The sequence below is a fragment of the Danio aesculapii genome, chromosome 5, assembly GCF_903798145.1.
Source record: "Danio aesculapii chromosome 5, fDanAes4.1, whole genome shotgun sequence".
Lineage (NCBI taxonomy): Eukaryota > Metazoa > Chordata > Actinopteri > Cypriniformes > Danionidae > Danio > Danio aesculapii.
The window spans coordinates 25,398,649-25,459,596 of NC_079439.1; the positions used below are offsets into that span (position 1 = coordinate 25,398,649).

Below are 60,948 nucleotides of genomic sequence, written 5' to 3' on the forward strand. Positions count from 1 at the left end.
TACTAGCAGATTTCAACTGGAGGAAAAATATACAGTGATCATTAACTGTTTGTGAACAACTAATGATCAAGTACTTGATTTTGGCCTGACTTTTTGGATTCTTAAAATATGTCTCAGATGATCAAATCATATCTTGTGTACCTGTCTTTTTAGGTCATGTGCACGAGTGTCCTCAAAAACAATTAAACGTTTTTTTAAAGCAAAGTTTACTATTTTTTTATACAAGTAGCCTACTATGGTTAAGGTAGCAAGTGTAGCAAAATCATAGTGAATTTGTGGTTACCATGGTTTAACTAAAATAACTATGTTTTGGGGTTTTGTCGTAAAACCTTAGTTAATTTTTGTGGGGTGTCAGTTTATGATTGATTCGAACTTGCAAACGTTTCTTTACCAGGGCAGATCTCCAACCACCTGCTTGTGCACTTTACCACCATAGGCTACTTTTTCCAATATACTTAATCCACTTGTTTCAGCGTTTACTATCAGGTTTTGCCACGTAGGTCTCCTGGACCGACCGGTCCCGACCGACCAGTGGCTCTAATGATCCTGAAAACTGTTGACGTCATTACGCAGCTGACGTAACCTGACGTACGCCACCTCCCTTGTTCCTTGTATATCCCTCCGCCCTCCGACGCAGTTGTCAAATACCCTGATCTAGTTTGTAAACACTATCGACGGCAGGTTTTCTTGGAGATTTTGAAGATCTCCCAAACCTTGACAATGAAGTTTATGTACAAAGAAGAGCATCCCTTTGAGAAGCGACGGTCCGAGGGGGAGAAAATCAGAAAGAAGTACCCGGACAGAGTGCCTGTAAGTCAGACAAATGAGTTGTTTTTGTTGGGCCCTGCGCTTACAGATAACAGACCTACCGACGAATTACTCCGTGACAACGCTGATTTATAGTGTGAAATCTTGTGAAAATGGCGTATTCGACTAAAAAAAACGTGACGTAATGCCTATATTTGTTTAATTAATAGATTGTTGTTGTGAAGCTGTCCTTCAAATATGAAAGAACTAGCGTTAGCGGCAGTTAACGTTAACGTTAGCTTTTGGAAAAGTGGCATCGTTTAAACTAACCTTACTGTGAATAGAAGATTATAGAAGATGTGTGTGTGTGTGTGTGCAGTGCACACGCGTTTTAATGATAACGGTACGTGTTAATGGGTTAAACATACAAAAACATAACCTGCTTTGTATAAAATTGAATTATATAAATGAGCTGTGGATGTTTTGACTGGGTTAAAAGCAGAATGACTAACGTTACTGTAGAATATGAGGTTTTCTTACATGATACCATGTGGCCTCACACCACTTTATTTTTCAGTTGCATTATGTGTCGTCAGTCAAAATATCAGCAGAGAATCTAGGGGAATGCCCATTACACTTATGTTATTATAGCACTGAAAGATGCTGTTGTTTTCACATGACTGGTACATTATTTTCAGCACTTATTTGTTTTCCGCAGGTTATTGTCGAAAAAGCTCCCAAAGCCAGAATAGGAGATCTGGACAAGAAGAAATACCTCGTCCCGTCTGATCTCACAGGTTAATCTGTTTAAAAATATAGAAACTTTTGTATAATCTTTAAGAGTATTAAAATATGAAAATCTACTTTGACACTTTTTTATTATTATTTCTGAAGTTGGGCAGTTCTACTTCCTTATTCGAAAAAGGATCCACTTGAGGGCTGAAGATGCCCTGTTCTTTTTTGTCAACAATGTCATTCCTCCCACATCAGCCACTATGGGACTGCTCTACCAGGTACACATCTTTGTTTGTTTTAGCCAACCCCTTTGCTATCTGTATGCTTTCATAAGATAATTAAGCATTTCTCTTTGTTTCTCTTTTAGGAGCATCACGAAGAAGACTTTTTCCTTTACATTGCCTACAGTGATGAAAGCGTGTATGGGGACGTTTTGAGAGACGTGTAACCAATTTACTTGCTCCACATTACAGGTCTTTAAAATAAAATGATCAATACGTTAGGCTACTTGAGGTGTACATGTTGAATGCACTTTCATATCCCCCTCCTAGTCTGTTTATGAAATCTTGTTTGTACTCTATGCTGCCTGCATTTTGTTCTTTTCTGCTTAAGAATTCCCCCCTCAGTCTTGCTTTACTAAGATGGACCTAGTAAAATCTTTGCCCTGGTCCGTTTCAGTAAATTTCAGTGGGTTTCATATCCATAAAGGTTTTTTTCAACATTCTACACTTCTCCTTTCACTTTTCCTCATTTTTACTCCGCACCGTCATGCATCACGCAGTTGTGCTACTGCAGTCTAGCTTAGTTTAGATTTTTTTTAGCCACCCAATTTGCACAGACCAAAATCATTTATAATACTGGACTATCATACCATGTAAAGTGTGAATGTGTGTTTGTGTACTGTTGCCAATTATTATTTTAAAATAAGTTGGGATTGCTTTTTGTTTGAATAAACTGTTTAAAAGGTTTCATTTCAGTTGATGTAGATTGAATGTTTATTTGATTTTTATTATTATTAAGGTTCATGAGTTGATTGGCTTTTTTGCACATTTGTATTATGGATTGGTGTTTTTTTTCCTAAAAGCTTTAATTGTAATGGCCACAAATCTTAAGCTTGTCACCATTATAAACCTGATGTGAAACAACAATTGCCTATGTGAGTCTTTGATGGTCTTCATATTTATCATTTAAAAATCGAGAGTATTTGCTATGCATCTTTTTTTTTGTTGTTGTTCAAGAGATAAAAAGTTTTATATCAGATTAAGCATAAAAATAATTTGAAATCATTATGTGTAGCACATCAAGTGTACCTGTAGGGTAAAACATTTTCCTTCGGCTTAGTGACTTTATTTATCAGGAGTCACCACAGCGCAATGATCCGCCAACTTATCCAGCATGTTTTACACAGCGGATGCCCTTAAAGCTGCGACCCAGTATTGGGAAACACCCATACACTCTCACATTCGAACACATACACTACGGCCAATTTAGTCTACTCATTTCACCTGTACCGCATGTCTTTGGACTGTGGGGGAAACCGGAGCACCTGGAGGAAACCCACTGCAACGCGGGGAGAACGTGCAAACTCCACACAGAAATGCCAACTGATTCGAGGCTCGAATCAGCTACCTTCTTGCTGTGAGGTGACAGTGCTAACCACTGAGCCACTGTGCGGCCTCGGGGTAAAACATACAAATGTAAATTGGATTTAGCTTAGATTCATTCATTTTCTTTTCGGCTTATTCCATTTATTAACCAGGGGCCGCCACAGCGGAATGAAACGCCAACTTATCCAGCATATGTTTTGCGCAGTGGTTGCCTTGCCAGCTGCAACCCATCTCTGGGAAACATCCATACACACTCATTTACACACACACTACGGACAATTTAGCTTACCCAATTCACCTGTACCCCATGTCTTTGGACTGTGGGGGAACCGGAGCACCCGGAGGAAACCCATGCGAACACGGGGAGAACATGCAAACCCCACACTGAAATACCAACTGACCCAGCCGAGGCTCAAACCAGCGACCTTCTAGCTGTGAGGCGACTACCCACTGTGCCACCGTGCAACCTCTTATTTTTTGTTGTAAATTAATTTACTAATGAAAACTAATCATTTAAAATGTAGAGATTGCATTAATTTAAAATGTTGAAAAGAAGATTGAGTGATTTAAAAAAAAACAGCAATAGCCTACAAATAAAAATTGATAAAAGTAGAAAGGGTGCATTTCAGGACTTGGGCCCTATGGCTAAAATTGCTTAGGGCCGCAAAATCACTAAATCCGCCCCTGTGCATATTTTGTGCAACATTAACATAAAAAGTTTTTTTTTTAAAAGTCTAAAGATAATATTAAATCAAAATGTTTACAGATATTGTAGATGCTTTATAAACAGAGCCGAATTAAACAGCTGTGGTTGTAAATAACATTTTACTGATTTTAATTATGCCTAATTCAGGGATGCCCAAACAAGGGCCCGCAGGCCAAAGTTGGCCCACAGAAACCTTTGATTTGCCCCGCCATCCCATCCAATACTATCTTGATGCAGCCAGGAAGATTAATGGGGATGGTTTAGAGGTTTTCAATTCAAATGTAATGTAAACTTTTGTTTGTTTGTTTTGTTGTTATAAGTTAACAGAAATTACATGCTTCAATTAAATGGTGTGAATTAATCAGATTTAGATTAAAATGTACAAACTGTCACCCGACAGACAGAGGAAAATCAAGGCAAAGGCAGATTCTGCTTGACTAGTATCTATCATTGAACTCCACTGTGTTATAAATGTGATTATGTTATTATTGCAATAAGTTAGCATCTTAAATGTTTTACTGAATGAGTTCATATGATTTAAAGTTATGTTTTCTATTTACTTGTATAAGCTTATAAAATAAATTAGGAAATTACCCATGGCTACTTTAATGTAGTATAGTTTGGTATATTTACCTTCGGCCCACGGCTCTCAATGATATTTGGCTTTTGGCCTTTTATACAAAGAAGTTAACGGTTTGTACCTCTTTTACTTGCTGTCATCAAGACACGCCCAGCGGAAGTGCACCAAACTGGGTTTCCTGTCCTCTTTATTTTGGTTAATCACTGATATAGTTGTTTATTTTTTTCTTTACGGGAAGCCTTCAGACAAGCTCAGCATACTTTTAATCTCAGAAACGGACAAAAGTGCGTTACATGAAGATTCCAAGAGTTTCATTGCAAGAGTTTTTTTTATTTAGTGCGCTGATTTTGCAAGCTAGCTGACTAAGATGTTACTTGAGCCGTTAGCCTGCTAGCCTGATGGTCAAGCCTGCTAGCCTAATAGTCATGTGTTTATCGATTTTACTGGAAAAAAGAAAATACTGAACTCACTTTCGCTTGTAAAAATTGTCTATTTTCTTTATAAACTATTTTCTTGAACAACTTAGCACAATCGATTATCGAAACACTGAGGTTACTGCAAGCATAGCCAGCTAGCTTGTTAAGTCGTTACAGAGCTAAGCTAATAGGGAGTTTGCTGCATTTTATTGCTTCTCATTACCACATACCCTTTCTTTTAATTCACATTTTGCTCTAACTCGTAGTCTTTTGTTTTTAGAATTGATATGGTAAGTTGGTTTATTAAACAACGTCAGCAAGGCTTGTCAACTTTTTGACAGTTGCCTTTAGTTTGTGTTTGTGACTTGTCAGCCTGAAACACTGTGAAATGACTAAAGTGTGCTGTTCAGCAATAGTAATAATGTTATTGGGTCAGTTATGCGTTTAACAACTGTCATTTAGCAAGGTAAACTGATGAATTGTAAGTGGGGTAAGGGCACTAAAGTGCGAAATTAATCTTAGTGTTGAAAATATAGATGTTAATATGTAACTGTAGGTTGTAATATATGGAGTTTGCATAAAGTATAGTATGATTTTTTTTTTTTTCCTGTTATCTCTACTTCAGCTGGCACCACCAATCCCTACCATCATGCCGGCTCTTCTGGAGAGGCCCAAGCTGTCTAATGCCATGGCACGTGCCTTACACAAGCACATCATGAGAGAGAGGGAGCGCAAGAGGCAAGGTGAGTCCTGGAGTCTGTTGTACAGGGTGTCCGCGGGGTCTTAAAATGTTTTAAAGTTCAACAAACAAAATTTAGGCCTTGAAACATCTTAAATTCACTGACAATTTGACTTGTATGTCTTAGATCATTTTAAACAGGTTTTAATTTTCCATACAGTCACCAGCAATCCATTTCAAGAAACTTTTAACAGACTCCATTTATAACACTGTATTCCAATAGATTGTTTTCCCATGACGTTATTGATGACGTGCAAAATTCAGATGGAAGGCTAAAAGTGGTGATTCTACATAGGAATCACTATCAGAACATACAAATGTTTCTGTTTTCTGAAGCTTATAATTGTTTAAATCGGCCAAAATAAGAAATGCCGAACAGCCCTTTTTAGACTTTCAAAAGTTTTAGCTCATAAAGAGGAGAAAGTTCAAGAAAATTGCTGAAAAATGGAAGAAAAGGCAGCATGTAATCAACATTTTTTTCAATATATCCATGTATACAAACTTTTCTTGAATGCGATATTTCATTTGACAGCACCAATAAAGATTACATACAGGTCTATACAGGAGCTATGTGTATAAATATATTAACGTGTTACATAAAAGTCAGATAAAAACACCACCACACTTATACAAAATCCAGGATGACATAAATAACATACTCTGCCATGGAATCGCTGCAATGAAATCTCTGTGTTGTTTCGCAATAATCCAAGTCTTTACTGGCATTTTGGTGGAATAAACAACCGTAATGTTAACATCGAGATGCGCAGCAGCGGTGAATGTTTGTTGATGGCAAGTTCATCGACAGAACAAAAAGAAATGCAACCCTTCCAACAAAACTAGACAGTTATTATTGTGGAGCACTTTTTCCACCTTACAAAAATAAATAAATAATAATGTGGACTTGCGCTTTTGTATGCTTTCATCTGTTATTTCGTGATGTCTGGAAGATATCCGCATGGGGAATAAACTATACTTATTTATAATAAACATGTTTTTGAAACCACATAGTGAAGTGCATAATGTGTTTAACTCTTTTGTTAGTGAATTCTACAGAATACTGTAGTATAGTAAACTGATGAACTGTAATAGATACTGTTAGTGTTAACTGTGGTGTATTGTGATTGCATAGAAAACTGAAGCCTAATGATTAATTTATGACTACAGTTGTGTTGTACCACAGCAACAATATAATTACTACGACAGTTTAATTAGAGTAATAATCTATAGTATGCATCCAACACTGTAGCATTTACTATAGTATTTTTCCATGTAACGTAATTATACAGTATGTACCGCATCGATGACAGGCAAATATATCAGTTCAGTAGAAAACTCGGCCCTCTTGCCCAGGATCATGCCCAACATATGTGGTTATTTTCTCTTTATATCTCCTTTGAAATATGGTATACATCACAAAAATACAGACTTTTCTCTGTCTTCCATTCGTTTTTTTTACTTCCTGCCCTCCATCTGAATTATGCGCGTCACCAGAGCCACATGATTAAAAACAACCTATATGATTTAATTATCTTCCTCACAATAAGATTTGTACGTTCTCTATGTGTTTGTAGACCACATGTGGTGAGGACACTGATGTGGACAGACTGTTGTACATGTAGTTTGTAAAACTTGTAAAAGAAAAGTTATATATAAAAGGTGTATGTACACAACTAAGTAAAAATCCTATGGGTTTAGTTCTGTATAAGTCTGAAATTTCATTCAGAATGGTCTTAAAAGGGTCTTAGAAAGTCTTAACTTTGACTTTGTGAAACCTGTAGAAACCCAGGTTGTATGTATACTTTTTTTTACTACAAATGTTGATATTGATCGTATGTACAGAGATGTATAAAGTGCCAGAGACCCAGACTTAAGTAAAAGTACAAGTGCTCTATCAAAAAAGTGACTTGAGTAGAAGTTGAAGTGCTCTTTAAGCACCATACTTAAGCGGAAGTACTAAAGTATTCAACATTTTTCGTACTTAAGTATTGCAAGTAGTTTAATAACAGAGATAATAGTTTGCATATGTTGCTAGTTCTACATTTCAAAGATGTCTTTTTGTTCATAATTGTCTATTGTTTATCTCAGAGGAGGAAGAGGTTGACAAAATGATGGAACAGAAGTTAAAAGAAGAGGAGGAGAGGAAAAGGAAAAAGGAGATGGAGGAGAGGATGTCCTTAGAGGAGACTAAAGAGCAAGTGAGTCTGTATAATTGGCTCATTTTAACATTGGGAGTTATTTGCAGATATCGTAGCAGGATTATTGTTCAGGGGTCCTCGGCAAGCCTTTATTTCTCTCGTTCTGTCTTCAGATTATGAAGATGGGAGTGAAGCTGCAGGGCCTTCAAGAGGAGAAGCACCAGCTTTTCCTGCAGCTGAAGAAAGTTCTACATGAAGAGGAGAAAAGACGTCGGAAAGAACAGAGGTGAATATAAAAAAAACACACTACATACAGCTGAATTATTAGCCCTCCTATGAAATTTGAATTGCTTTTTAAATATTTTCAAGAGCCGTTTAATGTTTTAAACACATTTTAAATAATAACAATTTAATAACTAATTTAATTGTTTTTGACGTGATTACATTAAATAATGTCACTAGTTATTTTGCAAAATACTTGTATTTAGCTTAATGTGCAATTTAAAGGTGTAACTAGGTTAATTATGTTAACTAGGCAAGTTTGGTTAAGTAGGCAAGTCATTGGACAACAGTGGTTTGTTCTGTAGCCAATAAAAACTAAATTTTTAATGGCTTAATAATATTGACCTTTTATTGACAATATTGACAATTTGAACAAAAAGAACCAAGACTTTCTCCAGAAGAAAAATATAATAGGAATTACTGTGAAAAATGTTCTTGCGCTGTTAAACATCACTTGGGAGATATTTATATAACAATAAAAATTTCACAAGAGGGCAATGGAGAAAAAAAAACATATAAAATTTCAGAGGAGAGCAAAGGAGGAAAAATAGAAGAACACTGAAAAATTATTGTGTAGTTTTGCGTTTGAGTAAAATACGTAATTTAAACAAAAAAAAAAATCTTTTTAAACAAAAAAGAAAGATGTTATATTTTTATAATACACATGTACTTTCAGACTACACAGTACCAGTGTTTTAACTTAAAGAGAGGTAGGAAATCAGTACTTGGTGGAATAATCCAGATTTACAATCACAAGAAATTAAGGCACCATTTACACAAATATGTTTTAGTCTTAAAAGGCGTTTGAGAATGAAAACAATCTGCATCCACACTTTCGTTTCTGAAAAGATTTCCGACCACACTACACCTCTGAAAACACGCATCATGTGCCCACACACACACAGACACACACACACACACACACACACACACACACACACACACACACACACTCTATCATGCGCTGCAGCGTATGCACATGTCACACCTCCCTATATGAGAGCAGCGCACGTCGGACATTTCATCAATGATTTTCCACTGGATTTCATCTCACTATAGTTTTCAGATGTCTCTGTTTTCCCTCATCCACACTGACACAGAGCAGCAACGGTTTAAAATGAAAATGTTTTCAGGGCTCGAAACGGTAGTGTTGACCGAAGGCGCAACTATAGCAAAACTAATGCATTTTAAAACTAAAACGTATTAGTGTAAACAGGGCCTAAAACATTTCTTATTCTTTTTTTTTTTGCTCAAAAGTGTTTTTATTGAACATGCTAGATATGAAACATGTAGTACAAATAGCTTTTAAAATTTTTTTTTTTTAACACAACAAATAAACAAAACCCATCACACACATATACTTTTAGGTTTCATAAAAAAATATATGAATAAATATTTAATAATATTAAGTAAAATATATTTTACTCCTATAGAAAAGAAAAGGAAAAAGTAAATGAATAAAAAAAACATGGAAAGGTTCTACTCTTCTAAAATAACTGAATGGTCCATCTTCTTTGTGATCTAAACAGGTTAAACATTGGTTATTCTGATCAACTCTACTTTTCTGAAATAAAACATGCTCTAAATGACTTTATTAAACTGCAAGAAATGTTACTTTTAAATGAATCAAACAACTAATATACAATTCTTTTGTTTGATTACAGTGACATGACAACCCTGACTTCAGCGACATACCAGGCAAACATGGCCATCCACCCTAGCCAGCATATTCTCAGCATGCAAGGTGACCATTATTTATCATCTGTAGTGTCGTTTAGACTAAGGTCCCTTTAAGGCAAGTCATTTCACTCCATCTTTGAAACGCCTCTCGGGCAGTATGCTCAGGCATTCTGTTTGAATGGGGAAACATGAAACTCTCCAAAGTTACTTGCCAAGCTCACGATTAAATTTTATATTATGAATAACCAATAAAATTAAACAACAACTCTGTCTTTAGTTTCATTTCTAAATGTTCGTATCACACAAATTCTGCAGAAACTCACGTCTGGTCCGAGACCCTCCCCCAGAGAATTGTCATTCCATATCGATCGCTGATTGGCTCCTGTACTAGAAGGCGGGCTTTATTCACCATATAGAGATAGCTGATTGCCTCCTTTACTAGAAGGCGGGGTTTCATTCGCCTAATTTACAGTTACACTTTTCCTCATTTAAAAAGTATGCGAGTGACATGTCTTGTGTATTCTGTAGTCTTTGTTTAGACTATTTGCTTTGTTTTTTTTTGTTTTTTTTATTGCCTTGACTTCCTTTTGCTCCATCCTTGTTTCCCATCAGCGGGTCAGGTGAGTCATGGCCGTCCAGCTGCTCTGCTTGGGGAGCGCAGCAAACAGCTCTTCCAGTCTCCGGTCATTCCTGTGAGTCAATGTAGATGAAACTATTTGTGCCTGCAATTTTCAAACCTATGTACATTTAGTATTGAGTCACCTGGTTCAGTTTAGTCTCACAGTTGTTTTATATGTTGTTGTTGATCTGTGTGCTTGTCTTTCACCGCTGCCCAAAGGCACGTCATTTCCAGTCTCAGCCAGGATTTAGTGCAGGCGGATCAGAGCATGGCCAATATTCGGGAGCGCAGCCAGGTCACAGTCCGTATGGAGTCACCCAGACGCAGCATACATCACCTTTTGCTTCCAGTCAGCCTGTGCCAGCCAACTATGCCAGTAGTTCACAACTTAGAGGTGCCTTGCTTGTATCATTTGTGGTGTTTTTTGTTGTTTTATGAGAACATGGTATGAATTTGGGATGTTATGTCTTTCTATTTCAAGGTGCATCAGCATTCCAGACCATGCAGTACCTGCCCCATCAGCAGCAAGGCTATGCAGTTCACAGTCACTTTACCTCTCAGCCAGGTGTGTGTGTGTATAGCAGAAGCTGGAAAACTTTAACGCATCAAGTGGCCAACACTTTTCTATCTGTGTGTGGAATTTTGTATACCATTGTTATGACCTTCTCTCAAGTCTAGGGGTTTTGTTCAGAGGTGTAACAAAGAAGATTAAAATTGTTGGTAAATAATATTGAATTAGAACAAAAAATTAGATGTGGAGAAAACACTTCAATCTTCAGCCCCAGAGTGAAGAGTCAGGACAACAACATATCTGAATGTAATACACTGAAAGTTCAATGCAAAGGGAGACATTGGCTTTTATAGCGTTAGCTTAGCAAAGCCTGCTGCGAATCAAGTTTGGTGACTACAAAAAAGTACATCCAGGCTAGTGAGATCACAAACACTTCAGGTTACACACCATGCGCACACACCCCACACAGCAAAGGCACGTGGCCAGAGGTGCTGTAATGTTATGGCATAGGAAGCTAAAATGCTGTCCAAACGCTGCTATTTCCACAGATCTTCTTCTGTTTCTGTATTTGGGCTTCCAAAGGACATTACACAAAGAGAGAAGTGCTTACAGTTTATTTTAACGATGGATTCTAAATATTAGAATTCTAAAAACACATAGCTAGCATTTGACAAAGGACAGCTTCCAGAATCTCTCCCAGTTCAGTGCTGGATTCAGTTAAAACTCCCCCAACCATAATAGAAAAAGCTGTGGATTGTGAGCCACAACCTGTAAGTATTTTTATTTGTTAATTATCATGCTTCGTTTCTAGCGTTAAGGGTATGTTGCAGCAAGGATGTAAACAAGGATGTAAACAACAGCAAATGCTGTTTGGCACAATTAACAATTTAGCTACAAATTCATATTCTTCACCAGTGCTGCTGTGTCTCTTTGCCGATGCTTTCCCTGCGTTCTACATCTCAGATAACAAACTCACAAAAGAACGTTTCATATTATTTAAACATGCTTATTCTGAATATGTGTGAAAGACACTTGTCAGATTTTATTTTAAAGAGCAGGCGTGAGGTTCAGCTGTGTCCTCTGTGTCATTTTCTTACTGATTCAGGCACAAACTGACTGACAGTATTTATACAGCAGAGGCAAAGTGCGTGCTTGTAGGGCTGTGATGCTTTTTCTGGTGACGTTGAGCCAATCCACGAATCGCAGCACATTATGTTAGCTGACCAATCAGAGCCTCTTGAGGGCGGGCCTTTCGGAGGAACTAGGATGTATGACAGTCATTTTCATGTTAGCTGTATATAATTAAAGTAAGATATATGAAAAAATAACATGGTTTTTCTTCAAGTGAAGCATGAGCACACATTGCTTTGCATTTTATAAACACAACCAAGCCTTAAACATACACTCTGGACCACCTCTTTAATAGAAATATTGGAACTTTAACAAAAACTGAATGTCAAACTGAGTGAGTATTGCCTAAAACAACAAACAAAAAGCAGCTCCAAAATATCCATCATTTACAGCTTTAAAATCTTTAAAAAAAAAAAACTGCAATCAATTTTTCTATTGTTTATGTGGCAGTAATTATGCCATTGCTGGCATGGGTGCCACAGGTTTATAAACCCTGTGCTACAGAATTCTTTTGAAATCAAATATTTATTTAAACATTAGTTTGAAGTAAAATAATATTTACTGTTGCAGTTACAGCTTTAGGTACGTTACCTACACTAATAAAATGAAGCGTATGCAAATAACTTTAGAGAAGAAAAATATGCCGTAAGAATAAAATAAAACTCTACACTCGTTAAACTTTTCAAATTAATGTCAACATTTTAGCAGCAAGATTTAAATCATGATCTATGATCTTCAATTGGTTAACAAGCTTATTGAAAGCAGTGAAACAAAAACTGGACCTACCCCACAATTTAAAACATCAGGTCATTTTGGTTTGGTTTATGATCATTTTTAAGTATTAACCAAACCCTCTAGGATTTTGTGATTCCACAATCTCTTAATTTAACCCAAAATCCAGCAAATGTCAAATATTTGAGAATTATTATTTTTTTTTAAATGCCGCTGACTTTTTTTTTACACAGTTCAAATTCCAGCCATGCCAGAGCGTCATCTGCTTAGTCATTCAAAACAAACAAGGTCATGCGAGTTGTATCACTCACTAAACTTCTTCATATTGTGTATATATGCATCCTGTTGTCATAGGAGTAGCCCTCTCTCTCTGTCACACACACACACACACACACACACACACACACACACTGTAAGCATACAGTACATGCTCTGCAAAATGTCCACGAATGTGTTTACAGCAGCTTTAGGGGTAAACTGTAGTTTCTCTCAGTGCTTTCTTTATATAAATTATAAAAATCAACGATTCTCAAGGTCAACATTTATAAAGAAATAATGTACTTCTGTCTAATTTTCACAGCAATACAATAAAAGAAATGCAGAGATATTTGCTTCAAATTTAATAAAAACTCACCACATAATCAGTCATTTAGTTGCAAAAAATCTGATCTTTTTTTGTTTGCAAAATCCTTGAGGGACTGATTAACAAGCCTTTGTGACTACGCCATCACTATATGTACCCCAACATGCCTTTAAATGCTTTGTAAGTAATACAATGTTAAATGGGTATGGGTGGGGAACTCAGTCAGACAGTATTTATGGGGTGGTAATATTTCCTCTGTCAGCTTTTTGGCTGACAACTTCACAAACCCCTTGTTTTCCATCTTTCTTCCTAGGCTACATCCCTAGCGCTGGGATTCCCCTTCAGAAACAGCTGGAACATGCTAACCAGCAGTCCGGCTTCACAGACTCTGTAAGTGGAGTTGGTCAGGAAGTGCATTTCTTTCAAACTACATCAGCTCAGTGGAGGGATTCAGCTGTGTTTGTGTAATTAAATTAAAGCATGATTCCCATTGATGTTTTCAGAGTCCCCTGAGGCCCATGCACCCACAGGCTCTTCATGTCAGCGCTGCGAGTTTGCTGTCCACTCCTCCTATTGCTGTGCAGATTCCTCCTGGCAAGGTCAGAGCCACAACCACCGCATGAAATCTGTATTAACACAGACTTGATTCTGCATCATTGCAAATATCAGGCTTTGCTGTACTATAATTGCTTTAATATGAAGAGGATTAAAATACATGCTTTGTATTGCTCTTGTAGTCCGTTCAACATTTTAAAAATCTTTCCTGTGTTCTTTTATACAGTCTGGCATATCTTATACACATTCGCAAAGGCCAGCGTCTCCAGGTGCATTTTCCCATGGAACGCCCTCACAGCAAGCACATGCAGTGAGTTTATTTAAACTATGTCTTGTATTTATGTTCGTTTATTCACTGCTGTTCAAAGGTTTCGAATAAGTGAGGTATTTTAATTCAGCAAGGTCGCAGTAAATGGTTAAGAAATCTAAACTTTTTACAAAGGATTTCTATTAAAAAAATAAAAAACAACTGGAGTAATGGCTACTTAAAATTCTGCTTAGCCTAGGAATCATTTTATTTATCACATTTAATATGTTTTAAAGAGGAACATTAATTTAAAATTGTAATAAATTAAATATTTTTCAAAATAAGAAAACTAAAAAAATATTTAATTTATTATAATTTTAAATAAATGTTCCTTTTTAAAACATCTTAAATGTGATAAATTATTCCTAAGCAGTCTAAGCTGAATTTTAAGTAGCTATTACTTAGTTTTTTTGTTTTTTAAAAATGTTTCTTCATAAATATAGCTCTCTTCTATTGACTTTTTTTTTTTTTTTACCTTGGCCATTTTCTCCACACCATGAAAATCTTACCAACCTTATAAGTTTGAATGATAGTATTTTTGATATCGGACTGAGAAAGTCTAAATTAATAATGTTTTTTGATGAACCATTATTGCTGGTAGAATTTAGTATTTGATTGATATACAGGGCTGTGGAAAGTGTTAGGCCACTAGTATTTTCACCAAAAAAAAAAAGGTTTAAAGTCAGTTATTCTATATTTTTCTGTCACATGTCAGTGTGAAATATAAAGTTACCTGAAAACCAATGGGCCAAGTGTACCAAGTGTTTTAAATGCAAAGTGTGGTCACACGAGATGTTGATGTAGTTAATTAAATGAATTGATAAAATGTATTTATGTATTATTTTTGAAAGCATCCTCATTGTACAGCATTTTTACACATGTGTAAGATAGCTTTGCAGGTGTTTTTTTTTTTTTTTTTTTTTTTGAAGCATCTTAGAGATTTTGTCAAAGTTCTTCTGGATTTAGTTTGTTCTGTTTCTCTGGAATGTCATTCAAGACAAACTGGATGATGATCAGATCTCTGTGTAGAGCACTGGCTGTTGGCAGACTTCTTGTGCAGAAAATAATCTCACTGTATAATTACAATTCATGACAAAAATAATGTTTGGAAATGGAAATTGATTTTTCAAACTGGCAAAAATATAGAAGTAACCAACTTCACTAGTATCCTTACTAAAAATACATTTATTTCCATTTCCAAACATTATTTATGGTCATTAGGGTTTCTCTCAGTGCTTCCTTTTTCCTATAAATAGCAAAAATCAATGATTCTCAAGGTCAACATTTATAAAGAAATAAGGTATGTATATTTGTCTAGTTTTCACAGCAGTACAACAACCAAAAAAATTGAAGAGCAAATTTGTTGTAAATTTAATAAAAACTCACCACATAGTCATTTAGTTGCATAAAAGATGATCTTTTTTGTGATTAACAAGCCTTTGTGACTACATCATTACTATACTGTATATACCCCAAACAGGCTTAAAATATAGAAATAACCAACTTCATTAGTATTTTTACTTAAAAAAAAAAAAAAAAGAAAAAGGTTTACACAAGGTGTCTGCCAACAGCCAGTGCTCCACACAGAGATCTGATCTGCTCATCATCCAGTCTGTCTTGAATGACATTCCAGAGAAACAGAACAAACTGAGACAAACTAAATCCAGAAGAATTCTGACAACAGAAGATGCTTCAAAAACCCACCTGCACATCTACAGTACTGTTCAAAGTTTTGGGCATGTGTGTAAAAATGCTGTAAAATGAGGATGATAAAAATAATGCATAAATACATTTTATCAATTAACTTCATTAACTAAATCAACATTTGGTATGACAACACTTTGCATTTACAACACTTGGTAAACTTGCCCATATAGTTTCTCAGGTAGCTTTATATTTCAAACTGACATATGACAAAAACAGAAAAACAACCGACTTTAAACTTTTTTTTGTGTAAATACTAGTGGCCTAACACTTTTGCACAGCACTGTATGCATGTATAAAGGAAGTGCAGTGCTTCCCACACATAGTCTTTACTTGAGCGGGCTGCCCAGGTATATTAACGGCTACCCAAGTATATTTTAGTGACACATTTTCTTTGACTATTATTATCATCATTTTACACTTTTTTTTTTTTTTTCTTTTTTTTTGTATCTGCCCAATATAAACAAACACCAATTGATTAAGCAGTGGAAAATCTTCTGCTCATTTACCGCATGAACTGTCAACACTCCCACAGATAAGGCTCACATGCTCTGCAGACCCACAGAGACGTGCCTTAAAAAATTCGGCCAGCCCGGGGTTCTAAATCTCCTAAAATGTCAGGGATTCAACTTTTGCTTTTGCTTTCTAAATCTCCTATGCATTTTTGCATGAACTTTTCACTTAAGCCTTCTTTCACTTGGCTTGTCTCAAGAGTGAGAGAAACATTAAATAATTTATTTTTTTAAACTAAATGAAAACTTTATATACTCAGAGGATGAAATGACTGGTCCAAACTGGCTGCTAATAATATATATATACACTATTAGTAATGGTTAATCTACACATTTGGTTAATCTACACGTTTTAATCTTGTAATTATAATACTTTTTTGAGATATTGTCTGTTTTTATTCCCTTTTCTGTCATTTATTTCTCATTTATTTTATTAATTTAATGATGTTAATATATTACATAAGCTATTTTATATACATATCTAAAATGCTTTGGCATTCAAGTTTACTTTGAACCTGAAAGAAAGAGAGAAGCAGAGTTTACCTGTCAAAGGGTGCACAAGGCTCCAGAATAGCATAAAAGTACGAGAAATTGTGGATTTCTTTTTTATTTCAACAGTCTTTTTTTACTCATCGAAAATAATAAATACAATTATTGTTCAATTTAATTTATGTTTGTCATTATATAGTAATCTATCTTTGTCATGTGGGTAAATGGTGGGTAAAAACAAGTATATTTCAAACCTTTAGAAAGCACTGAAGTGACTTTATTTTGTTTCTCCTTTTGCTCTATAGGCTACATTTCAAAGCTCCTCTCAAGCAACCCCTCGCCACGCCTACCTCTCTCACAGCCAATCAGGGCAGAGGTTTTACCACCATGGCAAATAGCCATCCATTTCAGTCCAATGCAGAATGTTGGGGTAGAAGAAAAGATTCGCCACTTACACTTTGCAGCCTTTTTTGGCATCATTGTGTTACAACGTAGAACACATGACTATTACTGTCACATCCCAATCGTTTTTCTCTCTCTTAGATCTGCCTTTGTAACAGGGTTTATTTTAACATTACAGTGAGATGTGTCTGAATGTTTCTTTTATTCATTTGACAACAGCTGTGCCAACATTAGTCATATTAAATACTACCACAACATAAGTTAAATCGGCCTTTATACCTGAACTGAACAATGCAGAAATGTGTTCAGAGACTATAATTTCATCTTCTTGAAAGTCTACAAGAGCTAAAAGTTGCTAAGCCTTATTTCAGTTTGTGGAAGTACTTCTAACTGAACTGGAATATGGATTAGGGGTGGGGATTATTATGCATATCATTCCCTCATAGCAAACTAACGGTAAGAGGGCCGTGGTTAAAATAATGTGTCTGAAGCCGACAAACTAAAGCAAATGTTCAGATTTTGAAGATTACCGAAACACTTTTTAAATTAATCGTTCACCTAAAGAATAACAACGTGCGCTAACAAAACAAACATTGTAAATATTGATTTGACAAGGACTCCCACTCAGGGCCATCTATAACTTGCATTAACATTGGTGAATGCAGAGGAAAGCTGCCACAGGAAAATAATATTTTCATATGATTTTAAATTGTAAATGTAATGTTTTAAGCCAACCAACTGAATTTCACAAAAGTGCACATGAAGTAAACATTTTATTAATCTGTTTAAGGAGCTTCTTCAAATAGTATTAAATGGTTGTGTAGAAAACTTGTTTTTTGATTGTCGTTTTTATAGTTGTTTGTAGTCTGTTTGAGGAGTCACTTAATTGAATGATTATAGTATGACCAGACATTGTGTGATGGTTATAGTATGACCTGACATTGGGTAAGGGTTATAGTACGACTTGACATTGAATAGGATTTGATATTTTCTGTCAGTAACTCGGCAACGACTCAATTTAGATCTTTTTAGCTCAGATTAGATACAGTGCTCAGCATATATAAGTACACCCCTCACAAATCTCTCTTTTAAATTTATATCTTTAATAGGAAGCTATACAATATTATATTTGTGCATACACATTATATGAGTCAGTACTGAAGCCAAATCTGGAGCTTATCTAACAAAATAACTTACGATAACGGTCCAAAAACTAGTACACCCAAATTTATATGTTAGAGAAAAATATTAGATACAAATTAAAATTAAAATTTAATTATTAATTAAAAGTCAAAAGAAGCAAAAAAAAAGAGAAATTTTGTTGAAATTTTGTAAATTTTTCTAAATATGTTTGGTGACTAAAATATTATTTTAATAAATATATGTTTATTAAAATTGTTTAAATGCACTAAAATACATAATATTCATTTTCAAAATGGGGTTTACTCTATTATGCTGAGCACTGTATGTTCATTTTGTAGGCCGTGCCTTGAGTACTGGTGAACATCCCTCAATTTTTTGTTGATTCTGTATTTTCCTATGAGTTTTAGCAATCATTTAAAAGACACTTCCACTCACTGTCAACACTGCCTATTAATGCAGATATTCAAGATTTTTATTTGCCAAACCACGTATTATTTATACTCTGTTGAAGTCAGAATTATTAGCCCCCCTTTGAATTTTTTTTTCTTTTTTAAATATTTCCCAAATGATGTTTAACAGAGCAAGGACATTTTCACAGCATGTCTGATAATATTTTTTCTTCTGGAGAAAGTCTTATTTGTCTGATTTTGGCTAGAAAAAAAGCAGTTTTTAATTTTGCATAAAACTAATTTATGGTCAAAATTATTAGCCCCTTTAAGCTATATTTTTTCGCCAGTCTACAGAACAAACCATCATAATACAATAAAATTGGCTAATTACTATAACCTGCCTAGTTAACCTAATTGACCTGGTTAAGCCTTTAAATGTCACTTTAAACTGTATAGAAGTGTCTTGAACAAGATCTAGTCAAATATTATTTACTGTCATCATGGCAAAGATAAAATAAATCAGTTATTAGAAATGAGTTATTAAAACTATTATGTTTAGAAATGTGTTGAAAATAATCTTCTCTCTGTTAAACAGAAATTGCGGAAAAAATTTTATGGGGGCGCTAATGATTCAGACTTCAACTGCATACATACATACATACATACATACATACATGCTATATAACAAGCAGTGAAATGTGAGGTCAACTCCATAGATTGTGCAATATTTATAAACTATAGACAAAAATAATAATAAAATAAAGACAGTTTTGTAACATGAAGATTGTAAAGTTTTGACAAAATATAATACATTAAAACAGGAATGTACAAGTGATGAATCTGCTGAGTTATGCAAGTTATAAATGAATTTGAAAATGACTCCTTCAACAACAAAATGCAGAAAAGTGCTGTGTGTCCTGATAATGTCAAGTATTGGGTGTGGTGGTTTTAATGTTAATGACCTGTAGATGATGGAGATGTTAATAGTTTAGGAGCTCAGTGGCCTGAGGGGAGAAAATCTCACCAGACTGTACAGATGCACTTCCCAAAATTGCAGCAGGGTGAATATGGTGTTACCAAAATTATCCTTGATGGTTTTTGTGGCTCAGTTTTGTATTTTTATAATCTGACAATTGCATGACCATAAATCAGAGCATTTAGGCATAAATGTTGTCCAGACAATTTGCTGAAGTTCAATCTGAGCATCAGAATGAGGAAGGAGATTTATATGACTTTGACCAGATTGGTTTGAGTTGATAGAAAGCCAACTATAACTCTAATAGCCATGGTATTCAACCGAGGTCCGCAGGAGATCTGGGAACATACAACATCCAACTTCAGATGAGATATTATTATATTTGTATATCTTTGCCTTATGAAATATGTATGAAAACGGGCCGTTTTTTAATCTTATATATATATATATATATTTATTTATTTATTTATTTATAAATAACATTTGGGATCATTAACATGTACATCCTAGCAGGTTTTGATTGGCCACTCTTCTTAGTGAGATGAAACCAACAATATTTTTAAAACGGTTTTAAACTAATTTTAAAACAGCTTGCTATATTTTCTATAAACTGTATGTGGGACTCTTATTTTGAAAACAGGACAGGCATTAAGCAGCTGATGCATGTATGCATTACATCAGAGCAGGATAGACTAATCTTAAACAATGTAAGACTTATTCTTGATGTTTTGCCATACACAAGAGCTCAATCCACATCAGTTTTTGTTTTTCTTAATTTCAGTAAGTTTCATTTTATTCTTAAATTCTTTAGTACTTTTGGTCTTAATATTTTAATAATGCAATTAAAACTGTGTACAGTAATGCCAATGTCAAATCTCTGAAGCGTAAACCAAGATGAAAAGCCATTAGTCCCACGCACTCATGAGGATAAGCAGGCCAGCGCAGAAACACCATTGGAAATACTGGAGTAAAATAAATTTAAATACGTTAAAGAAAAAAATGTAATCAAATGCAGTGTTTCGTGTACATTCTGAGACACACTTTATATCGTATATCATACAAACAATGAAGATCGTTGCTTTTTACAGAAAACAAACCTTAAACGCGCCGATTTTGTAACGGCGTCAAGTTCACCGGAAGCGCTTAACCCAGGTTACTGACAAATTAAAAGTCCCTCTGCATGTACCCTATTACTGTTACAATAGGTAACAGTTTATAATCAAGTCCCATTAGTAAATGTTAGTTAATGGTATAAAATCAACAGTGAGAAAAATCTAGATTTATTAGAGTTACTATGCTAATAATGGAGCTGTGTCTGGATGGTTTAATCACAGTTATTGCACAAAACACAAAACTTTACTTACATATTCGGATACTCCTATACTTGCAAAAACAGCTATAAGCAATGAGAAGAAACATAAGAGACTCTTTTGACAGAGAGTTCAAAGAGGTCAAAGATGACGTTCTAAAGTGGGTCAGTTTTCTGCTGACAATAAAAGAAGAAATGGTCCAGATGACACTTCTATCCAACTATTACAACCGAAAGCCTGCGAGCTTTGTCTTCAGAGGAAGATATTCTTTGCCAACTAGGAGCTATGGCCTTGGAGGACCAGACCCTTGGAAGACTGCCCGAATGCAGATGTAAGAGAGGAAAATATCATTACTTTTCCTTCAGCTTAGTCCCTTTATTCATCAGGGGTCGCCACAGCGGAATGAACCACCAACTTATCCAGCATATGTTTTACACAGCGGATGCCCTTCCAGCTGCAACCCAGTACTGGGATACATCCATACACACTCATTCACACACATAAACTATGGCCGATTTAGTTTATTCAATTCACCTATAATGCATATCTTTGGACTGTGGGAGCACCCAGAGGAAACCCACTAGAACACGTGAAGAATGTGCAAACTCCACACGGAAATGCCAAGTGACCCTGCCGGGACTCAAACCAGCAACCTTCTTGCTGTGAGGCAACAGTGTTAACCACTGAGCCACCATGTCACACTTTTTTGAGATATACTCAAGTATATCAAACACTGATTATTGCTTTGCTATGTATTTACTCAGAACATAAAGGGATTTTACTCTCTGTATTATTATTTTTAGATATACTCAAGCTAATCGAACACTGATAGCTCAAAACATTAAAGGCACAAAAAGGCTTGAATACTGTATTAAAGGCTGGGACATCCAAACTAGCAGCGCGCTTAAACAGACTTCTGTAAGTCTCAACAGAGAATAAAGTAAAGGATTTTCGTTTTGTTCTTGTATTTGTTTTTATTCTTCTTTTTCACTGGATTTATTTTAATAATAAAAGTGTATTTTCATTCATTTTCTTCCTGGTGCAGACATTGGCTTCATTCGCAGAACCCATCAAGATACCTTGTGGGAAGGTATAAATCTAATTAACCTTTGAAAGACAATACAAAAGATGGTCCTAAACAAAACTCTAATTCAGAAATATAGTGAATACATTAGCTGTCCGTAGCCAAGTTCATTTTCAGTCCGTTTTAGCAGTTTAAAACAGCTCATCAAAATAAACATTCTGGGGGAGTTTGTTTTTCCTCCTAAACACTTTTGAGCTACCATTGGTCCATGGCAATTACATCATGAATGGGTGTGTTCATGAAATCAGCCTTTTTCAATATGCGGTTTCTTCTCCCTGATTAGTTTCTTATTCCATGAGGTCAAACAGGAAAACAACATTCAAAACAACAACACTAGCCACACTGGGTGGGCGAGAAGCAGGGCTGTTTCAGATGTATCCACACCTGATTCATAGGGGGTCATAAACTGGATGAGAAACACTTATGGCACATCTTTTCTATGAGTGTCCGCACACCAGCGGTGCCATTTGGTGTTTTCAAATAGAAAACAATGTAAAGATGTGGTGAGCTGCGGTAATGCTCCTTATGGAGAAAGCTGTGTCAAGTTCATTTATTTATAGAGCACATTTAAAAACAGTGCTGACCCAAGTGCTGTACATAAGTCAAAGTAAAATAAAAAGAAGAATATGAAAACATATAAATAAGCCATGAGAAATGACTGAATAATTTAAAAATGAAGCTGTAGAAAGGACTCTAAAATAATTTTAGAAAGCTAATCTAAATGGATACATTTTTAAAATCGATAGTGATGGAGCCATTCTATTCTCAAGAGGCAAAGTGTTCCATAACAGAGGACCCGCCACAGAGAAAGCTTTATCCCCTCTACATTTCAGTCTGGATTGAGGAACTAACAGAAGATTTTGATCTAAAAGATCTTACGGGAATGTAAAAATGCAAAACTCTGAGAGGTAAGTTGGGGCTAGATTGTGAAGGGTTTTAAATACTAGTAATAGCACTTTAAAATCAAATCTGAATTGGATGTGCAGCCAATGGAAGCCCCTTAAAAGAGGAGTAATGTGGTCATATTTCCTACTATTACAAATAAATCTAGCAGCATCAATTTAGACTAACTGAAGGCGAGAAATTTGTGATTTTGAAATGCCACAGTAAAGTGAATTGCAGTAGTCTAACTGTGACATAATAAAAGCGTGGACAGCCTCAGACAGGTTTTGTCAGATGTTTATGAAACTGTTCTTCTCCCTCAGTCACCATTGTGGTGTTTAGGGTTACATGTGAGCAGCGTGATACAGCTACAACCACGCCTACTTGAAGTGTTTGCTGTGTTAGTGTTGAAGTGTCTAAGAAAGCAGTGTACTGTCAGTAAACCTTTTCGATCAACTTCATTTTAAGTGTACCAGGGCCTTTAACCAATTAAGTGTCCAGGCATTTGATTATTACTATTATGTACACCACTGCAAATACAATGTTAATATTCTTAAAGGGCACCTAGGTTAGCCCTTTTTTCAGATTTAATATAAGTCTTTTGTGTCTCCAGAATGTGTCTGTAAAGTTTCAGCTCAAAACACACATCAGATTTTTTATTATACCTTTTATTAAATTCCTATTTATACATTTTTGCACTGGGTGGCTGTTTTGGTGTACTGCTCCTTTAAGGCCAGTCCTCCCCGCCCACTGTTTCTATGTGCCTTTCTGCGTGCCTTAATCTCCTCCCTCGGCAGAGTCAGATAACAGACAGACTTAAAGGAAGCAGATCTCACGTAGCGTTTGTGAGAAATACTACAGTAAGAACTTTACCAATGAGTATTTGTTGTGCAGTTGCATCGCAGGGTCACACGAAGTTCACGCGCGCACACACACTTCGCAGTAGACACACCATGAGACACACACACAGACACAGACAGAGTGCCCGTTTAGCTTTGCACTCTTTTTGCACGCAAATGTGACAGGATACAGGTTAATCTCCTCTGCTGTATGAATATCTGTTATGTTAATGTACAAAATAAACCTGATTTAACGTCCACAAACTGGGATTGAAGCGTCTTCTTTTATAATTGTTCTGACACGCGGCTGTGCTGATAAAGTGAATCTGAAGTAAATTGCTGTACTTCATTACACACGTGCACTGTTTTAAAACATTTTAAACATGTGAAACTCACTCTTGATCACATTTGATGATGATTGATGATCCTAAAAAACTGAACAGACCTTTTATTCTCAGTTGCTTTGTGCACGTCTGGTCTTGTTGATATGATTATACTTGTGACTACCAAGACATGTTAATACGCGCAGCTGTCAATCAATTCGGTGTGTGGGGGGACCGCACTCCTACGTAAAGTTGCGGTCGATCTGAAAACCGCTCCAGTTGGTCCACTGTTTTTTATGTTGCTAAATTGAAAAAAAAGCACTGGGTGTGTTTACTGCACATATGTCTGTCCAAACAGCTTGAAAAGTAGATTTTTCACCATAGGTGCCCTTTAAAATACTCTAAACATTTTGAATTCATTCTGTAAATATTTTTAGCATCTTTGTTATCAATATATATTAAATAATTGAATATCTGCATACGTCTGTTTTAGAGTACGTCATGGTGTGTGAGAGGCAGCCACTGACTAGAGCCAGGAGCATGAGAGCAGAGCTCATATTCAAATAACGTACAAACAGGCCTTTTATTTTCAAAACCAATTCCTATTGGGTTGTAAATGGACATGTATAACTGTTTCTGGAGATTTTTTGCTCTTACCCAAGCCTCAGATATTCAATGTAGATTTCAGAGAACAACAAATTGCAACAGATTGCAACATATTTTACATATTGTGAATTCTACGGCACCTTGAACCAAATTTTTTTTTTTTTTAAATTGCATCATTATTCACTCATCCTCATGTTGTCCCACAAAAGAAGCCAGGTTTGGCATGACATGAGTAAATAAATAAAGACTGAATCATACTATAATGCAAGGGAGTTGAAAAAGAGCTTTGTAAAAAAAAAAAAAGCGGGAAAGTACATGTGTGTGTGTGTGTGTGTGTGTGTGTGTGTGTGTGTGTCTGTGTGTGTGTGTGTGTGTGTGAGCAAGATAAATTTAGCTTGTGATTCACCTCCAGACAGTCTTCTTTGTTCTGCGGTCTCTTAACTGTTTTCCTTCTTGTAGAAGGCTGTAGAAGACATTAACCAAGCGTCGTCTTCTTCTTTAAAAATAATATTAATAATCAAAAGCTAAAAACCACTTCAAGGTCTCATTCAGTCCTTTGGGTTAACTTTGTGTGTGCTCACTGAATAACTCATTCGTCACTGATTTAAGCTGCATCATATCTGCCGGCTCACAAAAAAGTTCCATTTCAGTCTGGCTAATTACAGAAACAACAAAACCCTCAAAGCTCATTTCGAGACTAAATCAAAAGTGAAACTACTGCCTCATCAGCCATCACACCCAGCAAAAGATTAAGTGAAATCACCAAAGCATTGTGTTTATGTTTTTAGAGTGTGAAGTGTGATGCTGTGTCAGTTATTTAAATTTGGACAGTGACGTAGGAGGCAACATGTGACAAAACAAGCGGGAAAACTAAAAAAAAAAAACAGAAGAGAAGTGCAAGCTTGGTGCAAAATAAGAAAAACAAGTATAAACAAGACATTACAATTAAAGCACATTTGGTCTTCATCATTTTCGATTAGAAATATGAAATGGCAGTGAAATGATGATGAGATACAATGAGATTTTGTATGCAGGTCAGCCACTGGTGAGACAGCAGGGCGGAAGTTGACGATGCAGTTTAAGCCAGTATGACAAGGGAGGAGGGGAGCAGAGAGAGACAGACAGAAACAGACAAAACCTCTATTGGATTCATGAAGATAGAGCTTCTTTATAAAAAGTGAAATAATCCAAATTCTTGGAACATTTCTTATTAAAACCTTTTTTAATTTATTTTGTGCGTGTTTTGAAACAGGATGAGTCAACATGAAATTACAGTGGCAGCGAATGAATGAATGGGTTTGGCTCTTCATCTCATGGAAGAAAAATACAATGTTTGTGCTATTTTCGAGTTCTTTCTTTCTGTAAATCAAGTAAGTGACAATATCAGTGACAATTTTAATATAATGCTCAATATTGTTTTGTGACAGTCTAAGATTGAGTTGTGAAAATGTTACAGGTTGTTAGTCAATTGTTCAAAAAAATGGTAAAAATATAATACTTTATTATTTTCGAGTATTTTCGAAGGTATGCCGTTTATCCGTATGTTCAAAAAGGCGTCTGAAAACTATTGGTTGTCCTTCGACCCCCCTTTATGACGTTTTTGGCTCTTATTTGCCACCTTTACTGCAAAAACTAATGTAGCCGCCTTTCTTTCTCAAACTGAGCAAAATTGAGGATATTCACGTTTCGTAAATCGTACGTTAATTTGGAGATGGAACCTTCATATCCTTCGACGTCGAATTCGGGATTTGAAAAGTTTATTTCTAGTAATGGGACTGAAGCTACAACCTTTTACAACAGGTGGGTGACAAGGTAGCTGATCTGCAGAAGCTTTGCATTGCAGAAATGTTTTTATTTATATCAAATCCGGTGTAAAACATTTAAATTTAGCATTTATTTCAATTGTACGTATATTTCTAGGGTTGTTTTATTGTGTTTTTAAACTAGTTATCCTCAGCTTGGGCAAGAATTGCCTGTTTGCTAAATGCTAAGTAACATGTGGCCATGATTAGAGCTGTGATAACACAAAATACACTAAGTAAAATCTCAGATTTACCTCGGAATTATAATTTTTAGCAATTTTTGATAGCAGCTTTTTAAATTTTCTAATTATATATGCATTGTGGCAAACGTGTGTTGTTCACGGATGCATGTGGTTTTATAATAGGTACTTCATCTCGTTTCATTTTGATTTAAGCAAGTTATGAATCGGTTATTTTCTTATATATTAAAGTCCTCCAGACTTTGATTTGTAATTTTGTGCTATTTAGTTAACTACAAATAAGAAGTGCACTTTCGAGAATAAATGGATTCATGTTAATGTGGTGTAAGTGTTTATGATTTGTTGTAACCATTATTGAAATACAACTTAGCATTTTTATGTTTAATACCGATGTTTGGACGAATTGAATGCGTTATGGTAATAATTTTACAGACTATAATTTTTGATATTCTAAATACACTGTGAAAAGCAAAGTCAATGCTGTTAATGAAAACATATGTTAACATCACAACAAATTTACACAAAAATATGTTTCCTGTAAATGTACGTTTCTGGCTGTATTTTATAAACAGATTTAAAAGGTTCGAAAAGGTCTGTTGAGACATCAAAACATTTGTGGCTTTACATTTGCTTGAATAATAGGCAAAATAGAGCTAGCATAACAAGTGTTTCGTGAAATTTGTATATTTATTCTTTTAACAAAGATACATTTTCGGAGAGATCTAAATCTGCCTATTTCTAGCTGTAGCTTGTAGAACTTTTCCAGAATGTTCAGTCAAACTCACATACACGATGATGTTCAGATAGACTTAAGTTGTTTGAAGCTTTTTTACATAATAGTTAATTGATTATAAGTTTTATTTAAAATTATTAGCCACTAGGATTACATCTAGGAAATGTTTTTAAAATTGCAATAAAGTTTTGGTTTATGAATCTTCATCATATAAATGTAACACTGATCATAATCTATTTTCTTTAGGGAAAAATGTCCAATAAAATACACAAACATTTGAGGGGTATAAAAACAAATTGGTTTTGGCATCACAATAATTAATTGAAGGTAAAAAAAAATTATATTTCATGATGTCTTCAAAACATAATGGGTCTAGGCATATTCCTCAAAGTCAATTAATATTGCCCTCGAAAAATATGACTTATTCCACCTTATTTCACCATGCATGTGAATGTTTACAACACAATATAAAATATATGTATGGGGCTTTGCTTCTGATTTGCTTATTTCATTGCCAATCACACAAATATTTCAAAATACAGCAAACTGGGTGACTTATCAGATGAAATTAATTGCTTTTGTCCTGAAAAGGTGTTATTTTAAGAACATACAGTCTTAAAGTGATTGTTTTATGTCTGATTTATCCTTTTTATGCCTGGAGATTTTTTTCAGAAGTTTGTATTTCTTGTGTATGATATAAAATACAAATGACTGCTGACACCTATTCTTTATACAACTAGATGTTTGGCCAAAATCAAACCAAAGCCTGCCTGTTTCATATTATAAGCATTTTCCTCATAAATGCACACATAGGCCTATTGTATGTGAAATAAACTGCTTAATATCCTAAATGTGAGTGACAATAATAGTTTAATTTCTGAAATGCGATACTTACATCATAACAAACTTTCAATCTGAATGATGAAGTTCTCATGAAAGTCTTCCTCTCCCATGATGTGGGGACACAACTAGTCAATCAGAGGTTTCACTAATGATTTGGTACCAGCGGACCAATCACAGGAATTGTGTGGCAGTAATCTATGTAATGTACAGTAATTTAGATTTGCCTTTGGAGTTCATTATTTGGTTACATCCAGTAAACCATCAATGACTGACTTTAAGTTTGTTGTTCTGTAGACTGCAATTTGAAGCCTTACATGTAATTTCTTATAGAGGCATTGAGTTTTCAAACCCAATAAAAGCAAGAACACATCTGCCTAGCATCCCTCTGTTTATCTACTATTACAGATCCTAACCTTGTTTCGAAATTACTATTTCTGCGAAATGTAAGGTCAACAAGTGGTCTTGTTCAATATAATATATCAAAAAACTTCAAGTTTAAATCGTCCACGCGACCTGGATGCAGAAAGTTCACTGGACAAACAACTTCCTCATTAAATAGATCCCGCCCTTTTGTAGCAACGCTCGAATTACTTGGCATAAAACAGATAGTTTTAATATCAAGCGGAATGAAGCATATATTCGTGCATTTAAATCGATGTTTTTTTCTGCAGTGTTTTCTTTTTTCTTACCGTTAATTCATTCTCTGTCCGTCAGGTGACGCTGACGTCACATGCTCCTCCTGTAGGGGAATCCCCTTCAAAACTCCACGCGGATTTGCTTTGTGGATGTGCAAAAACCTCGTTTTGTTGTGTTTTGGGTCACTCATATTGCAATTCCGTTGATTGGAGTGTAGATAATCGTTTGTGGAGAGGAGGTCGGCAAAATTAATTATTGCAAAGGTAACAGAGCGAAACTTTTATTGACTAGCGTTAGTAGTTTGATCGATCACATTTATTAGTGTTTGTAGATTTTATTTGTTTGTAACGTTACATTAAGTAAAGGTCGGGATTTGGCGTGGAATATCATTGGACCGTTTGTGTATTTTATTATTATAACAAACTGACGTCGATTCGGCAAAAACCGGTAATGAATTAAGAGTGAAACTCGTGTTTCGAACTTTAGGCCCGACATCGCTTTAAACGTTACTAAAACGTTGATGTTAGCCGCTAAGCATGTTAGCTAACGAACGTTAGCTGTTGAAAATGCAAACTTCGATTTTTCAGTGTAATGGCTTTACGTGACTTTTAGAAATCTGTCTCTCATGTACAAGTATGCGCGTTTTCATTCATTTTTAGCGATATCTACATGCGCGACGGGACTGTGAAGCTAATCAGCTAACGTTAACGTTACGAGGCATCATTGCGACTTTTTGCGGTCAAGTGTGTACAGTTTTTCAAATTTAAAGTGTCTGAAAATATTTTATAAATATCGCACTACCCAAAGAGACAACATCCCGACTTTTAAGTTTAACGTTATAGTAATTTTTAGTCGTCGTGACGTATTGTCTTATTTTCCTCAGGTTTTTATGACTGAAACTTTCGTGTTTACAATTTCACAGCAATGGCGCAAAATGACAGCCAAGAGTTCGCGGAGCTCTGGGAGAAGAATTTAATGTAAGTTCGCAAGGGTCGCACTCCTGATACATGACGCTCCTCTTTTTTCCCCCTCTTAATTTCCCCTTATTTTGTTAGCAGTCAGTATAATGTCAGGTTGCTGTAATGTAACCTTACCAGTCTTCATAATGATTTTGGTGTTTGCTTGTTTAAGATGCATCTGTTGAACGTATTGTTTATCAGGAGTTTTTTTGTATGAGCTTCTAAAGATTTATACTAAATTCTCTCTCTCTCTCCTAATTTGTCTCAGAAGTATTCAGCCCCCAGGTGGTGGCTCTTGCTGGGACATAATTAATGATGAGGTATTTAAAAAAGTCTCACAAATACCCAGAAAATCTCAAATTTTCACTATTGGTTTTCAGTGTTAAACTTTAATTCATTCTGTGTTTGTCAGGAGTACTTGCCGGGATCGTTCGACCCCAATTTTTTCGAAAATGTGCTTGAAGAACCGCCTCAGCCATCCACTCTCCCACCAACATCCACTGTTCCGGAGACAAGCGACTATCCAGGGGATCATGGATTTAGGCTCAGGTTCCCACAGTCTGGCACAGCAAAATCTGTAACTTGCACTGTGAGTTAAAAGTGCGTTCGCACACATACTTTCACAAATGTGATGGATAAAAACGTTTCGGCGTACTTTATCAATACAGTAATCTGAAATTAAACATTCATAATCCATAAATAAAAGGTCTGTACTTGGAAATCTGTTTGGATATGTCCAATAGGTTGCTTATAATCTGTTAATATTTAAATTATTCAGAAATAAAATTAGGTTAAGTGACAAATGTGACTGATAATATACAGTTGAAATGTGCATAATGGTTATAACATGGTAGTAAACTAACTTATGTAGCATATAGTAGACTAAATTCGGACATGCATGTTCATGTAGCTGAAGTCATGTAGAGATGCAGATTGTTCTTACTGGTGAGCGCTGAATCTGAATGTTGAGGATACCACACGGCTTCATTCATTCATTCTTCACCTCCTCCTCCTGTCCTGAATGATATTTCAGGCCTCCAATCTTTTGTATATTCACCACTTGATATCAGAGATGGTTGTTGTAGTCAGTTGGCTCGTTGGTCTAACATCAGGTGTGGGCAAATAAGAAAATTATTTCGTACAGCATTGTCGGAAGACATGAATGGGCATGTTCTCATGTGCAGCGCCAAAAAAGTTATCCGGTAGTGGTGGGGTTAAAAAAAAAAGTGACATCCCATAGCGTACCACCCACTACCAAACCTTTTTTCTTTTTTTTTTTTTCAGAACTATTGGTTCAGAACTTTTTAAATGCTCACTTTTTAGCCTGAATATTTAGTTTGTAATTTAATAGGTCCTGTACATGAGTGAATTGGTGACTGGATACGGAATAAACTTTATATGCTTAAATTGACTTTTGAATACAGAGGCTGTTTTATTTGCATTAATAGTGAAATTAAAGAAAGATTATTCTTTTGTGATTGGGATCAATGATTTGATAGTCAAAAAATGTTGTAAATTGTTTTGGATGTTTAATAGATAATATATTATCAGGAGATGTTATGGCAAGAAAGGTTTTTATGAAGATATGTGGAAAAATTAGGTTCTTAGCAAGGGAAGCTGATCTGATGTTCATTCTATCAACCTACATGAGTGAATTGATACGGAATAAACTTCATATGTTTGTTTAAAGAGGTTAAGAAAAGCTGTACAACTGACTTTTTAGTGTAGCGAGACATTTTATTTATTTTGCCTAAACGACTTGCAGTAACAAGACCAGCTGTTTATTATGGGTAAATTCATACAGTCAATTCCAGGATTATTATTTTAAACAGTTTAATAAATACTCTATTGACTACCATTTTTGAAAAGAGGTGTTGCTCTAAGATGGCTGCATGACAAAAAATAAAATGGCAGCATTTGTTATTGGTCAAAGCTCTTTCCCTTACTTTCATATTCGTTTATTTTAGAAATGAGTCATATGCCTTGATCAGGCAGCCTAGCTTATGTGTGTCTTTTAATGAATCTGACATGTTATATTTTATCAAGTCCAATATTAGTTTTTGTGCTTTGATTTGTTTTTGATTTCCTTTTTATTTGAGCGGTGGAGTTTTATAGTTTTAAGGCAGAATCAGTGGAGCTTGAACATGTCTGAACTTGTCCTGATTGAGCAGTGGGGGGAGGGGAGTGTGCTTTTGCCACAGCACAAACTGCAGACTAAAACACTCAGAACAGAGATGTGTCCCGCATTTTTAAAATATACTGGCTAACATTTGATGGGAGACGTTGGTGTTTTTATTTATTTATTTTATTTTTTATTTTTTTTTTAATAGTATAGTGTAATATCTTAGGATTGTTAATAGTGCAGGGCAGTCAAGCTGGTGCTTCACGTCCTGTGTGACATTACAAGACTGGATATGATTAGGAGGGTAAGTTGAAAAGGCTCAAATGTAATTGTGATAAAATGTTATATTTTGATGTTGATCAAATTAATTAGTAATTGTGAACAAGGTATGTGAACTTTTGTAATGATATTGTTGTCAAGTGATTTATGCATGCTAATCTCTTGATTTTATTTTATTTAATATTTGTGTTATTAGTTTATTGTACTGTTCTAGTAAAGACACATGGGTGTTTTTAACATACTTGTATATTAAATGAGTTAATAAGATTTGCAAATGCATATTAAAATCAGCTTTCTGAACATGACATTCATTGAGACTGATAGTGATGGTGCTTTTAAAGTTGATGTTTTTTTATTTTGATGGTACATTATCGATGAGAATGTTGTCGGTCCATTTTTTTTACTCCCTTTAAAGAGATAGTTAACACAAACCCGAAATGGTCATTTACTCACCCTTCACTTACAAACCTGTTTGAATATCTTCTGTAGACCACAAAAATAAAAAAAATTTAAAAAAGGAAAATGCTGGCCATTGTCAAATCCCATATTATTTTACTATTGATGTCGGTGGCCACCAATTTCAAACTTTCTTCAAAATATGTATTGTGTTAACCAAAAAATGACTTTGGAGCCATTTGAAGTTGAGTAAATAAAAATTTTTGGGGTGAATTATCTTTTTAAAGCCCCAGTGCCAAGTAATACCCCAGACAATAATATCTCAAATTTAAATCTGCTTTCTCATTCATTTTAGTCATGATTGTTACATTTTAACATGTCGTTTCTACTGATACTAATAACTACTGCTTGGATGGATTTTTTTTAAAGTGTGGAACTGTAACAACAGGGTGAAACTTTTATTTTTTTCTACTTGCAGTATTCACCGGACCTGAATAAACTCTTCTGTCAGCTGGCGAAAACTTGCCCCGTTCAAATGGTGGTGGACGTTGTCCCTCCTCAGGGCTCCGTGGTTCGAGCCACTGCCATCTATAAGAAGTCCGAGCATGTGGCCGAGGTGGTCCGCAGATGCCCCCACCATGAGCGAACCCCAGATGGAGATAGTACAGACATTTTTTCTATATCCATTCTTGCATCATTTTAGGCCTGCACGATTAATCAATTTGTGTGTAATGTAATGTGTGTATTTATATAGTGCATTTATTGCACTAAAAGCTAATATTTTGTCTGTTTTCCTCCCTGCTCAGACTTGGCACCCGCTGGCCATTTGATAAGAGTGGAGGGCAATCAGCGAGCAAATTACAGGGAAGATAACATCACTTTAAGACATAGTGTTTTTGTCCCATATGAAGCACCACAGGTCAGTCTCTTTATTTTAATCTGTAAAAAAAGGCAGCCAGTACTGTAGCCACTTGTTAAACCTTCTTAGTGCTTTTGGTTTTATTTTCATTGAAGTTTAAAGTTGGTTTTAAAATTGCTTTGTTTTGTCACAGTCTTTTTGTAGGACTTTTTCCCCAAATTTTTATTTTATTTTTTAAATTTATTTATATATATATATATATATATATATATATATATATATATATATATATATATATATATATATATATATATATATATATATATATATATATATATATATATATATATATATGTATATATATATATATGTATGCATGCATGCAAAATGCAAATTTTTTATATATATATATATATATACCTGAATGTATCATTACATAAAGTCTGTTCTGCTGTGATATGTTTCTCAGTTTCTTCTCATGAAGCTAATTTTTATGGGATGACATTTTAATTATATGACAAGTCTTTTCACATAAAATAATAAAATGCATATGAAGCAGTTTTAGAGATGAATTCCATTTAGTGAGACTACGGACAGTTAAACACACTGTTACACATTTTTGATGTGGTTAACAACACTGCTATTCATTTACATGCTGTTAATATTCACAGACACCAGCACATATATTTCATTATGTGAACAGGTCTATTTTTGCCAAATTCACAAGTGTCCTTTTATACATCTAATTCTGTTTAAATTCTTGGATTGTGTTTGTGGTTTTGTACAATGATTTAAGTGAAATTGCAATTTCATTTTTAATTGTTGTAATGGCTTTAGTAATCTTTCAAAAATAATATAATTTGTTTTAAAAGCCAACATTAGATTTTAACTTAATCTTTTATGTATTATTTATTGTTGTTGATATGTTTTTTTTAAATGTTATAAGCCCTTTTTATGGAATAGTGTTTATTTATAAAATTTTGGTATTTAAAAAAAAAAAACTGCCAGGGTATGTGTCTGTCACGTTTTCCTGTTTTTGAAGCTTGGTGCTGAATGGACAACTGTGCTACTTAACTACATGTGCAATAGCAGCTGCATGGGGGGGATGAATCGCAGGCCCATCCTCACAATCGTCACTCTGGAGACTCAGGAGTAAGTACTGCATGTTTAATTCCTTCTGAACTCCCTTTTTTCATGTATTTAATTTTTTTAATTTTATTATTATTATTATTTTTTGTAACAGTTGCATCCAGTTCATGATGCTGATCTCATAATAAATCACTACAAATTCATCATAATTTTTCTAAACAAAATAAGGGTGTACTCTCTCACTAGGCTATCCGAACCAAGCCTAGGCACGGTTCAGTTGGCCGGCCCTGGACTGGTTGGAAGAAGTTTGCCAGAGGGTAGTTCGGTTTGGCTTTGGTGCGGTACACTTGTAGTGTGAGTGCAAAAAACTGAACACCCGATGTCAGTTTTAAGGGACTGTTTCATATAGATTTATTAATCATTCTTACTTTTCGATAAATGCGAACGGTTATAGTTATTAATATCAAAGATGCAAACCCCTCGCTGCACATCAGCTACCACCTTCAGCAAACCTCCTAATAAGTGCAGCACAATGGTTTTATGAACATTTCATTCATTTTCTTATCAGCTTAGTCACAGAATTGCCAACTGAGCCAGCCGAGGCTCAAACCAGTGACCTTGCTGTGAGGCAAACGTGCTACCCACTGCGCCACCGTGCAGCCATTATGAACGTTTATGAGCTTTAAATATGATGGATCTATTCAGTAAAAGATTTGACTGTGTTTTGACTGTGTCTCACTGCATATCAAACAACTTAAAATAATACAAAACAATATAAATAAAGTAATCTTCAAACTGTTAAACTGAACAATTGCATCATCGGTGACACAAGTGTGCTCGGGCTTGGAAGGCAAAAAATGCAATGTGAGTGCGGGCCAAGGGGAGAGGTGGGACAATCGCGCCTGAGCAAGGTTCAAGGCAACCGTGCCTAGTGTGAGTACACCCTTAGAGAAATTTAGAAATTGACGGACCTTTAATTCTTAAATGCTGCATATTTCTTTGTAAAATAAAAATAATTGTCAATTAACAAAACTAAATTGCAATTTTGTTTCTGAATAAAATAAGTATCATTAAGCAAACTAAAACTGCTTTAAAATAAAATTATAAAAGCATGTCCACATTTTTTGGCACAAGTAAGATTTTGCACATGTACAATGCTTTCTAATGATGAGGCAACTTACCCCACAATATATGTGTATTGGATTCTAGAGGTGTGAACCTACACTGGTCTCACGGTTCGGTTACGATTATCATGCCTTCGGTTCAATTCAATATCACGATGCATTAACGATGCTTTCCATACAGTAATATATTTTCTTCACAGCACAATAATTGTATTGATGTATAAATCTAATTATACACTATTTGTAATACAATTTTGTCTATTAATACAAACAGTCAGATATATGAACTGTACCTTTAAACAACACGAGCATTTATAGCAAATAAACAAATATAAATATCCCACTCGCTTTCGGAGCCTTGTCTTGGTCATGCGCTCAACAGAAAGGGCTGTGATTGGCTCTTATGCGCTGGCACTCTTCACACATCAGTGACACCAATAGACAGCAGCGGCGATCGCAGCTGATCAAAGATAGACACGGTAAAGAAAACTCTGCTGGCACGGGCTCGTATCTGTATCCAGATGTATTGCTGTAATAGCCGAGAGGAGAGGAAAAGTCTCGCCAGCAGGTCAAATGGGCCACAGTGAGAGTGAGAAAATGAAAGTAAACTCCATTTCTCTATCGCAGTGAAATAGGGTCTTCTACTGTAATAGGGTATATTCCGAGCTAGTGTTTTTCCCATACTGATAAACTTCCGGTGACCTGTTATTGTGTTTTTTTTTTTTTCTCCATTTTATACGATTCCCTTTATAGCATTGATGTTGTAATGTAATTCAAATACAATCAGTTAAACAGACTTTGGCATTCATTTAGCTGCTCACGCGTAAAACGAGACAAAAAGCCGTTTACATGCACACGCCTGTCAGAATCATCAGGCTAGCGCAGAAGCTCCATTTTAATATACTGGGGTAAAATAAATGTTCATATTATAAAGACATGAAAAATGTAATTTAATGCAGTGCTTGTACAATCTGAGACCCACTTTATATCGGCTATGACTCAGCCAATAAAAATCGCTGATTTTTAAAGAGAACAGACCTTAAACGCGCCGGATTTGCATTGGCATACACTTCACTGGAAATGATTAACCCAGGTTACTTGCAAATTAAAAGTCCCATTTGCATGCTTCGGCATATAGCCTATTGTCAGTGAAAGACTGTCCAGCAAACACACACGCAGTGAAATTGTGTACAGTTTCTGCGTTTTTGCTTAGTTGAAGCATTGTAAATACTCACGCTCGTCTCCCTCGCCATAGTAAGCTATGGTGAGCATATGAGATAAATGACGTCAGGACGTAATAAGCGGTTATGATTATTACTAAAGCGATACTGAATTGTCTGCATCAAGGTGCACCGAAGAAATGATTAATTTCGACATCCCTATTGGATGCAGCTTTGCATCATACATAAATACATACACGTGTATATATAAGAGAATTCTTTATTTAAAGTTCTAACAAAAACTTTTGAAATGCTCATCAAAAGTCAGAAAAAGGAAAGTGCAAAAAATGGAGAAATATTCAGATGGAGAAATTAATGGAGAAGTATTCATATTTCAAGTGTTCCCGCTTTTCTTGATCAAATTTGTGCCTTTTTTCATGTTTACTGTCATTGATTTATGAATATGATTGAACCGATTAAAAACCGGCTGAGTTGATTGTTCAGTGCACTTTTAACTCTCTTGTAAAAACCAGTGGAGATGAGTCATGTATACTTGATGACCGTTAACAAAGAACACAGTCATATGTTCTCCTTCCTGTGTGATGTCGCAGGCCAGACATTTGGCTTCTGCAGGCTGGCACTCCTCTGGTCTGAATGAAGATGGATCTTCCTCTATCAGCATCTGCTACAACTTTTTGGCACTGTTGCTCATGTTAAGTGATTTTGCTGTAAACAGTGGTTCCTGCAGTTCACAACATCTCTCCAGATTTGTTTAACATGCCAACCGATTTTACTTCTCTTGCATTTGAATCTGTTTTTATCTCTCTCACGCTCAATTGTTACATCCGACTTTTTTTTTTAATATGCGCACACTTCAAGGGTAATCTTTTCTTGTCCCACAGAGGTCAGTTGCTGGGCCGCAGGTCTTTTGAGGTGCGTGTGTGTGCATGTCCAGGCAGAGACAGGAAAACTGAGGAGGGCAACTTCAAGAAAGACCAAGAGACCAAAACCATGGCCAAGACCACCACTGGGACCAAACGTAGTAAGTTTGCTGCTACGATGCTGAAATATAATTTGCTTCAAAATAGGAGGGTAATGTGAATCTAACCTGGCAGGTTTGGTGAAAGAACCTTCTTCAGCTACATCCCGACCTGAGGGGAGCAAAAAAGCCAAGGGCTCCAGCAGCGATGAAGAGATCTTTACCCTGCAGGTGATTTATCTTCACAATCCTTTTTTTTAAATATTTTTGCAACATTTGTTTAGCCACACATTATTAATATTATTTTAAATCGGTTTTGAATAAAATATATTAGCAGTTTAGACGTGCACAATACACCAGTGGTAAGGTCAGGAGGTGGTTTTATTGGACACGTAGGAGTGCTTCTGATTGTTTTTGCATGGCACTCTATGAAGGCTTGTTGTGTAGGACATAAATCCAGACGGCGGGATATTTACACAGTTTTTGCATTGAAAAAGAATTTGAGGCTTTACAAAACCTTTACTGTTAATTAAAAATGTTTGCTGTTATTTTATTTATTACCTTCACTATTTGAGATGACCCTAAGAAGTAAATTTAGCATTTCTGACTTTATTTCTATATGAAATCTAAGTTTGGTTATCGCTCATCCCTGTTTTCACTTTAAACTTGGCATTGTGGGCTACAAATATTGTTGGCTAAGACTTTTAATAAATCCATAGTGGTTTGTGTTTGCATCAGCATGACATTTGTTTCTCCAATCAGGTGAGGGGCAGGGAGCGTTATGAAATTTTAAAGAAATTGAACGACAGTCTGGAGTTAAGTGAAGTGGTGCCTGCCTCAGATGCTGAAAAGTATCGTCAGAAATTGTAAGTGTTTTCCGTTCCACTCTACAAACTGCTCAATTTGTTTGTGCGTGTAATCAAACCATTTACCCAATTTATTTAATACAGCAACTGTCAGCAGAGTGCTCATTTGACACTTACAAATTTCACAATCATTTCGTTCTTTTCTTTCAGCATGACAAAAAACAAAAAAGAGAATCGCGAATCATCTGAACCCAAACTGGGAAAGAAGCTAATGGTGAAGGACGAAGGAAGAAGCGACTCTGATTAAGGTGATGGGATGCTAAGAGAACGAAATTGAGAGTTTTGCTCTTTTTGGACTGCCTTTTTTGCTTTTATTTCAAAAAAAGCTTGTCACGGGTCTTTTAGGGAACTGCGATACATGTGATCCATTAGTCCTGTTTGTCACGTTTCTTCTTGTTCACTCCACTGGGACCTTTGTTGCTAGACACTGGTTTTGCTGTGTTTTACCAGCACTGGAGAGGAGTAAGACTAGCCTGACGTTTTTCAGACCCGTTAAATGAACGTCCAGGAATAAAGTTTACCTGTGAGTGGGGGCTTTTGTAAATTGTAATTATGCCAGTATTTGGTTGCCTGTTTTGTAAGCAGCATTTTTTTAATTTTATAAAGAAATAAGTATTAGACTAATTGGAAAGAACCAACAGAATTGGTTGCAAGCCAATTATGTAATAAAAATACCAAAGCAAAACCGTTTTGTATCTTTTATTTTTTTATGTTTATTACTGCTGTTCCCATCTTTGTATTTTAGCCAACACGAGTAGCTATCCTTCATAATAAGCTTTTAGGTTTAGTACAACCATTGTTCTTTTCAATAGAAGTAGTTATTGATTTACTCTTGTGATTGTTGTTGAGTAATGTGGCACAGATGAGCTCATAACTGGCCAGTCTGTTTTGACATGTGCTTCTGTGTAAGGCTATGGGTTGGATGTCTAAATATGAGCAAATGAAATGTCAAATACTCAGGGCATGTACAAGTCCCTCCTGGAAATCTTGATCAAACTCTTCTACTGTTTTACCTGCTATAGATTTTATGCTGCTTTTGTTTCTTATTACTGTATACACGCATCTGCCTTTTTATACATATATAAGCGTGCATTTATTTGTAGCTGGCCGAATCATTTATTGTTTTTTTTTTTTAAGTGAAATGTTTTAAAATACATTCTTAAAAAACATTTATTGTTTCTTGAATTCTTTTTTGGGGGGGTCGGTCGTGATTTAAAGAGCAGTAATATTTTATATCACTTAAAGAGCCTCTATTATGCATTATAAAAGGTCATTATTTGATTTTGGGGGTCTCCAACAACAGGCTGATATGCATGCAAGGTCAAACACACTTTCATTGTCTTATAATCTGCATTTATTTTTACCTAATTATCCCAGCGACTCCCATATGATTCGTTTAGAGATTCCCATACCTTTGTGTGAAGTTAATCTGCACTGATTGGTCTGATGACCCAGTCTGTTGTGATTGGTCGACAGGGTTCAGTGCGAGGCCGAGAGAAACACCCATGACAGCTATGAAGTAGCACACAGGAATGCAATAAAGCAATGCAGTTAAACAACAGCTTGTTACTCTACTCCTAACCCTAAGTAAAAACAATGACACACATTATTAACACAGTATTAATCCACACACTGGCAAAAGTTGAACTATCTTGGAAATGGACTGCACTGCACATGTATGAACAGCTGATGGTGGCCAGCTGATGGACACGCCAGAGGATCGTGAATTTAGAAACATTTAAATCTGTAAAGGAAGCAGCAAGCGTCACGTTTTCAACATGGTTTTAGACGTAATATGTAAAATAGCCCCATACCGATTTAACCTGAGAGATACAGCACAAGCACTGATCTATAACAGATATGTGATTACAAGCTGCGCAGAGCGATTACAACTTAATTACATAATTTGCAAACTACACAAACTGCAACAATTTAAATTATACTTGCATGTTATGATCCGAAGGAAGAAAAAATGGGTACTTATGAAAAGCAACCATAACAGACAAAGTCCCTGACAATGTCCCATACATAATCTCTGCTGCTCCTTACTTTAATAAAAAACTGCCAGAGAATCCCATGCTGCAGCGTAGGTTATTGTATCAGAAAAATGACAGACACAAACACCGCACTAGGTTGGCTATACTGTGGTGTTGTTGTGAAAATGAACTTTAACCGTTTATTCCCTGCAGCCGAATCTCTGTCATTATTTGTCATCTTAATGTCATGATCAGTCCCGTGCTCCGCTAGTGTCTGAAGAGAAAAGCGCATTCACGTTTTTACTGGAACTGGCACCTCCTATTTGGTAACGTGTCAACGTCAGTTCAGGCAAAAGATCCAAACCCAACACGATTCGTTTATACGACTCTGAGTCGACTATTTCGTTAAAGAATCAATTATTTTAAACATGCTGCACTTTCAGATTTAACCCTGAGCTGGATGTTTACCTTCACTTAGTGCTGTTACACACATGGAAGGTAATCATTTTTTTTAAACCATAATGGAGCTCTTTAAATATTAAAGATAATTAACAACAAATCACAATGCATGTAGGATTAATGAAAGCAAATGTTTCTACAGCTTTCTGTTTGGAGCTTGTAGATAATCACATTGTCTTGATTGGTGTGTTTTTGTAGATGCTTTTCAAAGTATACATTGCTGACACTGCAAGCAGCAAATTTAATATCAATAATATTTAATAATAAAATACAATGGCTCCAAGTCTCTCACATTACACAATTGTATAGGTGTAGTTCCCACAATTGGTGCTTACATATATATTTAGCAGATGCTTTTGTCCAAAGTGACTAACTAATGAGGCATTTGCTGATTCAACAAAAGACAGTACACACAAGAACTGCTAATTATACAAAGGAACTGTTCCCTACGCTTCTTGAAAGTGCTTGAATTACAAACATGATATTGGCCTGGAAAGTCCTTTTTAAAACAAATGTAGGTTCATGGAAAGTTTCTGGTGTTATTTCAACAACTGCACTGTTCTGCTTTGAGAAACTGAACAGAAAAAGAGAAATTCCTCATTTAAAAATCTTAAATTTTTATCTTGCACAAGAACTAAGATACAACTAAGGCACATTTGATCAATATTTCAGAGACCGTATTTGAATATTACAATTATTTAATTAAACTACTTGTATTAAAGTTCATTAAACATGACTGTTTATCATTACTATGATATTTTAAATGTAAATATAAAGTGGAATGTTACGTACAGTAAGGACTTTCATGGCGCTACATATGCTGGGGTATGAAGTAAAGGTGCTGGATTTAAAGTAAATGGTGCTTTAGAAAGTCCTTAAATCTGCTGTTTATGGAAGTGATAACTAGTTAGTGCTCAGAGAAGCAAATTTGTATTATTAATTTCTTAGTCAGATGAGCTACATTTGTTTTTATGTATTGACTTTAAAACGTTACAAATAAATCAGATGCAAACCGTAAAGCAAAAACAACATCAACAAGCTTTGATTAATCAAATCATTGTCAAGCATGCTACATAAGAACCAATTGACCTGTACATTGTCAGCACAATGCCCAAAATTAACAGAACTGTTGTACATAGAAATCAGGGCCATTAGACAATGTGTGACAAACTTCAGCAATTTCAAGAGTTAAGAGAGAAACAAACAGGATCAAAACAGGATCTCCCTGGCTGGAAATTGTGATCGTATTGTTCAGGTAAAATGATAATTGTGATTGGTTCGTTTCAATCAAAGAAGCAGATTAAATTTATATGCAGAAAAGCTGTATTGCATAAAACATTTGTAAACCATTTCCATTTCCAATGTGTCAAAGAGAATAAAGTAGTCGCTTCCTGACAAATTTTTTTTTTTAAAGATTTTGGTAGGAGGAGCCACTGTAGGCCTTTTTCTTCAATAAATGACTCATGCCTCAAGATGAGTATGAAAAGCTTCTGAAAAGACAATTGTGGTAGGTAATAATGCTGAACTGTGATGACCAGACTTTGGCTGAGGAATTTTTAGAATGAGCATTTCAGATGTTAATGTGGTCGGTCATAGTTTGTCCATTAACGCTGTCTCATCACGTTCACTTTTGTCATCTCGTAATCTGTTAAAATAACCTGTTTTAAAAGATTTTTTTGCATACTTTATTTGTTAAATGTGTTTATATTGTAGTTTGTGAAGTTTTGTTTTGTAGAATAAAATCCTACTCAGTTCATGCACTTTTTTCAGTTCAAGTATTGAATATATGCGATATTCGATCTGCGATATTCCAAAATGCGCACAGTGCTTCACACAGATTTGAAATATACTTGCTGTGGTAGCTGGATTGAAACCCTTTTTCACATAAACAGTTAACTATAGGCGACAAACAGAACGTAATTTGATTTTTAATATTTTTGTTTATTAATAAACAATTATAAACTGTATCTTATCAGTGGGTGAAAGTAAAACTACTATTAAATAAAGAAATAGAAATCCACTATTTCTCTTATTCTGTTATAGTATTTCAGAACCACATGTGCACCCACTGACCGGTCAAATCTGCAGCTCGCTCTTGCATTCAAGTTAAGGTTGCGTTATTGGCATGACATTTTGTACAGTATTGGCAAGCATTTCAGATGTATAAGATGTTATATATTGACGTCATCAAATTAATCAAATATACAGCAAATGAGAAATAAATGCGAGAAAAAAGGAATAAAAACAGACTAGATCTCTAAAATGTATAATAATTACAAGAACAAAATGTGTAGATTATTTAAATGAGGCAAATGAGTTGATTACTCATTTCTAATGCTGTACAAATATTTTGCAACCAATTTAGAATTCATCCTCCCTCGATATTTCATCCTCTCTGAGTTTTTACGGGGTGTCCGCAGGGTCTTAAAAAGTACTAAAAGTCTTAATCCCGTTTTTACGAGGTCTTAAGTTTTGCTCAAGTGTTGTCCAAAGTGTTTGACTCCAAAACAGCATAAATGTAATTATTTTCCTCCTAATATTAACAACGGCGTGCTCGATCCATGTGATTGGTTCGGGCCGGGGCGCATCCGGCCAAGCTTCACCATCCGGGTAATGTCATGTAATTTGCAACAAACGCGGGAAGGTGATGTGATGCTCTCCAAATGTAACAAAACCATAGAGCTAAACAGACGGCAAAATAGGAAAATGTAAGTTTACGTACTCCTGATTGGAGAAAGACAAGTTTAATCCTGAAGCCTGTTGCTGAAAACAACCACGTAATTTATTATTCTAAGCTTGTTTCTATCGAGCATATCTGAATTCTGTTGCATGATTGTGCTTCATTGACTTGATTTAACTACAACTGTTTATTAAGTTAAAGGTTTGATACTGATTAGAACTTGAAGTGGCGATGAGGTTTTAAAGCATTTAAGACATTTAAGCAGATTTAGAAACATCAAAATCAAAAAAAGGTTTGCCTCTGTGGGTCTGCAGAGCACGTGAGGCTTCTGTTGGAGTGTTGACAGATATTGCGCAGTAAAAAACTGATAAAGGAGAGAAAATTTTCCACTAAATCAATCGCGGATGTTTGGTTTTGTTGGGTGGACACAAAAAAAGTGTTAAATGATAAAAATCCCCCCAAAAAAGTGTCACTAAATATACTTGGGTTGCCGTTAATATACCTCGGCGGCCCGCCCAAGCAAAGTTTATGTGTGGGAAGCACTGGCGCATAAAAGTTAGTGAATTGAAACAGCTATTTTCTCCTGAATGTCTTATCTGCTTAGATCCTGATTAGATCCTGTTTTACTTGAAAGTAAACCTCAAAAGGCAGTGCACATGTGCTTATCAAACTTGCGCTTATCAGCTCCTTATGAGGACAGGAGTCAAGTTTAAGAGATGGTATATTTAGAGAGAAGCCGTTTCTGGATTGACCTCTGTGGAGGACAGTGTGATAAGTGTGCGTCCATCCAACGGTGCAAAAAGTGGATACAATGTTTCACGGAAATTTGCTGTAAATGTGAAGATATGAGTGCGTGTCTCTACGTTGTAGAAAGACACCTGTCCTTCCTCGTAGTCCAGGTAGATTCCCAGCTTCTTAGGAACAAGTGGCAGGGGCAGCTCTGTCTCCGGCTTGGTGCATGCATAAAACTGCCGTGTGCTTTTCCATATTGTCCAGAATCCCTCAGAGGGGGTCATAGGGCTCCTGCCTTGCCTTTTAGAGGAGGCAGTGGTCACTCCGATACGCCAGTAGCCATTGTTGGCAATTTCTACTTCCCAATAGTAGCGACCGGAGGTGAGCCCTTCCCAGCCCAGAACACACGGCCAGCTGTCGAAGCGCTGCTTGCTGAACGACACTTCAGTTTCACTCAGAGCTTCCTGTACCTTTTTCTTATCATCCGAGAGCTGTAACCATGGGTGGTTAGTCATTGGGTCCAGTGTGATGTTCACTGAACAGAGCATGTGTTGAAATTAAACAAGTGTGAAGGTTAAGCTTAATCCAAAACTAACTGGTAGGTAAATCACACAGTAAATAGCTGAGTCAATAATACCTGAAGCACTGCAGATCCATCTCCACACTATGGAAAACAGTAATAAACATTATTACCGCAGTGATATGATTAACATAATTATAATTTAGATGTTTACCATGTTATGCAATGAACATAATCAGTACCTGAGTTTGGAATGTACTTTGGCGTCTCTGTCAAAACAAATAATGCGTACTGAATTAAAAAGTATGAATACTGTAAAAATCACATTATCATTTACACTAATATTACATTGTTATGACCACTAGTGTAGTTAGGTGTTAGTGCTTGCCAAATCTGTGCCGATTCTCAGAGGCATGGACCACCACTGAATGTGTCCCATGGAATTTGCCACTGAGATCCTTCAAGTCCTGTATGTAGGGAGGTGGAGGTGCTGTGGGTTGAGGATGTTCATCCAGAACATCCCACAGATGCTCATTTAAATTGAGATCTGGGGAATTTGGAGGCCAGAGCAAACACCTTGAATTGTTCATCAAGTTCTTCAAACCATTCTTTAACAATATGTGCTGTCTGGCCAAGCTCTTTATCCTGCTGAAAGTTTGTTATGCTGACACTTCCACCAGTGAAACTATTGTCATTGATGCATGTTCCTTGTATATAACAATTTGTCAAATATATGTCCACACGACCAGGTATTCTCAGCAGAACACTGCAGTTCATCCAGGTCCCATCACTTCCCTATATAAACTGTGCACAAGGACAGACTCATTGACTTGGTGATCACCTACCATTGCTCCAAGGTCTAAGGGTGTTTTCACACCTGACTTATTTAGTTTGGTTGAATCGTGCTAGAGTTCGTTTTCCCTCTTGGTGTGTTCGTTTGGGAAGCTGTGAATGTAGCAATCACACTAGAGTGTGCACCAAAAGCAGGCCAAAAAGCAAAACAAGACCTCTTTAAAGAGGTGGTCTCGATACGCTTTTAAAAAAACCCTGGAGCAGTTTGTTTGTGGTGAGAACATGATCTGAACTAGAACAGACCCAACCACAAAAGGTACTGTGCTTTTTGGATTAATCCAGCTGCTGTAGTCCAATGCGCTGTGCATTATGGAATGTGGAGGGAAAATATTTGTTGACAGCGCTTTACCAGCAACTTTAAACAGAGCGTGAGAGAGGGAAAAACATTATCTGTTGTATAGTTGGTAATATCTCTGGAAGATGACCATGTCGCAGTTTAGCTAAATTAATTCACGCCTCCTCTTAAAGTGACGTGGGATGCGCAGTTTGCAATGCATTAAAACATTGTTTTCCAGCCGCGCTTCATTCTCAAAATGTACAGTTTGTCTAAAGTGATGTATACAACCTATATAGTATACTATGACCAGGGATACAATCAGCCAGTGCAGTCGTCCCTCCATAGTAAAAAGTAAAATGTTGTGTCTGCTGGTTTGTTTACTTGCGGGAGTTCCATTGTCATTTGCACAAACGTGAATTCTGACCAATTGAAAAGCAGTTCAGGAAATACGTTCAATAACATCTGGCCAATGAGTGATGTGGATTTTGTCACATGACTGCATTTTGGTTCTTTTCAACTGGTTCTAACCAAAGCAATCAGTATGGTGTGAAAAGGACCCAAAAACGGCAGAAAAATGCTACAATGTATCAGTTGTTGTCCTTGGTCTGGACCAAGTGAACCGAACCACAGATGTGAAAGCACCCTAAATTTGACTGTGACATGGTCATTATAGACACTTTTGTTAGTGGCCATGATTGGCAGTTTTGATAGTTTTACAACTGTGAAAGGAGCTATGCTATGTTCTTCCCATAACATTCAATTAAATTAGTGTGACTTTTTAGCAGATCTTCTGTTGGGTTGGATGTGTCAGGACTGCCATTGTTTCCTGTGCTGAGCCTTGGGCCCCCAACACACAGCTCCTTTAATCACAGAAGGTAATTCTCACCCATGCTGACTGGAAATAATTCACAAACCTTGCCGTTTCAGAGAAACCATGGGCTATTCTCCTTTCCAAATGAATTTGGTCTTTGTCAGAGTCACTAAATCTTTATTTCTGCTGCACACAATGATTACGAGAATGAATATGATGACTGCCTTATCTGTACCCAGACTTTTATGTGTAGCCTTATAAGGAAATGATCAAGAACACTGTGACCGGTCATAAGGTTCTGAGTGTAAATGATTACTTTAAAAAATAATGTAAATTTAATCTTATTTGCCCAATGTGTATTTCAATCTATTGATGGATGAAAAAGATTCACCTGTTTTCCATGTTCGATGTTTGCTGAGGAGCCATAACTGTGGAACGACACCCTTAAACACACATAAAAATACACACATTATTTCAAAAATAAATCTACGGCTATCCAGTTATAAAAAGTGCCAGAGTAATTGGTGGTTCTTTTCACTGTGGCGACCACTGAAAAATATGTAAGCCAAAAAAAAGTCAGTGAGTGATATCTACAGCTTAAATGATTAAATGGCAATACATTTATTATAGTATAAAATGATACTTTCGTATTGAAGGAGTGGGTATCAACTATTCCAACATATGTTTTACACAGCGGATGCCCTTCCAACTCTGTACTGGAAAATTATAGTTTTTTTATTATTATTAAATATTTAAATCAGTATTTAAATCTTTAAAACAGTTTTTATCATGACATGATGTTAATGATTACCTAATTCATTAATAACTGTCTCAGCAACTTCTTTCTAATGAGTAAAACTGATAACTGGTAAAGAGTATCCCCAAAACACGTCCCAAAGCACCAATTATTATAGAATAACCACTGGAGAATAACCATCTTGGATATCACTAGAGCAAAAAGAAAGTTCTGTGTTGTAGCTGTCCATAAACTCAGCTAAACTGTTTACATAAGCAACGATAATAATATCTCCTGATAAAATGGTTGATTCAGTTTATGGTTGTAAACTATGGACTCCAGCTAGATGTTGTTGTTTCATACCTGGCTGTCCTGCTTCAGCAGAGACCAAGTTATGAACTCCAGAAATGGCAACAGAGTCAAGATTTTCCTCTTCTTCAGTTCCAGCTGCTTGAGAAATTGGGCCAATTCTTGTCTCATCACACCACAGCGCTGCACACAGGTATAAATATACACACTTTATACACATTAGGCATGGGACGATAACCGTTTTCAAGTTTTTTAGGACAACAGTATCCAACAATGTCGTTTTAAATGGCAATGAAATCTGTGTTTTTGAAACTTATAAAGACGGCAATTGAATTATTTAGCCGGACTTGTTTACTGCTACAAAATACTTTTAAATGGTTCTCAAAATAAAATATATTGTGTTCAAATTAGATTTCTTTGTTTTTGTTTTTTTACTCAGACATTTAAAAAGAACATAGAGCTGTCGTCACAATACTGTGAAACTGTAAATTTTATCCAAGGTTATCATAAGATTAGAATCCTAAACCGGCCCATGTCTAATACACACACATTATCAATTATGTTTATGTGTCGAAGCCAGTGTTCGCACCTCTGACACGGCCTGCAGCTCTTTAGCCCATTCCATGATCTTCTGCTCCATATGCTTGGCAGAATCATCCTGGCTCTCTTTCTGCTCCCAGGAGGTGTCTCTTTCTTGTCTCCATGTACCCTCACTAAACAACTAGAGGTAGGAGAAAAATAAACTAATTATTATATGCAATAACCTTAATGAAATCAGTGCATGATGTTTGTTTGCTTACAGATGTTTGGTGTCTTTTAAAGTGCATGGGAAATTTATATTGACTGCTAAGAGAGATCAGTGAACTTTTAGGTTTCTGGTGTATTTTTTAAGGGATAGTTCACACAAAAAAGATTTTTTTTTTTTTAGATTTTTGCATCCTCTTCTGTTACACACTCAAAAGTATTTATTTTTCCTTCACAAAAAAGTACATACTTTAAGGCCGTAGTATAAGTATGCGAATAGCGACGCAAGATATGTCAAAATGTCTCTTAAGTCATGCACTCACACTGTCCACCTTCTTGAGCTCCTGTGCCCACTCAAGGATGAGTTTGCGGCATTGCTCCAGACTGCGTGGCTCTGCATGCACACTTGGGCCTTCATCTGCATTGGCACCAGGCTAGAAAACACATTTAAGTAGTCAGTATTTATTGTGACAGTTTAGACATTGAAGGGTCAGTTCACACATCACAAACTGAAAATTCAGTGTAGTCAGCAGTGCAACATGTAAGTGTCAAATTGCCTGTAGTAATCCTGTACACAGCAGATCTCAACAACTCGACCTACAACTAGAGGGAAACAAAGTTAGCGTTAGCTCTACTATAAAAGATCTGGGTGTCGTATTAGACAGCAATTTAACTTTTGAACATCATATATCCCATGTCACAAAAACTCGCTAAGTTACAAAGTATGCTATCCATCTCAGATGCAGAAAAGCTAGTCCATGCTTTTATGACTTCTTGGCTGGATTACTGTAATGCTCTGTTTGCTGGCTGCCCAGCATCCTCTATTAACAAACTTCAGCTAGTACAAAATGCAGCTGCTAGAACTCTTACCTGGGGTGCGTTTCCCAAACAACGATGTGACTCACAGCTGAACTATCATAGTAGTGATATGCATTGTTTGGGATGCATTGTTTGGGAAAAGAATCATGTAGTAACGAGTGTTTCCCAAAACACATAGTTCTCTGTCGCAGATCCATCGCTTGAACCATGTTAGTTATAACGTAAAACGCCCATAATGATGCTCTAAACTGGGTGGAGTAACTACTTCTTTAGAGAAAAACCCATAATTTCTTTGTGCAAATTATATTGTTTTACACGCACACACATTTAAAATAAAATGCAATGTTAGATTTGGTAAAAACATGCACCTGCTTTCCATATTAACTGAAAGATATGTAAATGGCACATATAGGGCCCATGTTTGCTTTACTAATATTATTGAGAAGTTGAACATTACATATTCTATTCTAAAACATATCACTTACAAAAGCTAACACGTATTCTAATATCATATAAATCATATAAATAAATAAAGAAATAAATAAATAATGAGGCTATTTATTATAAAATGAAATATAATAATTATTATTTATTAGAAATGGAAAAAATCATACTTTAATAATAATATTAATTATTATTATTATTATTATTATTATTAAGTAGGATATTGTTTATTTATTATAATTTTTTAGAAAAGTCTACTTTTACAAGTTGACACATGTAAACCACTGCAGAAAGTTCTAACCAACAGGCTCATGTCATATACAGTACAGATACTTAATAAATAACCTACTAAAAATTAAAACAATTAACGTATACTTTTTGTTTTCACAAGCTTTGGAGACGTAACATAAATGCCGCTTTTAAATAATAGGTCACCTATAGTTTTCGCCATAAGGCTGTGTTCAAAATGACATCAATGTTTTCAAAGTGCACTGCGAAGGGAGCACAATTATAAACATGAAGATCGCGAAAACTGAACTGTACAAATAGTTTGAAAGCAAATTACACCTAAGAGAGATGACTTTAATGCTTTTTTATTTTTAATAATTCCAACTTTGAACGTTAGAATGTTCTAAATGAATAGGGCATAGGGGGGGATAAGTGGGAATACAACACAGTCAGGAACTATGTTTCTAACGACAGCTCCAGAGGTGTCGTTTGAAGTGCTAAAATTTGTGACGCATTGCGAATGTTCGTTGGAGCGACGGATTTGGGAAACGGCAAATCAACAAACTATGTTTGTAACAACGGAACTTGCGATCTTAGTTGGCTAACGATGGTTTTGGGAAACACACCCCAGGTGTAGAAAATTTGATCATATCACCCCAATTTTATCCTCCTTACACTGGCTGCCTGTTAAGTTTTGTATTGAATTTAAAATGCTACTTCTTACCTATAAAGCTTTAAATAATCTAGCTCCTGTTTATCTAACCAACCTTCTGTCTCGCTACCAATAAAATAGCAAAGTCAAGTAAAGGAGGTCGAGCCTTCTCCTTTATGGCTCCTAAACTCTGGAATAGCCTTCCTGATAATGTCCGAGGCTCAGACACACTCTCGCAGTTCAAAACTAGATTAAAAACCTTAAATTAAATTAGATTAAATCTTTTTAGTTAAGCACTCATTGCATTACTTAGCGGTATGATACATGAATGTGCTCCATGCAGGTTTTTGCATCTCGTTTAAATACACTATTAACAGCAGCTACGCTAATTATTCTCTTTATTCTCTACTTCCACCTGGGGATACTCATCCCGAGGCCCTCAGACTATGCAGCGCCACTGATCCAATCCAACATTTACATTTATACAAGGCAACAAGTCACTCCTTCAGTCATTTACCTGATTTAATCAATCACATTGATTCATTCAGGAATGAAACCACAATACTGTTTAAAATGACCCATGAAATAAAATAAAACATTTTTAGATGTTAGTTTCAGTCTGTTAGTTTTAAGGATGTCTATTAGTTAGCGTGCTTCAAAACAGGGACAATTCATTCATTCATTTATTTTCTTTTGGGCTTAGTTCCTTTATTAATCAGGGGTCACCACAGCGGAATGAACCGCCAACTTATCCAGCATATTTTTTACGCGGCGGATGCCCTTCCAGCTGCAACCCATCACTGGGAAACACCCATACACTCTCATTCACACACATACACTATGGACTATTTTAGCTTACCCAATTTACCTAAAGCGCATGTCTTTGGACTTGTGGGGGAAACCGGAGCACCCAGAGGAAACCCACACGAACACGGGGAGAACATGCAAACAGAAATGCCAACTGACCCAGCCGAGGCTCGAACCAGCGACCTTCTTGCTGTGAGGCGACAGCACTACCTACTGCGCCACCGCGTCTTTCACCGCGCACTTCATGGGACCTTTAAAGGGATAGTTCACCCATAAGTGAAAATTCCGCCATCATTTACTCAACTTTAACTTGTTCCAAGTTTGTTTGAGATTTTAAAGATGTATTTTTTTCTGTTTTATGCTGAAGTAGATATTTTTCAATGTAAACATTTAAAGCAACCTTGTAAGTTTTTACAGTGTAACTTTTAAAAAATCAATTCATTGTATATAAATGGCACATTACCTTGCAGACTTGGTCGACCTGCTGTTTCCACTGAGTGATGAACTTCACACATTCCTGCAGGCTGCGGAGATCTTTCAAATCCTGCAACACAATAGATTAACTGAAGTCTATCTGTCCATCCATCCATTCATTCATCCATCCACCCATCCGTACGTTTAAACAATGACTGAAGTCTGTCTGTCTGTCTATCTGTCTGTCTATCTGTCTATCTATCTATCTATCTATCTATCTATCTATCTATCTATCTATCTATCTATCTATCTATCTATCTATCTATCTATCTATCTATCTATCTATCTGTATGTTCAAACAATAACGCTACGGTTACTAAAGTAACCCTTCGTTCCCCGAGGGGGGGAACGGAAATGCTATGTGGAAACTTCCACTATGGGGATTTCGTCAGAATCCAATCATCTGAAAGAGTATAAAAACGGGCCAATGAAATGCCAATGAGTTGGCAGCGTCAGCGTGCACAGCTGGCGTCAATGACAATCAGTCATGCTATAAAGACGCAGCCAGTGCCATGCTCGACATCCTTTTCTAGCTGAAGAGACTTTCACGCTCAACAGCTAAGGGACAATCGTTGTGGCGAAGGAACATAGCATTTCCGTTCCCCCCCTCGGGGAACGAAGGGTTACTTTAGTAACCGTAGCGTTCCCCTTCGGATGGGGAACTCCAATGCTATGTGGAAACTTCCACTATGGGGAAATCTATGGAAAACGCCACAACGAAAGAACCTTACTGCGCCCCTGGCGAAGGGTGTGCCACGCAGTAGAGCAAGCGCACCTACAACGCCCCGAGACACAGTCTTCCAACGTGTCCCCTGGCCCTCACTTACCTGTTCAGAAACGGTTATATTTTTCGGGGAGTCGCAATAACCCTGTAAAAAGGTTTTGATACGACAGTACGTTGGGAAAGCGTTCAGTCCCGATAGGGAGGACGCTGCGGAGCTCACCTGCTACCCAGAGGGGAGACCTGGTGACAATCTATGGACCAGCCCAGAGATGGGGGGGTCCTAGCATAAGGATGGTTAGCGGGGAGGGAAGACACGAGCCTGCCCTAAAAAGGGGGGACTATACCGTGGCTGTGTGAACGTATGGGATCGCCAGCGGGGATCACACATAGCAGGCACCTATACCCAGAACGCGGGCTGACCAGCGGGCATGCCGACAACGTAACGGGCCAACACCTGACTCCTCCGCTGAGTCAGGTGCTGGGGGCCTCGGAGGAACTCTGCAGGGGTCGCCAAAGAATGGGGAACTAAACTGACAAAGCTGAAAAAGCGCACGTATCTCCGGGTTAGGGAGAGTGGCGCAGCAAGCGTGTTTCGACACCTCAACCGAATCGTTTCCTCAATCACCAAGGGTTGCCTAATACCCTTGAGGAAACCGGCTCCACTCGCAGATTGTAACCTTGCAAATGTATTGGGTGTCACCCAACCCGTAGCTCTACAAATGTCTGTCAGAGAGGCGCCGCGTGCTAACGCCCAGGAGGATGCGATGCTCCGTAATGGAGTGCGCTCTCACCCCCGGGGGACACGGCTCACCCTGGCCCAAAGGCGAGGGAGATGGCATCCACTACCCAGTGGGCCAACCTCTGTTTAGATACGGCACTTCCCATCTGCCGACCACTGTAATGGACAAAGAGCTGGTCAGAGGATCTAAGGCTCTGAGTGTGGTCCACATATATTCGCAAAGCGCGAACAGGACACAACAATGAAAGGGCTGGGTCTGCCTCCTCCGCGGGCAGCGCTTGCAGGCTCACTACCTGATTGTTAAACGGCGTGGTAGGAACCTTGGGCACATAGCCGGGCCGGGGTCTCAGGACAACGTGAGAGTAGGCCGGCCCGAATTCTAGGCACGAGTCACTGACCGAAAATGCCTCCAGGTACCTAACCCTCTTAACCGATGCCAACACGACCAGCAGAGCTGTCTTCAAGGACAGAAATCTCAAGGATACTGAGTCGAGTGGTTCGAAGGGATCCCCACGTAGGCTCGTAGCACTACCCCGAGATCTCAAGAGGGTATGAGAGGGGGGCGGGGGAAAACATCCGCCTCGCACCTCTGAGGAACTGGATGATGAGGTTATGCCTCCCCACGGTGCCGCCATCCACGCATCATGATGAGCGGAGATGGTGGCCACGTAAACCCTCAGTGTGGAGCGCGACAGCCTTCGCTCCACCTGTCCTGAAGGAAAGAAAGCACAACACTGATCTGGCAAGATCGGGGGTCTTCTCGGCGAGAAGCGCACCACTCAGTGAATAGACTCCACTCCAGGGCGTAGGCATGCCTCGTAGAGGGTGCACTAGCCTGAGTGATGGTATTAACCACCGCCACCGGTAGGTTACCTAAGTCTTCCTCGTCGCGTCTTATGGACCCCACGTGGAGGTTCCACAGAACTAAGCGAGGGTGCCAGATGGTGCCCTGTCCCTGAGAGAGTAGGTCCTCTCTCAAAGGGACTCGCCAGGGGGGGCGTCGCGAGGAGGGAGAGTTCTGATATCCAGGTCCGGTTGGGCCAGGGGCGCAACTAGCAAGACCTGCCCCTCGTCCTCCCTGACCTTGCACAGAAACTGCGCGAGTAGGCTCACTGGGGGGAGTGCATACTTACGCATGACTCAGGGTGGAGTCGCCATTCTCCCGGGGAAGGAGCTGCCGTGAGAGCCTGTTGGCCGCACGGTTGAGCCCATCCGGGGTGTGAATAGCAAGCAGCGACTTCAGCCGCGTATGACTCCAGAGGAGCAGACGGCGAGCGAGCTGAGACATGCAGCGGGAGCGTATACCCCCCATCCGGATGGAATACGCTACCGCGGCCATGCTGTCCGTCCTGACCAGCACGTGTTGCCCCCTCAGCACCGGTAAAAAGCGGCGCAGAGCGAGAAACACTGCCAACAGCTCTAGGCAGTTGATATGCCAATGCAGCTGGGTTCCCCTCCACAGGTCCGCAGCAGCATGCCCGCTACACACGGCCCCCCCACCCCATACTGGAGGCATCTGCCGAAACGACAGCCTGCCTGGACGCCTGACCTAGGGGCACACTGGCCCGTAGGAAGGAGGGGTCCTTTCCAGGGGGTGCGGGTGCGGTGACACAGCGCAGTGACAGTCACTCGGTGTGGGCCCGCGTGCCATGCGCGTCTGGGGACCCGATCGTGAAGCCAATGCTGTAGTGGTCTCATATGGAGCAATCCGAGCGGCGTGGCCGCGGCTACGGATGCCATATGCCCCAGGAGCCTCTGAAATAATTTCAGGGGGACCACTTTTTTTCCTGTCGAACTCTCTCAGACAGTTCAGCATTACCTCGGCGCGCTCTCGTGAGAGGCGCGCCTCCATAGTGATCGAGTCCAGCTCCAACCCGAGAAAGGAGATGCTCTGCACGGGGGCGAGCTTGCTCTTTTCTCGGTTGACCTGAAACCCCAACGGGCGGAGGTGCCGGAGCACCTTGTCTCTGTGCATAATCAATTGCTCCCGAGAGTGGGCTAAAAATCAGCCAGTCATCGAAATAATTGAGCGTGCGGATGCCGGCGAGCCGAAGGGGCGCGAGGGCACCCCCCGCGAGCTTGGTGAAAACTCGCGGAGACAGAGAGAGCCCGAAGGGGAGGACCGTGTATTGCCACGCTCGACCTTCAAACGCAAACCGCAGAAACTGCCGGTGGCGTGGAAGTGTGGAGATATGAAAATACGCGTCCTTCAGATCTATTGCTGCAAACCAATCCTGAGGACGAACGCATCGCGTGATGCGCATCTGCGTAAGCATTCCGAAGCGCAGCCTGTGAAGGCAGCGGTTCAAAATGTGCAGATATAGGATTAGCCATAGCCCACCGCTTTTTCTTTTTTTTTTTTTTTTTTTTTTTTTTTGGGGCACGATGAAGTGCGGGCTGTAAAACCCGCGCTCCATCTCGGCTGGAGGGCCGGCTCGATTGCATCCTTCGCCAGGAGGACAGCAATCTCCTCTCGCAAGACAGGGCGGACGCAGGACTGACCCTGGTCGCCCGTGAACCTGGGAGGCCGTTTAGCGAACTGAATCGCATAGCCGAGTCTGGTCGTATGGATGAGCCATTGCGATGGGCTGGCCCGCGCTAACCAGGCAGGCAGAGCCCCCGCAAATGGTCCCACCCGCACGATCGCTGACGTGCCAGCGGCGGGGGCAGCGTGGAGTGAGTGGGCTCATCCGGGGAGCGCTGGGGTCCCACAGGAGAGCAGGAGAGGAGATGTTCTCGTCTCGCACTCAAACTCCAGGAGAGGGGCTGGGAGTGGAGAGAAAGGAGACCGTTCTCTCGTGCTCCATGAGCCATTGGCGAAATGCACCGATCCTGCGAGCTGGAAGGCATAGCGTCCCAGACTGGCAGTGTTCGGGCTGTCACATCCGGAGGAGGGGAAAAGTGCTCTTTCACTGAGGATTTTGATGGCGTTTTTTTTTTTTTTTTTTTTTTTACGCCTTTAAATAACGTGCCCCGCCCTCCAGCGGGGAAAGAGCAAATTCCCTCCTCCCCAGATGGCCCGCCTCAGGGACGCTTCGCGGTCCGTTTTACCGAACTTAGCGGCGCCCTGGGCGGGGGACGCTGGTTGCCGGCGCGATGCTCGGCGCAGCCGCGTGGCCGGAGGCGCAGGCGGGGGCGGCGAAGCAAAGCTGCGGGCGGGCGTCCTCGGCGAAAAAGCAGTGGATGTGGATGGCTCGGCGGGGGGGAGCGGTCATACAATCCCGCCGATAGAGACCTCGCCCATCGCCTCCGACTGCTCTATCACCGGCGTGAATTCCTGGGCGAATTCACCGCCAGTGTCGCCGAACAGGCCAGCCTGGGATATGGGTGAGTTAAGAAAGCGAACTTTGTCAACGTCACGCACATCACCAGGTTTAGCCTGAGGTGGCATTCCTGGATCACGGATGTGATCATCGTCCTTCCCAGGGCACACACAGCCGACTTTTTTTTTTTTTTTTTTTTGTAAGAGCATAGTCGGTTGCGGTGCGGAGCGCATGCTCAGTCCTGGGTCAGAACCATCCTCGCGCAGCCGGGCCAGCGCCTGCGCTGGTAGGTGGCCATAGCGTGCATGGTGAGGGGGAAGGCGCACGCAGCACACTGCGTGAGCCTACTGTGCCCATCCAGGAAGAAGGGGATGGGGAGGCTTAGAAGGTCTCGCCTTCATCCTCCACATCACACCCCTCTAATCGGTCCGGCCGCGGAGCTGGGGGATAAACCATCTCCAGAGCCACGGCCGAAGCAGCCTGGGGAAGCACAGCCGCAAAGTCTGCTTCTGGATTCGACGCCGCGCTCAAAGTCCCGGAGGGAGCGAGCGGGTTCGAATCCTCGTCAGACCTTGACAGCCCAACCTCCAAGGATGGTGAGGATGGAAGCGCACGCAGATCGGGCAGAAAAAAGTGCCCTCAGGACAGCGTGAGCTTACTGTGCACTTCCGGGAAGAAGGGGACGGGAGGCTTTGAAGGTCTTGCCTCCTTATCCTCCACATACACCCATCTAGTCGGTCCGGCCGCGGGGCTGGGGGATAAACCATCACCAGACCCACGGCCGAAGCAGCCCGAGAAAGCACGGCCATCACGTCTGCTTTTTAGATGCTAACGCCGCGCTCTCCTCCCCGGAGGGAGGGAGCGAGCGGGCTCGCATCCTCATCAGACAATGACAGCCCATCCTCCGATGCAGCGATGGACATCTGACCCCCGGTGTCATCAGGTGAGAGAGCGACCATCCAAGGACGGAGCGCTTCTCTTCACCTGAAGCTTGGATGGAGCGCGTGGAGGAGCGAGAGGTCCACGGCCCGGGGGCGGCGGATTTACTCTCACTGAAACCCTCAGATCTGCCCGAGTGCCAACCGCAGTGCGGGGGACAACTGGGGTGGGTGGCTCTTTTGCAAGAGCGAGCCGCGATCTTAACTGCGCAACAGACATGACATCAGTGATGGCATGCACTGCCCGCGAGCACCGCATTAACATGCTGGACCCCCAGACATGAAACGCTGTGCTCGTGCCCATCATCCGGGGATAGGAAACCACCGCATCCAGAAACGCACGGTCGGAGTGACGTCTTGAAAAAGACGCGCTGCACGACCGTGTTGCTCTTTTAGGAAAGCTTTTTTCCTATATACAAACCGCTCTTGGAGGACCGGACCCAAAGGACGCCAGGCAAGGGAGAAATACCCAGCTCGACCATCTGCCACTGCGTATACGCGCTCTGGACCGGGAGAAGCTGCTTCTCGATCTCTCTCTGTAGACACAGGTTGGAGATACCCTCAAAGACTCTCTCAGAAGCTTCGTGAAAGGCTCTGAAAGCGAAAGGAAGGATGTCGAGCATGGCACTGGCTGCGTCTTTATAGCATGACTGATTGTCATTGACGCCAGCTGTGCACGCTGACGCTGCCAACTCATTGGCATTTCATTGGCCCGTTTTTATACTCTTTCAGATGATTGGATTCTGACGAAATCCCCATAGTGGAAGTTTCCACATAGCATTGGAGTTCCCCATCCGAAGGGGAACTGAAATTCATCAATCCATCCATCTTTACCTTTTGTCTGGGGCTCTGGCTGCTCTTGCTGGGAACTGAGCTGTGAGCCTGAAGACCTTCATCAGGAAGAGTCCAGGTTACAGCTCCAATAGAGTTACTCAAACCGGCTTCAGGCGCCTCATATCCTGTGATACACAAACGTATTTACTCTCTACATTTTAAAGACATCGTATGTATCGTTTTTGAAATCATAATCTCTGAACTTACGGTTGGCTTTCAAGATACTCTTCTTCATAGTGGCTGCACTTTTGAGAACCTCAGCCTTAAGAAGAGCATAAAACTGTCAGCTCGTCAAATGTTTGAAACATTCCAAATACATAGTAGTTATATTTATAATTATTGTTTAAAAAATGCCATTTAATTCAACAAATTATTAGCAGGTTGAAGTGATTAAAACACAGACATATTCCAAATGTACTTACACAAACCAACTAAGCTACAAATAGTTTTTAAGTAATCAGTTTCTTTATGTTCCGTCAGAAATGATAATTTTTTTGTTGTTTTAATGTAAGTAGTATATTTTAGTTCAATAATATAGTTTTAAAATAGTACATTTGGAAGATTGTAAAATAAAATATGTTTTATTCCATGTGTTAACAATTTTTTGAGCCAAGGCCTGAAAATATAATTTTAAGCCTAATAAAGACATTAAAATTATGAAAATTACACATAAATACTATTTTCATATTATATAAAATCTATATTTTCCAAAAAATTTCTGCTCAAAAACTGTATAAAATGGTAACACTTCACTATAATGTTACATTAGTTCATGTTAATGTATTCATTAACATATTCATTAATTAGTATTTATTCATCTTTGTTAACATTAGTTGATGAAAATAAAGCTGTTCATTGTTAGTTCATGTTAACTCACAGTCCATTAACTAATTAAGCACAACTTTGGGTTTTAATAATGCAATAGTAAATGTTAAACTATGGTTAATAAATACTGTATAACTAAGTTAAAGCTAAATAAGTTAATAATAAATAACTTTAAAGTAGTCATAACTAGAGCCAGACATGATCTGCAGACATTTTGTGCAATTTCTGTGAAGAATGTTGTAAAACATCTGCGGATTTATGCAGAATGATTTTGGGAGTAGCATAACTAAAACCTTAATATATTAAATAAAAAAAACACCTTTTTAACTTTTATTTACACTCTAAAGACATTGAGTTATTCAATTGAGTTATTTATAATGTTTACAGTGCAAATCCAATTAGATCCACTTTATTTGGTAAACAAAGCAAGTCTCTCATATGATATATCTACTAAAAGACAGAAAATATTACCGTACAAACTGTACTGTAAATAAATCCTATGAAGATTTTTATATTAGTCAATAATATTACTGAAATTAATTAAAAAACATTTACACAAGTAAATAAATAGACTACATGATGGGCTAAAAATCTGCAGATTTCTATGTGTGCAGATTCTGTGTGAGCCTATAGTCCTTATAACTAAGTTATACTGTATAACTGAATAATTAAGTAGTGTTCATTCTAAGTTCATCAGTAAATGCATTAACCAACATTAACTAACGGAACATTGTTGCATAAGGTTACCTGAAAACAATCAAAGACAAAAGTCGAATCAGATTGTGTTCAACATTTTTGTCAGATTTTGTTTGGGAACTGAATCAAAGATTTTAGATTATTTCCTAATATTTTCCAAAGCAGTAATTTCTGACTGCTATTAAAGTTTTTTAATCATGTACTGTAGATGGTTTGTACAATTTTGATGTAGTAAAATGTTCTAAAAACCCAAACATATTTATTCTTTATGAAAGCAATCAAACTGTTCCCAATGTCTAAGCATTAAAACATTAAATACATACATATTACATCATTTCCAGCCCTTACCTTCTCCACTGCGGAAACAGAGATCTCAGTTGTGCAGACCTGCAGAACCAGCGCACAAGCACTCAGATTCCGGCCTATCATGTCATCTCTATAGACTAGACAGTGACCTTTGATTTCTAAACCCGCCCTATCATAGACACGATATCTCACCTATCAACTCGTGCAAACTTCTGTTAACTGGGAGAAGGAAGGGCATTGCTATTCATGTGGAATTAAAACAGATGTAGACGATTCACATGCTTATGTGCTTCACTTAAATAAAACAACACACCAGCAGTACTGTTTTA

General features: G+C 37.9%; 4 protein-coding genes across 10 annotated transcripts; 3 read left to right on the top strand and 1 right to left on the bottom strand.

Annotated features, from left to right (window-relative positions):
- The first annotated feature begins 606 nt into the window (after nt 1-606).
- gabarapa (GABA(A) receptor-associated protein a) lies at nt 607-2,456 on the top strand. The gene is made up of 4 exons (XM_056457710.1): nt 607-810; nt 1,466-1,544; nt 1,642-1,760; nt 1,850-2,456. Exons 1-4 carry the CDS (start codon nt 721-723, stop codon nt 1,928-1,930), a joined length of 369 nt encoding a protein of 122 aa, XP_056313685.1. The 5' UTR covers nt 607-720; the 3' UTR covers nt 1,931-2,456.
- Nucleotides 2,457-4,538: 2,082 nt separating this feature from the next.
- Nucleotides 4,539-18,003, top strand: gps2 (G protein pathway suppressor 2). 2 transcript variants are annotated; one of them, XM_056457712.1, is made up of 12 exons: nt 4,539-4,659; nt 5,417-5,534; nt 7,619-7,728; nt 7,842-7,954; nt 9,615-9,694; nt 10,243-10,322; nt 10,469-10,643; nt 10,731-10,814; nt 13,520-13,596; nt 13,710-13,805; nt 13,988-14,071; nt 17,079-18,003. In XM_056457712.1, the coding sequence occupies exons 2-12, from the start codon at nt 5,441-5,443 to the stop codon at nt 17,169-17,171; spliced, it is 1,086 nt and encodes a 361-aa protein (XP_056313687.1). In that variant the 5' UTR covers nt 4,539-4,659; nt 5,417-5,440; the 3' UTR covers nt 17,172-18,003. The 2 variants fall into 2 exon arrangements, with proteins under 2 accessions (XP_056313687.1, XP_056313686.1); XM_056457711.1 differs by lacking the exon at nt 4,539-4,659 and adding an exon at nt 4,691-5,081.
- Nucleotides 18,004-29,036: 11,033 nt separating this feature from the next.
- On the top strand, nt 29,037-39,943 carry tp53 (tumor protein p53). 6 transcript variants are annotated; one of them, XM_056457714.1, is made up of 11 exons: nt 29,037-29,204; nt 29,825-29,918; nt 30,169-30,220; nt 30,313-30,489; nt 33,176-33,359; nt 33,504-33,616; nt 34,599-34,708; nt 37,832-37,971; nt 38,045-38,139; nt 38,671-38,774; nt 38,925-39,943. In XM_056457714.1, exons 2-11 carry the CDS (start codon nt 29,866-29,868, stop codon nt 39,019-39,021), a joined length of 1,125 nt encoding a protein of 374 aa, XP_056313689.1. In that variant the 5' UTR covers nt 29,037-29,204; nt 29,825-29,865; the 3' UTR covers nt 39,022-39,943. The 6 variants fall into 6 exon arrangements, with proteins under 6 accessions (XP_056313689.1, XP_056313688.1, XP_056313691.1 ...); XM_056457713.1 differs by having other exon boundaries at nt 29,864-29,918; XM_056457716.1 differs by having other exon boundaries at nt 29,864-29,918; nt 38,057-38,139.
- Nucleotides 39,944-41,399: 1,456 nt separating this feature from the next.
- On the bottom strand, nt 41,400-60,745 carry si:ch211-114c12.5 (E3 ubiquitin-protein ligase TRIM39). Its single transcript, XM_056457720.1, has 11 exons — nt 60,662-60,745; nt 59,000-59,054; nt 58,793-58,917; nt 52,284-52,364; nt 49,194-49,304; nt 48,716-48,847; nt 48,181-48,309; nt 47,473-47,524; nt 45,384-45,410; nt 45,259-45,285; nt 41,400-45,156 (listed from the first exon to the last, which is right to left on the bottom strand). Exons 1-11 carry the CDS (start codon nt 60,740-60,742, stop codon nt 44,615-44,617), a joined length of 1,362 nt encoding a protein of 453 aa, XP_056313695.1. The 5' UTR covers nt 60,743-60,745; the 3' UTR covers nt 41,400-44,614.
- Nucleotides 60,746-60,948: the final 203 nt, after the last annotated feature.

What these genes read in the sequence shown, in the direction of transcription:
- si:ch211-114c12.5 (XM_056457720.1), bottom strand. Translation starts at nt 60,742, where the DNA reads ATGATAGGCCGGAATCTGAGTGCTTGTGCGCTGGTTCTGCAGGTCTGC. An exon ending in GCCAGAGCCCCAGACAAAAG is followed by an intron (nt 52,365 to 58,792) that starts GTAAAGATGGAT and finishes ATTGTGTTGCAG; the next exon opens with GATTTGAAAGATCTCCGCAG. An exon ending in TGCTGAAGCAGGACAGCCAG is followed by an intron (nt 47,525 to 48,180) that starts GTATGAAACAAC and finishes TGTGTGTTTAAG; the next exon opens with GGTGTCGTTCCACAGTTATG.
- gabarapa (XM_056457710.1), top strand. Translation starts at nt 721, where the DNA reads ATGAAGTTTATGTACAAAGAAGAGCATCCCTTTGAGAAGCGACGGTCC. An exon ending in CGTCCCGTCTGATCTCACAG is followed by an intron (nt 1,545 to 1,641) that starts GTTAATCTGTTT and finishes TTATTTCTGAAG; the next exon opens with TTGGGCAGTTCTACTTCCTT. An exon ending in CTATGGGACTGCTCTACCAG is followed by an intron (nt 1,761 to 1,849) that starts GTACACATCTTT and finishes TTTCTCTTTTAG; the next exon opens with GAGCATCACGAAGAAGACTT.
- tp53 (XM_056457714.1), top strand. Translation starts at nt 29,866, where the DNA reads ATGGCGCAAAATGACAGCCAAGAGTTCGCGGAGCTCTGGGAGAAGAAT. An exon ending in GGGACATAATTAATGATGAG is followed by an intron (nt 30,221 to 30,312) that starts GTATTTAAAAAA and finishes TGTGTTTGTCAG; the next exon opens with GAGTACTTGCCGGGATCGTT. An exon ending in CACCACTGGGACCAAACGTA is followed by an intron (nt 37,972 to 38,044) that starts GTAAGTTTGCTG and finishes CTAACCTGGCAG; the next exon opens with GTTTGGTGAAAGAACCTTCT.
- gps2 (XM_056457711.1), top strand. An exon ending in GAGGGAGCGCAAGAGGCAAG is followed by an intron (nt 5,535 to 7,618) that starts GTGAGTCCTGGA and finishes TGTTTATCTCAG; the next exon opens with AGGAGGAAGAGGTTGACAAA. An exon ending in AGACGTCGGAAAGAACAGAG is followed by an intron (nt 7,955 to 9,614) that starts GTGAATATAAAA and finishes GTTTGATTACAG; the next exon opens with TGACATGACAACCCTGACTT.